This window comes from Sminthopsis crassicaudata, chromosome 2 (genome assembly GCF_048593235.1).
Source record: "Sminthopsis crassicaudata isolate SCR6 chromosome 2, ASM4859323v1, whole genome shotgun sequence".
Lineage (NCBI taxonomy): Eukaryota > Metazoa > Chordata > Mammalia > Dasyuromorphia > Dasyuridae > Sminthopsis > Sminthopsis crassicaudata.
The window spans coordinates 445,283,648-445,355,736 of record NC_133618.1 but is presented as its reverse complement, the minus strand read 5'-3'; positions in this window follow the sequence as shown (position 1 = coordinate 445,355,736).

The window sequence follows — 72,089 nt, the reverse complement described above, 5'->3', positions numbered from 1 at the left end:
AATGCCAGATTTGAACTCAGGTATTTCAAACTTCAAACCCAGGACTTTATTTACTATCCCACTTAACTCCTTATAAATCTGATGGCACATGTTATCCAGAGAGGCATTCTGGACTGAGGTACTCTGATTTGTTACCAGAGTCCACTGATGTTGATATTAGTCATTTTTCTACAAGAATTCCTGAGAAAATTGTCCTCTTTCAGAGAGACAACATGGTGTAATAAAAAGGATTTAAGAGAAACCTCAGAAGATGATGATGGGAGAGATATAAGATATAAGTTCAGGAGAAATACTGATGGATCAAAGGGTATACATGATTTGATAACCTTTTGAGCATAATTCAAAATTGCTCTCTAGAATGAGTGGATCCATTCACAATACCACAAACAATGTATTAGTATCCCAGTTTTTCCACATCTTTTCCAACATTAATCATTATCTGAGGGGAAAAAATGATTTTAAAAGTCAAATAAGAGTGGTAGAAGATAAATTGGGTAAACAAAACCTACCCAAAAAAATGTGAAAAGGGAATTAACAGCTTGATAGATGAATTACAAAAAACTGGAAAGAATAATGCTTTAAAATTAGAATTAGCCAAATTGTAAAGGAGGTATAAAAATACAGACAAATTTCCCTGAAAATCAGAATATCTTAGAACCAAGGTCAAAATAGAATTTTAAAGAATCTATCGGTCAGCTATTGAAAGAAATCCCAAAATGAAAACTCACAGGAGTATATCCAAGTTCCAGACCTCTCAAGTCAAGGACAAAGTAATTGCAAACAACTAGAAAGCAATAATTCAAATACTGTAGAATAAAAGTCAGGATCACATAAGATTTCATAGCTACTACTATAAAGCTGTAGAAGCCTTAGAATATAATATTATAGAAAGCAAAAGAGTTAGTTAGTTAGTTAGTTAGTTAGTTAGTTAACCTACCCTCATCAAAAAAAAATGGGTATAATCCCACAGGAGGGGAAATGGATATTTAATTAGAAAACTTTCAAGCATTTCTGATTTTTAAAAAAGAGCAAAGCTAAATAGAAAATTTAACAAACAAAAGAGTCAAGAGTGGCATAAAAAGTTAAACATGAGTTAGAAGTCTTAAGAACTTAGATAAGATTAAGGTGTTTCTATCTATATATGGAAAGATGATATTCAGCAGAATGATTTCAGAAAGGGCTTGAGAGACTTTCATGAATAGATGATGAATAAAGGGAGTAGAATCAAGAGAACATTATACACAACAAGAAGATTATATGATGATCAATTCTGATGGATATGGCTCTTTCCTGAAATGAGGTGATTCAAGCCTTTTCCAATATACTTGTGATGGAGAGAACCTTCTATATTGAGTAAAAAGACTGTGTGGACTGTATGTGGATCACAACATAGTATTTTCAGCTTTTTTATTGTTGTTTGCTTCCTTGTTGTTGTCTTTCTCACTTTTTTCTTTTTTGATCTGCTTTTTCTTGTGCAGCATGACAATTGTAAAAATATTTATAAAAGAATTGCACATGTTAACATAGATTACTTGATAATTAAAGGAGACGGGGCATATGAAAGGGAGGGTGAAAAATTGGGAACTCAAATTTTTGCAAGGATGAATGTTGGAAACTATAAATATATTTTGAAAATGAAAAGCTAAAAAAAGGAAAATACTTTAAAAAAGAAATATGATATAGAAATTTGTTTTTACTGGATTATTATTAGAGGGAAACTACTTAGAGTATGATTCTATGATATTAGGATGGTCTCAAAAGAATAATGGAAGAGTGAGAAGAAAAAGAGGGAAAGGAGAGGAATGCTGAAGAAAAATATCTCACATTACTCAATTACTCCATTGATACAAGGAATAGAAGATGGGAGGAAGAATGTGTAATACTTGAATCTCACTTTATCTGAACTGTTTGAAGAAGGGCAGAATACACACACACATACATACTCAGCATGAGAGGGAGAGGAGAGAGAGAGAGAGAGAGAGAGAGAGAGAGAGAGAGAGAGAGAGAGAGAGAGAGAGAGAGAGAGAGAAAGAGGACTGAGTTCAGAAATCCATTTTATCTAATAAGGAAGTAAGAGAGAAAGAGGTTGAGAGAAGGCAGAGTGAAGAATAAGAAAAAGAGTAGTTTAAGGAAAGTAGTAGTCAGAAGCCAAATAGATGCATAAGGAAAGTACAGATTCAATAATATTAAAGAATAAAATAGAGGAAATATACATTTATTAATCATAACTGTGGATATGAATAGAATTAATTCACCTATAAAATGGAAGATAGCAGAATGAAAATATACCAGAATTCAAGAAGATATTGTTTACAAAACACAACTTGAAATAAAATGATACACAGAGAATTAAAATATGGGACTGAAACATAATCTATTATGCTTCAGCTAAAGTAAAAAGTTTCATGCTGTATAAGAAAAATCAGATCAAAAAGGAAAAAAATGAGAAAGAAAACAAAAAGGGGAAAATACTATGTTGTGATCCACATTCAGGTACTACAATCCTCTTTTTGGGTGCAGATGATTCTCTCCATCACCAGTCCATTGTAATTGGCCTGAATCACCTCATTCTTGAAAAAGCCCCATCCATCAAAATCATTCATCAAAAAAGGGAAGGGGGAAAAATCATGATATCAGACAAATCAAAAACAAAAATAGACCTAAATAAAGAGATATTCAGGGAAATTACATATTTCTAAAAGGTACAATAGACAACGTAATCAAGACTAAACATATATCCACCAAATGACATCGCATCTAAACTATTGAAGGCAATCTTAAATGAATTACAGAAAGAAATAGACACTAAAATTATAATAGTTGTGGGTCTCAATTTACCCTCTCACTCCTAAATAAATATAACCACAAAATTAATAAGAAAAGAAGCTAAGTAGTTGAATACAATTTTATAAAGTAGATATTTTAGGAATAATGTTCAATAGAAAGAAAGAAGTCTAAGTATTTCTTAGCTATTCATGACACTTCCACAAAAATTGACCATGTATTTGGACATAAAAACCTCCCAAATTCAGAAAAGTAGACATATTAAATTAATCTTTTTCTGTCCATAATACAATAAAAGTTGGTACAACAATGGATCTTTAAAACACAAATTTAAAAGAATTTGGAAATTAAATAGCCTATTCTTAAGGAATCAATAAGTCAAAGAACAAATCATAAAAAGAATCAATAGTTTCATTGATAATAAGCACAACAAAGAGAAAACATACTAAACTTTATGGAACATAGCCAGTAGGTTAAGAGATTAATAATATTGAAAGTAAAAGATCATTGAACTAATAAAATTAGGAGTTTTTTTAAAAAACAAAAACAACAAAATAGATAAAGCATTGGTAGATTTTATTTTGAAAAAAGAAGAAAAATCTACTGGGTCTGTATCCCAAAGAAATCATAAAAAAGGAAAAAGGACCTACATGTGCAAAAATGTTTGTAATAGCCCTTTTTGTAATGAAAAGGAACTGGAAACTATGTGGATGGCCATTGGTTGGGTAATGATTAAGTTATGGTATATGAATGTTATAGAATATTATAAGAATTTTTATAAGAATTGATCAGCAGGATGATCTCAGAAAGGCCTGGAGAGACTTACATAAAGTGATGCTAAGTGAAGTGAATAGAACCAAGAGAGCATTGTACACAGCAACAAGAAGATCATAAGATGAATGATTTTGATGGATGGGGCTTTTTCAAGAATGAGGTGATTCAGGCCAATTACAATGGACTGGTGATGGAGAGAATCATCTGCACCCAAAAAGAGGATTGTAGTACCTGAATGTGGATCACAACATAGTATTTTCCCCTTTTTGTTTTCTTTCTCATTTTTTTCCTTTTTGATCTGATTTTTCTTATACAGCATGATAAATATGGAAATATGTATAGAAGAATTGTGCATGTTTAACATATATTGCATTGCTTGCTGTCTAGGAATGGGGAGGGAAATGGGAGGGAGAAAAATTGGAACAAGCTTTTTCAAAGCTGAATGTTGAAAACTATCTTTGTATATAGTTTGATAATAAAAAAACATTATTTTAAAAATGAAGAAAATAAAATGAACAGTATTAAAAATGAAAAATATCCCAATATTTTGACAAAAACTGCTGGGAAAATTGGAAAATAGCATGGCAGAAATTAGTCATTGACCCACACCTAACAGCATATACCAAGATATGGTCAAAATTGTTTCATGATCTAAACATAAAGAATGGTATTATAAAAAAAATTGGAAGAACTTAAGATAGTTTAACTCTCAGATCTGTGGAGGAGGAAGGAATTTGTGACCAACGAAGAACAAGAGATTATTATTGATCACAAAATAGACACTTTTGATTATATTAAGCTAAAAAGTTTTTGTGCAAACAAAACTACTGCAGACAAGAATAGAAGGGAAGCAATAAACTGGGAAAACATTATTACATTCAAAGATTCTGATAAAGATCTCATTTATAAAATACATAGAGAATTGATTCAAATTTATAAGAGTTCAAGCCATTCTCCAATTGATAAATGGTCAAAGGATATGAACAGACAATTTTCAGATGAAGAAATTGAAAGTATTTATAGTCAAAAGAAAAGTTGCTCCAACTCACTATTAATCAGAGAAATGCAAATTAAGACAATTTTGAGATACCACTACACATCTCTCAGATTGTCTAAGGAAAAGAGAATGATGAATGTGGGAGGGAATATGAGAAAACTGGGACACTGATACATTGTTGATGGAAATGTGAACAGATCTAACCATATTGGAGAAACATGCTCAAAAAAGTATCAAACTGTGCATACCTCTTGACCTAGCAGTATTTCTACTGGAATTATATCCCAAAGAGCTCTTAAAAGGAGGGAAAGGGATCCACACGTGCAAAAATGTTGGTAGCAGCCCTCTTTGTAGTGGCCAGAAACTGGAAAGTGAGTGGATGCCCATCAGTTAGAAAATGGCTGAATAAATTATGGCATATGAATATTATGGAATATTGTTATGCTATAATAAATGACCAACAGGATGATTTCAGAGAGGCCTGGAGAGACTTGCATGAACTGATGCTAACTGAAATGAGCAGAACCAGGAGATCACTATACATGGCAACAAGAAGAATATATAATGATCATTTCTAATGGATGTGGCTCTTATCAACAATGAGATGATTCAAAGCAGTTCTAATTGTTCAGTGATGAAGAGAATCATCTACACCCAAAGAGAGGACTTTGAGAACTGAATGTGGCCCACAACATAGCATTCTCACTCTGTCTGTTGTTTGCTTGCATTTAGTTTTCTTTTTTAGTTTTTTTTTTCTTCTTGATCTGATTTTTCTTGTGCAGCAAGATAACTGAATAAATATGTATACATATATTTGATTTAACATTTATTTTAACATATTTAACATATATTGGATTACATGCCATCTAGGGGAGGGAGTGGGGGGAAGGAAAGAATTATTTAGAACAGAAGGCTTTGCAAGGGTCAATGTTGAAAAATTACCCATGCATATGTTTTGCAAATAAAATGTTGTAATTAATAAAAAAAAAAGTTAAAAATGAAAAAGATGAATTCACTGTACTACAAAAAAGTGAAAATTGTGCTACAAAGATGTAATGATCATATCAATTTGTTTTTAGATATACAGAAGATTCAGTGGAACAGATAAAAGACAAGCAAATAAGTATAGTAACTAATGTTTATCAAACTAATGTTTGATAAATCTAAAAAGTGCTGGAAATATTGAAAAGTAGTCTAAGAGAAACTGGGCATAGACCAACATTTATTTTATTTTATTTTTAAATTTTTCTTTTTTTTAATTAAAACTTTTTATTTTCAAAACATATGCATGGACAATTGACTCTTGCAAAACCTTGTGTTCCAAATTTTCCTCTCCTTCCCCCAACCTCCTCCCCTAGATGGCAAATAATCCAATATATGTTAAACATGTTAAAAATATGTTAAATATGATACGTGTATACATATTTGTACAATTATCTTGCTACCAAAGAAAAATTATATCAAAAAGGGAAAAAAAGAGAAAGAAAACAAAATGTAAGCAAACAACAACAACAAAAAGAGTGAAAATACTATGTTGTGATCCACATTCAGATCACAAATCACTCAATCCTCTTTCTGAGTGCAGAGGACTCTCTTCATCACAAGATCATTGGAACTGTCCTGAATCATCTCATTGTTGAAAAGAGTCACGTCCATCAGAATTGATCTTCATATAATCTTGCTGTTGCCATGTACAATGATCTGATTCTGCTCATTTCACTTAGCATCAATTCATGTGAGTCTCTTCAGGTCTCTCTGAAATCATCCTGTTGATCATTTCTTACAAAACAATAGTATTCCATAGCATTCATATACTATAATTTATTCAGCCATTCCCCAACTTATGGGCATCTACTCAGTTTCCAGTTTCTTGCCAGTACAAAAAGAGCTTCCACAAATATTTTTGCATATGTGGGTCCCTTTCCCTCTTTTATGATCTCTTTGGTATGGAAGCCTAGTAGAAAAACAATAATCTCTTCTGATACATAGACCAACATTTTACACCACGTAACATTTAAAATGAATATATAATTTAGACATAAAAGGTGATATCAGAAGCAACTTAATAGAGTATGGAAGAAATTATTTGTAAGATCTATAGAAGAGAACAGTTTATGACCAAAAAAGAGACAGTTTATGGGAGACAAAATGAATAATTTTATAAGTTAAGAAAAATGTGGGCAATGAAACTAATGCAGTTAAAAATTAAAAACAAAGCAGGAAACTGGAGTAGGGGGAGTCTTTGCAACAAATGTCTCTGATAAAGGTCTCATTTCTTAAATATTTAGGGGATTAAGCCAAATTTATAATAATAACAGCTATCTCCCAACTGATATCAAGGGATATGAACAAGCAATTTTGGAAAAAACAAAAACTATTAATAGTGACGTAAAATGCTGTAAATTACTAATAATTAGAGAAAGACAATGTAAAATAACTCTGAAGTGCTACCTTATTCCCATTAGATTGGCTAAGACAAAAAAAAAGAGGAAAACAGATATACAAATGCACTGTTAGTGGACGTATGAACTAGTCCAACTATTCTGGAAAGCAATTTGGAACCATGCCCCAAAAACTATTACATTGCACATATCCTTTGACCCACTAATACCATTACCTGATCTATATTCCCCAAAAGATAAAAAGGAAAAGCTAAAGGAGTTGGAAGTACAAATATACCATATTAATGATGTCAATCTCAAAGTTGTGGTGTACATTTCCAATGTAAAAAAAAAAAAAAAGAACATAAACAATTTGTCCATGTTGAGTTTCTTGAAATTGATCATTGATATTGACTTTTATTTGTTAAATCTTCTATTAAATTTAGGTTTGGTTGACAGGAAGTCCTAAAAATCTGCAACTTCTTTGACTGTCCACTTTTTCTGAGTCAATATTATAGATTATTTTGCTGGATATATTTTTGGTCATAGGCTTAGTTCTTTTAAATGTCTTAGATATGATTCCAGGATCAGCTGTCTTTTACTATGATTGTTGATAAGTTCTGTATAATTCTAATTGTAGCTCCAGCATATTTGAATTGTTTTTTCTTGTTTCTTGTAAAATTTTCTCTTTGATCTGAAGGTTTCAAACTTTGGCAATAATATTCTTATGTATTTTCCACAAAGGATGTCATTGAGGTGTAATAGTTGAATTTTTTCAATTTCTACTTTCCCCTTGTGTTCTACCACTCTAGGACAAATTTCTTGGATTATTTCTTGCATTATTGTGTCAATGTTCTTTTTGGGGCCACAACTTTCAGGCAGTTCAATTTTCTTATATTTTCTCTTCTTTATTTGTTGCCCAGATCTGTTGTTTTTCTTCTAAGATGTTTCACATTCTATTCTATTTTTTTCATTCTTTAGAATCTGTTTTGTTATTTCTTGGTCTCTCATTGCTCACTGGCTTCCTCTTGCCTGATTCTAATTTTCAAAGAATCTTCCCCCAGTACAAATATATTTATGGAAACGCCTTTTGTGATAGTAAAGATTTGGAAACTATGAGGATGCTCATCACCTGGGGAATGGCTGAACAAGGTACGATATATAAATGTGATGGGATACTATCATTCTATAAAATATAATAAAGAGGATGGCTAGGAAAAAAAACAGGAATATTTATAGGAATTGATACAAAATAAAATTAGCCAAACCAAGAGAACAATTTATGCAGTGACATTATTATAAACATATTCAACTGGTCAAGACTTAAAACTCATCACCACATATTGCAGTTCTAAAGGAATCATGATGAAAAGAAAGATAAAGAACTTCAGATAAAGAACTGGTGGACTCAGAATGAAGCTTAGTATGTTCTCTTTCTTTGTGTGTGTGTGTGTGTGTGTGTGTGTGTTTCTAAAACATGCTTAATGCAAAAAATTATTTTTCATGACTTCTTATTTGTAATGTGTTTTTTATTTCTTGCTTTTTTGATGGGTCAGTGAGGGAGATCTCACGGGAATCTGGAACTGAAAATAAAATGAAATTGAATGAGTTTTTATTAAAGATAGAAAAGTCAGGAAAAACCCTGTTATAACCATCCAACTTCAGATGGTCTAGTCTCTGATATTGAAGACTGTTTTTGACACTTTGCCCTACCTCTCTTCTCACTTTTAATAAACATCCAAATTATGACATTTTTTTCCTCTGCAATTTTTTTTTCATTTCTATACTTTCCTCCCTATTCCTACTGGTTCCATTTTAATCCAGCCTTCTTACTATACTTGGACCATCTCAATTGCCTCTAAATTGTCTTCCTTTTGATCTTCCTCTTCATCCAACTATCTTTCACAGAGCTGGTGGATTTATCTTCATTATATATAAATGACTGAATTTAAAAGTATTTTTGAGCCTTAAAATGTTCCAAACTCTATATTAAGAATTGATGATATGGATTAAAAAGGAAATATGGGCTCAGGAAGGAGTATGTAAAAATGCTAAGTAGAACCATAAGGGAATAAAATGAAGTTGATTTAATCATGTTGCTCCTTTGCTCAGAAATCATAACTGGGTCCTAAGGGAACTAAAGTTTAAATTTAATCCGATGGCAAGACCCCATCTATAATAGGCTACCACATTATTTTTCCAGCTTTATTTCATACTACTCCTGTGCTCATAGTCTATGGTCCAGCTAAACAACTTGTTCCCCAGTGTATACTGTGTATTCTTCTGCCTACTCTACTTGGACTAATCTATTCTCCAATCCTAACCTCCATGAATCCTCTCTTTAAATCCCAATTCAAATGCTTCCTCCTTCAAAAACCTTTTCCTAACCACAACCCCTACTCAGCAAAAGATCTTTTCCTATTTCAACATTCTTCTACTAAATTGTAAACTCCATAAGGGCAAACATATTCTCTTATGTAACCTTGGCATCTACTCTAGTCAAAAGAGAAATGTTCCTCACACAAATGACATTAGATGGTTGTTGACATGAATCAGAAGCACTTGGGCAAGATTTTCTAGAGTCAATGAAGAAGGAAGTCATTCTTGCCCCCATTTTTTTCTTCTCATGGCTTTTCATTACACTTAAAGGTTCAATCTGAGTAACCCTTTAAATTGTGAAAATAACAATTAGTTAATAAACTTTAAAACTTCTAGTTGATATGTTGGTAGCATCATTTCTCTACTGTCCTATACTTCATTGGTAACATGTTATGTTACAGTATACTCCCACCCACCACATTCTTCTACATTACACTCTGGGAAATCCTTAATTTTAGTTGACTAATAAAAATATATTATTAAAAATGTAGGTGTTCTAAAGATAGGCCAACATTTTAGTAAGACATTTTGGGGATATTACAAATATTGTTCAGCTTTCCAAATCAAATCTTGTTATCCTTCATTTGGTTAATTCTGGGTCCAATTCATGATTCAGTCACAATGTCTACTCAAGAGAGATGTACTGATAGATTAAATATATAGGCTCTCCATCATATATACATACATATATGTATATGTAAACGTGCATTTGTTTATATACACATATAAAGAGAGAAAGAGAATCTAAAAAATAGATATTCTTTGTTTACTTGTTTCTTTTTATATATATATAGGGTAATCCTTTTTGATCCATTATAGATCTTATTAAAAGGACCATTCCAGTGTTCTGGGGTCAGATTCAATCTATACAATAGCATCTACAAACAAAAGCATCTGGTGGACCTTTGATCTAAAGTAAGGGCTCTTGATTTTTTTGGGATCATGAACCATTTTGGAAGTTTGGTGAAGACTATGTACTTTTTTTCAGACTCTCAGTTTATTTAAAGATTTAAAACAAATGATTTTTTTAAAGACATGGTGAAACCATATTTCTCAACTTATGTTGTAATGGTAAAGTTGTGGATTAAGGAGTAATAATAAAGTATGAGGGATTTCTTCTATCTTATGTAATAATAATGCATTATTATACACAATAGTCATTTTATCATATTTGCCTATAAAATCAATCACAAAGTCTATGAGGCCATATGATCTCTTATCAAACGTTGGCTTCTCCCTTCATCCAAAGTACTCTATAAACAACTAGAAATAAGACATTGTTAAATTGAGTGATGAGCATCTAAACATATATGAATTCCCTCTCTGTTTGCTGATTGGTAAAAGAGTACAGAGAAGGATCATGAGCAGTATCACAAAATGAAACAAAGAAAATGGGAGAAAGACAAATTTACAGAAATCTTGACAAGAAACCCAAATGAGCAAATGCATCCCATGCATGTTTAAAGATAAAACTAGAAGGTAAGCAATTAACATGTGAAAATGGAAAAGTTCTGGGAAAAAAAATGTATGTATATCATAAACTCTTTTCACAATCCTATAAAGCCACCAAATTTGAATTCTAATACTACAGCTCCTAATATATTTCACACAACAAAATGGAAAAGGCTTGAAGAAAACCAAAATGAGAACAGTACCCTCAATTTCATTACATGTAAAATGGAAGTTAGAATAAATGATTTCTACAATCTCATGTGTCTCTAAATACCATAATTCTTCACAGACCTTTCTACTGCAATAGCTTCTTGAATCATGTTTTTGTCTCAATTTTAAAACATCTGTATTCTTTCATAAGCAAGTATTATTATTGTTATTGTTATTTCCATTTTATAATCATAGGCTCATGGACTCAGGGGTGGAAGGAGCCTTCAAAGGCCATGAATTTCAACTACCTCATTTTATAGATGAAGAAGGTAAAGTTGAAAGATTTTGTGCCTAAGGTTACATGGCTAGTGTCAGAGGCAAAATTGAATGAAATTCCTTCAAATTCAGTATTTTATCCAAGTAAATAGACCCCTGAAATCTATTCATGGATCTCAAATTAAGACTCCTTGACAGAAAAGGAATCCTCTTCCATTTGGACTATGCATTGAACAATCTCCAAGATGGTGGTAGTCACCTTTGGCTAGCATATAGCCCTCCTGTTTTATGACTCATGACATTAATTGTTAGGTATAACTAAGTATCTTTGTTGCCATATCTTTCAAGGAATATTTTATAATTCTGGCAAAAAAAGGCCTGAAATAATATTTGTAAAACACTTCGACAACTTTAAAATACTCTCTACTAGATCCTAGATTTATTTAGAGATGGCAGGACTTTTGAAAGTACAACCTCTTCCATTCTGCAGATGAGCAAACCCAGGCCTAGAGAGTAAAATGAATTGTCCAAAGTCATACTGATAGAAAATAGCCAGATTTTAAGCCCTTATTCTGATCCCAAATCTATTGTTTTTCTCTACACAACTAGATTAGAAGTTCTGAAGTCAGATTTCTAAAACAGGATAGAAAGAAGAAGAAGAAGGAGGAGGAGGAGGAGGAGGAGGAGGAGGAGGAGGAGGAGGAGGAGGAGGAGGAGGAGGAGGAGGAGAAGGAGGAGGAGAAGGAGGAGAAGAAGGAGGAGGAGGAGGAGGAGGAGGAGGAGGAGGAGGAGGAGGAGGAGGAGGAGGAGGAGGAGGAGGAGGAGGAGGAGGAGGAGGAGGAGGAGGAGGAGGAGAAGAAGAAGAAGAAGAAGAAGAAGAAGAAGAAGAAGAAGAAGAAGAAGAAGAAGAAGAAGAAGAAGAAGAAGAAGAAGAAGAAGAAGAAGAAGAAGAAGAAGAAGAAGAAGAAGGTACCTTTGTATCCCCAGCTCTTGATCCAGTGTGTAGAACATAGGAAGTGCTTAATAAGTATTTGTTGGTTGGTTGAATGATTAATCCGACTCACAGCTTGGCCAGAATGCCTAGTTTTGCCCAAAGTCTAAAGGAAGGGCGGTGGGAGATGGAATGCCCTGTGCAGGAATCCCCATGTAGGAGAGCTTGTCTGGAATGTAGAATACTTGTATGAGGAGCTATATGGAGTCAGTTTGGAATCTTTCAAGGTAGAATCAATTACTGTACTGCCCTCATTCTCCTGCAGGGATTCTAGATCATCTTAGTTCACTAGAGGTACCAGACATGCTCCTCTCCATCTATTATCCTTCTTGGGGACACTTCTTGGGGACTGTTGCCATTACAAACTGGCAAATCATCTAGGGCTGAAAACAGGGCTCTCCAGGGACTGAAGTTTATCTACTATGGGTATCTGAAAGAGGGAAGGGGTACTACTATGCTGAGAAATAATTATTTAGGAAAGGGTTGGATTAAATTATTTTTATACCTATAGACTACCATTCTGGACTTCAGTTTCCTAATCTATAAAATAAGAAAGTTGGACTAAACAGCCTTTAAGGTCTCTTAGCTCTCAATCTTTTGTTCAATGACTCAAGGGTGTAGCCCAACAAGTTATATATGCCTCATCTCATGGCTAAACCTACCTTCTCCACTCATCAGTGGTTGGAGCAGAACACCTGTTAACATTGGGAGAGTTCAATCACAGCCCCATTGAGAGCCAGCAAGAAGCATGAGGCTTTGTTGCTTGTAGCCTGACTCTCCCAGCAGCCTGCAGAGAATTGGACTATTCTATCGGAGACTGTTTGGAAATAAAACAATTAAGCTCTCAAGAACTAGGGATTCCACAAAACTGCCAAGTTTATGTCAGGCCCTACAGATGATCTGGAAGTAATCCTCTAAGTAACATATCACCATCATGGAGTGTAAGGCTTACTGCTGAGGAGATTTGGGTTAAAAATAGACATAAACAAGAATTGGGCATTAAAACTTGCCACACGACAATAGCAGTTAATCCTATTGAGAAATGAATTTCCTTTCCCCCTGAAGGGAAACCCCAGCTCCTGGTCAGGTTGCTGTCAATCTGGGGCTAGATCTTCTTGAGCCCCAATACCTCCAGCCAGCTGTTAGCTAGCTCAGGGAAGAGGAAGTTGCCTTTCTCCCACCTGCACCCCACAGGGAAAGTGTCTACCCTGGGGAATCCATTGCCCCAAATCTTCCCTAGTGAAGAAAATAATGGCAAGCAAAGAGCTTTAGAGGTTAGGTCAGAAAATGGAGAGACAAGAAGAGAGAGAAAGAGAGAAGGAGAAGATAGAAAAGGAGAAGAGAAGGAGGAGGAGAAGAAGGAGGAAGAGGAGGAGGAGGAGGAGGAGAAAGAGGAGGAGAAGGAGGAGGAAGAGGAGGAGGAGGAGGAGGAGGAGGAGGAGAAAAGGAGGAGGAGAAAAGGAGAGAGGGAGAGAGAGAGAGAGAGAGAGAGAGAGAGAGAGAGAGAGAGAAGAGAGAGGAGAGAGAGAGAGAGAGAGAGAGAAAGAAAGAAGAGAGAGAGAGAGAGAGAGAGAGAGAGAGAGAGAGAGAGAGAACACTTACAGCTCTGAGAATCCAGAAAGACCTCCAAGAGGAGATGGCACCTTAATTGGGCCTCTGAGGTAGGGGCTACATCACATAGTGAAAAAGAACCAGAGATTTGGAGCCAGAGGACCTGAGTTTGAATTCTGACTCAGCTGTTTATTACCTATGTAATCTTAGATGAATACCTTCCCCAGTTCTGGGCCCCAGTTTCTTCATATGTAAAATAGGAGGTTGGGATAGATGATCATTAAAGTCCTTTCCAGCTCCACTACTTTATAAGTCAAAGTCAACTAACCTTTCTACTTCTAATGGAAAGAGAAAAACCCCTTCATCTGGGGCAATGTTCACTCTCTCTGGCCATTTATACTCAACTTTCAGAGTTTTTTGACAAATATTTTCCTCATGAGTGAATGATTTTTTTTCTTAGTTGTCTTTGAATATAGAAATTTTATTTGTTTTTTATGGTTAAGTTCACAATAAAAAAGAAGCAAAACATCTTTAAAATATTTGCATTATAATAATTATATTCCTACTATAATAATAGAATTCCCTCAAGCATCATATATCATTTATTCATCTATTAAGTACATAGTATTACAGGACTTTGTGCTAGATGTTTAGGGGCAGGCAGGAATTGAAAATATAGATAAGAAAGATACCTGCCCCCAAACTTGTTGAGGGAGAGAAGATGAACTTAAATTATAAGAAGAGGCAGGTTATAGTAAAAGCCTTAAGAAAATTCTATAAAGTTTCGATTTAACTTTACTTGATCTTTACCCAGAAGTTTTTCATAGACAGTCCACACATCACCTCTGCTTTGTCCTGATTCTTGGAGTAGGAAGGCAAGCTAGCAGAATGTCCAAGTTCTGCATCTTTTCTATGTCATAGACCCTTCTAGCAGATACATAATATGCTTATGTATCTCTTCTCAGAATGGTGCTTATTGAATGATAGGAGGAAATACTATATCTCAATTAGAGATTAGTGAAAATGAAGGTGTAATTTTCCCCCAGTCAATTCACAAACCTCCTGAAATCTATCCATACAGTCTTTAGGGATCCATGGACCCCAAATTTAAAAAATCCTTTTACAATGGATACATTACTGGATCTAGAAGCTCTGGATTGCATGCAGCCTTGGCTCTGCTCTTTACCACCCATGAGGAGTTGATATTTTCTTTTCATGTTAGAGCTCAGTTTCTTCCTCCATAGATCAATAGAGTTGGGTTAATGTCTCCATGGTCACTTCCAACTTGAATATTTTGTGATTCTTGTCTTATTTTCTTTTTTAAATGCTATTTTCCAAATATTGTAAATTGTTTTTGACATTCATTTTTGAAAGATTTCCACGTGTTTCTCCCTATCTCTCTTTCCTTCTCCCTCCCCAAGATAGCAAGCAGTATATTTTTATGGCTAAAGCCATCCTTATCTTGGTTTCCCCCTTAAGTCATCATCCTCTATTATCTTCTTCCATCCTCTATCATCTTTCCATCAACAATATTGCTTGAGACTTTCCCTTCCACTTAGGAAGAGGATCTACTGTGCAAGAACTCCCTGCTAAGCTTTTCACCAAAGATAAATAAAAATTAAGGCTCATGTCCAATTGTTGTTTCCTACCTTCTTAACCCAGAAATACAAATGCATTCAACTGTTCACTACACTGACAACCTCTCCTCCAGTGACAGATATTCCAGTTGCCTCTTAACTGAGTTTGCCCTTTTTGTTCCATGTGCCCATAAAAGTCTGGCCATCAGCAGGACCACCCACCCTGTAGGTGGGAGCTGCACATGACTGAAGCCCAGGAAAGTTCACACCAGGAACTGCCTGCTTAATTGCGTACCCTGTGTGACTTTCAAATTCCCCAAGTGCATTTGACTTTCCTCTTCCTCTATTTTCAGTTCCCAGTTCCTTTTTGAGTCTTCTTCCCCTAAAAATTAGGGGCCAAGAACTCTTACCAGTCCATCATTCTCTTTGCCTTTGCCTCCATTTTTGTACGCTTTGTCCTCAGTTCTGTGGATTCTTGCCTCAGTCTCTTCAAGGTACTCTATATGCATTGGACAAGCTCATTACTGATCTGCAATTATCAATGTTCCCTGGCATTGCATGTATTATGTGTACATAATACCAGACCTTTTACACTCTACTATTCCTACATTCAATCAGTATCATGGGTCAGTTCAACATTTATGAAGCACCTACTATATGTCCAGTACTGTTCTAGGCAATGAGAAAACAGATAATATAACAGTCCTTGCCCTCAAAAAGATTATATTTTAAGGAGGAGGGGAATTTATATAGAAGTAAACAAAAATTATGTGCAAAGGAATTTCTAGGGAAAAGTCACAGACCTGATAGAACAATTATAATAAGATGGGGTTTCTGGGGAATAATGGAAGCAAAGGAAAGAAACTGAAATGAATTACTGTCAGAGTATGGAGCAGTCATCAGAAAAGGGAATTTTGGTTTCCCAACTCAGAAGCACAGAAGAATAAATAAAGTTAAGACCCTTGTGGAAGCAAAGGTATCCCTGAGAAAAGGGTCAGGGTAGCTAGATGACACAGCAGATAGAGTACAAATGCATTCAATTGTACACTACCCTGAGAACTTCTCCTGGAGTGTCAGATATTTGAGGTGCCTCTCAACCTAGTTTGCCCTTTTTATTCCATATGCTCATAAAAAGTCTGGACATTAGCAAGACCACCCACCCTGTAGGTGGGAGCTGCACATGACTGAAGTTCAGGAAAGTTGGCACTAGAAACTGCCTGCTTAGTTGTGCTGCTTCCTATCTGTTCATAGAATCTCTGTGCCTCATGTGGTGTGTCCTAGTAGTTTCATCATCTTTCCCTTTCATAGTGAATTGCATTGAATTTTACTGCTTACACACCAAAGGGTTAAGCTATGCTTCACCTCTCAAATGTTGGCAACTGTGCCCATTCTCCCAAGAACCTTATCTTTGGGCTCCAGGAGACTAGAGAATCCTGAACTGGCAGTGAATGCACACTCTAATTTCCAAAATGAATATAAATCTTTATCTTATAAGGCCATCTCTAGGGATGTATGAGCACTAATATTAATAGCCATATTCACCCACTTACAGTTTCACCCTAGTATATGACGCCAAATGGATTTCAACTGTTGGAGGCCATTCCATTTTGCCTTGAGCATCTGACTAGACAGATGTAGGTGTTACATACTATACCCAGGAAGGCACTCCCTCTCATTTTTCTACCAGAGCCATTCAAGTCCAAAATCAGCCCTGAATTAAAAGAAATATCCCGAGCCCAAAAAAGTAGCAACTCCCATCTTAGGTAGGGGAAGGAAGGAAAAGCTGAGCATTAAAATGCCTGCTGTGCAATCCTAAGTTTGTAGCATTTCAAAATTTTATAATATAAAAGAATGGAAAAAATTTATGACTCACTTATTATGTATATAAACAGAAAAGTAAGATGGTCCTTGTTCTCAAAAAATTTATGTTCTAATAAGGGGTGACAGCATGAAAAAGGGAGTAGTGATCAGGAAAAGCAGTGTCATTTTGAGCAATCTCAGAGATGGTGAATGGAACTATAGGAACAGTCATGTATTGATAAATGGGACTGTGAGAACCAGGAATGTTACTCTAATTCTGTGCTAGGGACTAAAAATGCCATATCATCATCATCATCATCATCATCATCATCATCATCATCATCATCACAGACAATAGTAAGACTTCCAAGTCACATAGCCAATACAAAATGGCATACTATTTTCTTCTCCTTGTGCTCTACTCTCCAAACAGCTCTATTCCACCAGCAATTTGGACTCCATCTTGACTCCCCTAGTTCTGGTAGATGAGTTTTTTGACTTATATTGTGAAGACTCAGGCTTCCACACCATTTCCCCCAATGTCCTCGCTATGTCCCTCTACAAGTACCTCCATCTACAAGAACTCCTTTATATTTTGTCTTCCTTCATTATAATATAAGCTCCCTGGGGATGCAGGAAAGCTAGGACACTGATACACTGTTGGTGGAGTTGTGAATTGATCCAACCATTCTGGAGAGCAATTTGGAACAATGCTCAAAAAGTTATCAAACTGTGCATAACCTTTGATCCAGCAGTGCTACTACTGGACATATATCCCAAAGAGATCTTAAAGGAGGGAAAAGGACCTGTATGTGCAAAAATGTTTGTGGCAGCCCTTTTCATAATGGCTAGAAACTGGAAATTGAATGGATGCCCATCAATGGCTGAATAAATTATGGTATATGAATATTATGGAAATTATTGTTCTGTAAGAAATGACCAGCAGGATGAATACAGAGAGGCCTGGAGAGACTTACATGAACTGATGCTAAGTGAAATGAGTAGAACCAGGAGATCATTATACACTTCAATAACAATACTGTATGAAGATATATTCTGATGGAAGTGGATATCTTTGGCAATGAGAGGATCCAATTCAGTTCCAATTGATCAGTGATGAACAGAACCAGCTATACCCAAGGAAAGAACACTGGGAAATGAGTGTGGACTGCTTGCATTTTTATTTTTCTTCCCAGGTTATTTTTACCTTTCTAAATCCAATTTTTCTTGTGCAATAAGATAACTGTATGACTACGTACACATACATCGTATTTAAGATATACTTTAACATGTTTAACATGTATGAGACTGCCTGCCATCTAGAGAAAGGGGTAGAAGGAAGGAAAGGAAAAGTTGGAACAGGGTGATTGCAAGAGTCAATGTTGAGAAATTACCCATGTATATGTTCTGTCAATAAAAAGCTATAATAATAATTAAAATAATAATAATATAAACTCCTTGACAGTAGAAATTCCTCTTGTTTGTTTATATTTGTATGCCCAGCACTTGGAATAGTGCTTGGTACACAGAAAGCATTCAATAAATGCATTATCTAGATCGAATTGTGAGACTACATAACTCTGTGCCATATTGACTATTTTGAGTTCATGGCATTGAGGAAACAAAAAGCCAATGTGTATGCCTCTTTGGGCATTGGGAAAACATACACCAGCCCCTAAGGAACCCCTTAGGGTTCTTAACATTCATGTGTGTGTGTGTGTGTGTGTGTGTTATGGGCCCAGCTGACAGTCTGGAGAAACCATGGGTCTCTTCTCAGGGCAATGTAAATATATAAATAAAATACATAAAACAATTGTATTGAAATAAAGTTATAATTTTTTTAAGGAAATAATTTCATAGTCCTTAGGTTAAGAAGCCCTATTCCAAAGCCTTGAGGGGATACACATAGCCAGCCATGAGCCCTCTGGGAACATAACTCATCAGTGAGAGTGGAAGCTGGATTATGGCTCCCCAGAGTTTATAACAAGGCTTCACCAACAAAGTCAAATCCTTGTGAATTAACACTGGAGAATGTTAATCCTTAAAATGCTCACTCAGCACCCCTCCCCTACCAGTCTCCCTAGGCTCATGAGGGGCACACAAACCTGTACAAACCAAGTCACAGGCTTGTTTCTTGGACTGGGATCTCCTTCTGCTACAGAGTCTGCCAGTCTATCTCATCCCTTGCCCACCCTCTATAAGGCTTAGTCATACATGTAACAAGATGAGATGGGGGAGGGGAAGCATGTTGTCTTTTACCTGGGGCATTTTTTATGTTAAAGTTTTCTTAGACTTCAAAAACTTTTTCTAAAGCATCCTTGCCCAACTCTGCAAAAAAGTGATGAGTATCCTTGATTTCATCTATGAAAAAAAAAAAAAAAAACAAAGTCCAGGGAAAGAACTAAGGCAATGGGAGAGTGTGAAATGGGTGTGTTGAACCTGAAGGAAAAGGTACTAAAACTGAGTTCATCTCCCCTTCCCCTTTTTCCCCCAGAGGATTTTTAAAGTAGGGACCAAGGTTAGTGAAATGTAAATCTTCCTAATGGGAGTAAGCTGAGGCAATTTTGCAGTAAATGAATGATGGATAAATAGAGGAGAGAAATATTGAAATTCCAAGGATGTTTTTTTAATGTTTAAGATTTATTTTATTTTCACCAATTACATGTAAAAACAATTTATAATAATCATTTCTAAAACTTTCAAATTTTCTTCCTTCCTCCCTCCCTACCCCCTTCATTGAGAAGACAAGCAATTCTATATAGGTTATACATGTGTAGCCATACAAAATATATTTCCATATTAGTTATGTTGTGGGAAAAAAAGAAAAGAAACTCAAGAAAAAAATTTTAAATGTGCTTCAATCTGTATTCAGACATAATCAGTTCTTTGGGAACGGATAGAATTTTTCACCTTAAGTCCTTCAGAGTAATTTTGTATCATTGTGTTGCTAAGAACAGGTAAGTATTTCACAGTTGATCATCTTCCAGTATTGCTGTTACATTGTAAACTTTGCATCAGATCATGTAAACCTTTCCAAGGTTTTCTGAAAGCATCCTACTCATCATTTTTTATAGCACAATAGTATTCCATCATAATCAAATACCACAATTTGTTTAGCCATTCCACAATTGATGGGCTCAATTCCTCAATTTCTAATTTTTTTCCACCAGAAAAGAGCTGCTGTAAATATACATAGAGGTCCTTTTTTGCTTTTTATCTCTTTTTGGATATAGATCTAACAGTGTAGCCCTTTGGGCATACTCTACTGACACAACTCTACCGACAATGCAGCAATGTCTCTGTTTTATATATCCCGTCCAACATTTGTCATTTTCCTTTTCCATCCTATCAGCCAATCTAATGGGTATGAGTAATACCTTGAAAACGTTTTAATTTGCTTTTCTTCAATCAATAGTGATTTAGAACTCTTTTCATATGACTATAGTTTGGGTTATTTCATCTGAAAAATGTTCATAGCTTTTGATCATTTATCAATTGGAGAATGGCTACTATTTTTATAAATTTAACTCACTTCTCTATATATTTGAGAAATGAGACCTTTATCAGAGAAACTTGCTTAAATTTTTTTTCAATTATGATTGCTAAATGAATTTCTCTCCATTTTATTCCTTCCACTGCCCCTTTTATCTTATTCTTTCTCACCTTTCACCCTGTCCCTCCTCAAAAGTGTTTTGCTTATGACTAGCATCTCCCCCAATCTGCTCTCCCTTCTATCACTTCCCTATCCTTCTCTTATCCACTTCCTCTCCTCTTTTCTTATAGGATAAGATAGATTTCTATAAATATATAGGTTTATATATAAACAATTGATTGTTAATATTATTTCTTCTTTAAGCCAATTCCAATAAGAATAAGGTTCACAATCTCCCTATTATGTCCCTCATTTTCCTTTCCACTCTATCAGCTTTTTTCTTTTTTCTATTAAGTGATAATTTACCCCCATTCTATGCTTTCCTTTCCTTTTCTCCCTGTGCATTCCTCCTTTTCATCCTTTAATTTTATTTTTTTAGAAATCCACACTTCATATTCAACTCAAATCTGTGACCTCTGTCTACATATATATATATACATATACACACACATATATACACACACACACATATATATATATAGTATAAACAGCTTAACCTTATTAAGTCCCTTAGGATTTCCCTTTCCTATTTGTCTTTTTATGGTTCTCTTGACTTTTGTATCTGCAAGTCAGATTTTCTATTCAGCTCTGGTCTTTCCATCAAGAATGCTTGAAAATTCTCTATTTCATTGAATATCCATTTTTCCCCCTGAAGGATTATATTCAGTTTTGTTAGGTGATTCTTGGTTGTAATCCTAGATCTTTTGCCCTCTAGAAAATTATATTCCAAGCCCTCTAATCCTTTAATGTAGAAGCTGCTAAATTTTGTGTTATCCTAACTGTGGCTCCCCAATATTTTAATTGTTTCTTTCTGCTTGCAATATTCTCTCCTTGACCTTGGAGTTCTGGAATTTTGTTATAATATTCCTGGGAGTTTTCATTTTGGAATCTCTTTCAGAAAAGGATTGGTGGATTTTTCCAATTTCCATTTTATCCTCTGGTTCTAGAATATGAGCACAGTTTTCCCTTCTTAAAGGATGATGATGTCTGGGCTCTTTTTTTGATCATGGCTTTTAATAATTTTTAAATTATCTCTCCTGGATCTATTTTCCACATCAGTTCTTTTTTCTAATGATATATTTGACCATTGTCCGCTATTTTTTCATTCTTTTGATTTTTGTTTTATTACTTCTTCCTTTCTCATAAAGTTATTACTTTCCATTTGCTCAATTTTAATATTTAAGGAATTATTTTCTTCAGTGACCAACTCTGCTTTTTAAGGAGTTTTTTCTTCTGTGAATCTTTGTGCCTCTTTTTCCATTTGGCCAATTCAGCTTTTCAAAGTATCCTTCTCCACATTGACTTTTGTACCTGACATGCCTTTTGACCAATTCTGTATTTTAAGGTGTTATTTTCTTCAGTATTTTTTTTCTTTGTCCCATAGTACTTTCTATTTTTTCTCTATTATTTGATCATTTTTTCATCCTGTTTCTTGATTCTTTGCTTACATTAGCAAAGGGTAGAGGGCACAATGTCTCAAAATTCAGGGGTTTTCATTCCCAATAAGATCAGGGGTGAAACAAGATTGCCCAGTATCACCCTTACTATTCAATATTATATTAGAAATGCTAGCTTTGGCAATAAGAGAAGAAAAAGAGATTAAAGGAATTAGAGTAGGTAATGATGAAACCAAATTATCACTCTTTGCAGATTATATAATGGTATACTTAGAGAACTCTCAAGAATCAACTAAAAAGCTATTAGAAATAATCCACAACTTTAGCTAAGTTGCAGGATACCAAATAAATCCACATAAATAATCAGCATTTTTATACATCACTAACAAAATCCAACAGCAAGAGATACAAAGAGAAATTCTATTTAAAATAACTGTCCATAGTATAAAATATTTGGGAATCTAACTGCCAAGGGAAAATCAGGAACTATATGAGCAAAACTACAAAACACTTTCCACACAAATAAAGTCAGATCTTAACAAATGGAAAAATATCAAGTGCTCTTGGATAGGTCAAGCAAATATAATAAAGATGACAATACTACCTAAACTAATCTACTTATTTAATGCTATCCCAAGCAAACTCCCAAGAAATTCCTTTACTGACCTAGAAATAATAACAACAAAATTCATCTGAAAGAATAAAAGGTCAAGAATTTCCAAGGAATTAATGGAAAAAAGCAAATGAAGTATTTTTCCCCCCTGCAGCTGTACCAGATGTAAAACTATATTATGAAGCAGCGGTCATCAAAACTACTTGGTACTGGCTAAGAAATAGAGTAGTCAATTAGTGAAATAGGTTAGGTCACAGAATGTCAATGACTATAGCAATCTAATATTTGACAAACCCAAAGACCCCAGCTTTTGGGATAACAATTCACTATTTGCCATAACTGCTGGGGAAATTGGAAACTAATATGGCAGAAACTAGGCATTGACCCCTACATAACACAGTATAGCAAGATAAGGGTGAAATGGGTTAATGATCTAGACATAAAGAAGGATATTATAAACAATTAGAAGAACATAAGATAGTTTACCTCTTAGATCTGTGGAGGAGGAAGGAATTCGTGACCAAAAAAGAACTAGAAATAATTATTGAACACAAAATAAATTATTTTGATAATATTAAGTAAAAAGTTTTTGTACAAACAAAACTAATGCAGACAAGATTAGAAGGGAAGCAATAAACTGGGAAAACATTTTTACATTCAAAGATTCTGATAAAGGTCTCATTTATAAAATATATAGAGAATTGATTCAAATTTATAAGAGTTCAAGCCATTCTCCAATTGATAAATGGTCAAAGCATATGAACAGACAATTTTCAGATGAAGAAATTGAAACTATTTGTAGTTATAAGAAAAGTTGCTCCAAATCACTATTGATCAGAGAAGTGCAAATTAAGACAATTCTGAAATACCACTACACACCATTCAGATTGTCTAAGGAAAAGAAAATGATGAATGTTGGAGGGGATATGGGAAAACACTGATACATTGTTGGTGAAAATGTGAACAGATCTAACCATACTGGAGAGCAATTTGGAACTATGCTCAAAAAGGTATCAAACTGTGCATACCCTTTGACTTAGCAATGTTTCTACTGGGATTATATTCCAAAAAGATCTTAGAAGAAGGGAAAGAAACCCACATGTGCAAAAATGTTGGTGGCAGCCCTTTTGGTAGTGTCAAGAAACTGGAAATTGAATGAATGGATGCCCATCAATTGGTGAATGGCTGAATAAATTATGGTATATGAATGTTATGCAATGTTATTGTTCTATAATAAATAACCAGCAGGATGATTTCGGAGAGGCCTAGAGAGACTTACATGAAATGATGCTATATAAATGAGCAAAACTGGAAGATCCTTATACACGGTAACAAGAAGACTATACAATGATCAATTCTGATGGACATGGGTCTCTCCAACAATGAGATAGTTCAAACCAATTCCAATTGTTCAGTGATGAAGAGAGCCATCTACACCCAAAGAGAGGACCATGGGAGCTGAGTGTGAACCACAGCATAGAATTTTTCTGTTTCCCAGTTTTTTTTTGTTTTTTATCTTCTTGATCTGATATTTCTTGTACAGCAAGATAAGTGTATAAGTATGTATACATATATTGGATTTAACATATATTTTACATATCTAACATGTATTGGACTTTTTATGAGTTCTTCTACTCCAGGAATTGTTTTAAAGGTGGGATTATTTAAAGGTGTTTGGAGGGATTTTGAGGAGAGCTCAGGTGAGTGACTGTCTTTTTTTTGCTGTCTTGGCTCTGCCTGCCCGTTTTACCTCCTTCTTAAAAATAGTATAGCACCAATATATTAAAGTACAGGACCTGGAGTTAGAAAGGTCTGGATTCAAATCCCTTTGAAAAGTCAAATTTCCTGATGAATTTGATATTCATCATTTGAATATCATCATTTCTGGTGATATTCATTAGCCATGTGACCTTGGGAAAGTTACTCTGAATTTTAATTTGTTCACAATATGACCTATAGTACCTATTTCACAAGACAATTATGAGGCTTAAATGGGATGTGAGTGTGAAGTGTTTTTACAAACTATAAAGTGCTATAAAAATAATGGTTATTGTTAAATAATCTTACTGGAGGAAATCAGTTTTTACTAACTACCAGGAGAGAAATGAACATCCCCCACTTCTGGAATTTATTAGCAATGAGGCCTTAGGCAAGTAAAACTTGTCTAAGACAGTTAATTGTTTATTCAGTTGACAAGCATTTATTAAGCACCTAATATGTGCCAAGTACAATGCTAAAGGGGAAGTGGCAAAAAAACATAATCACTGCTTTGAAAGTGCTCACATTCTAATGTTTATAACTAATGAATAGTAATGTTAGTAATGTTAGTAGTAGTTTTATGCAAAAAAATATGTACAAACATGATACTTAAGTGTAAATATTTTCAGCAACTGGGGATATAAGGAAAGGCCTGCAAAAGGTAATATTTTTAGCTGAGTTTTGAAGGAAATCAAGGGTCATAGGATTAGAGCTAAGGAGTGAGAATACTCTGTGCATTAAGGGACAGCTTGTGCAAATTCAGAGGACAGGAAAATTAAATATTATATATTAGTGTAGCTGAATTATAGATTATATGTTAGGAAGTAAAGTCTAAGAAGACTAGAAAGGTAAAAAGATAGAAAGGTAGAAAGGTCTTTAAATTCCAAGAGAACTGTTTAAATTTGATATGGAAAGTCATAAGGAATGGCTAGAATTCATCAATATGGAAGAAAGAGTCCAATCAAGTTTCAAAAAAATCACTTTGGCAACAGAGTGGAGGAAGGATTGGAGTGGGGAGAGATTTGAAATAGAGAAACCAATTGGAAAACTATTCTAATAATTGAAGTAGAAGTTGAAGAAGGCCTGTGCTAGAGTGGTAGTAGTTTGATAAGTGAAAAGAAAAGGATATATCCAAAAGAGGTTGTAAAGATGGAATTAGATATGTGTGATAAGTGAGATAACACCAAAGTTGTGAGTCTCAGGACTAAGAAAATAACAACATCTTTAATAGTAATAGGAAAGTTGAGCAAAAGGGAAGACTTGGGAAAGACTATGAGTTCTGTTTTGAATATAAGAAGTTTGAAATGTTCAAGAAGCAATGGAGTAACTGGTATTTGACAAAGATTAGAATTGGATATATAGATCTGGGAATCATTGACATAAAAATGATAAATGAATCCATGGAATTTGATCACCAAGATCACCAAGTGAGACAATATGGAAGGAAAAAGAAAAGAGGGCTCGGGCAGAACTCTGGGTGACAGCCATGGTTAGTGGAAGAAAGTACAGCAAAAAGACAAAGAAAGAGTGATCAAACAGGTAGGAAGAATATCAAAAGAAATCAGTCATTAAAAAACTTGAAGAGGGGAATGTATCTAGAAGGAAAGAATAAACAGCTATGTTAGATGCTACAGAAAGGAATGAAGATTGAGAAAAGGCCATTGGATTTGTCAATTATGGGATCACTGGTGACTGTGAAGAGAGTAGGTTCAATGGAATGATTAGAAGTCAGATTGCAAGGGGTTTAGAAGAAAGTAAGAGATTCTGTGTAGATGGCTTTCTCAAGAAGTATATCTTAGAAGGAAAAGAGAGTTGTGGGATAATAGCTGGTGGGGCTGATAGGATCAAGTGAGGTTTTCTTAAGGATAGTGATATGAGTCTTTATCAGCAGCTAGAACAAAAGAAGATTGAAGATGAGAAAGATGGGGAGATAATAGTGGGAACAAGCGCCAGAGAAAATGAGATTTGAACTCAGGTCTCCTGAATACAATAAAAAATCCTTTTATACTTTTTCAGGTGAAACTGTCTTCTTGAATCACAGGATCTCAAACCTGAAAAGACATTCAGAAGCTATTTACTCAAACTCATAAGTGTAAAGGAATCCCAATGATATCTATTGAAGAAGAATTTCTATCTTATGAAATTCTGGATACATTAACATTAGGAAGCTTCATTTATATTTAGCTTATATCTGTCTCTATAAGCTCCACACATCTCAACTAGTTCTAGCCTCTAATACCAAGCTCAACAGGTTTAATTAATCCTTCTTCTCTTAGGTTGCCCTAAATCACCTGTCTTATTATCTCTAAGTATTCTTCATCTAAAACACCCCTGAATTCTTGTCTTTGATATGGTCTCAAGTCATTCTAGTCATCTTTTTCTAGGTATGCTTCAGCTATTAATGTCCTTTTTTAAAATGTTTTGGCCAGGACTGAAGGGAAAATCTACATACACATACACAAATTGAATCTAAGAGACACACTTCTTGAGTCTTAATATTCTACCTGACAATAAAGTATTAAGATTCTATTAACTTTTGTGCTGTCCTTCCCCTAAGTGAGCCCCTTTGGAGACTTTACCAACTAATCCTTCTGAATGATTTAGTAAGATTGAGTTCTAGGGAGTGAAGGAGGTAGTGAATAAAGAAAAGGAACATTGGGGTGGGAGGGGCAAGAGGAACTACAAGCAAACTCTTAGAAAAGTCTATCAGGTCCCTTCTAGATGCTTGGTTACTGTAAGGACCTCCATCCCCCACTATCTCCAGCTTGTGGTCTATGTTTCAGACAGCAAACTTATTTGGTCTCTTCTATGCTCTCTGTACTGCCATCTCCCCTCACCCACACCAAATGCCATCTCTAAACCATAATAAGCCTTTTTCCTTTGAGAACTTAATTCCTTGAAATGTTTCCAAACTACCCCCTCCTGACTGTACTCCCTCTAGCTCTTCTGAGCAGGAATCTGCTTCTGTCCCTCACTTGTCATCCTTCCTCCTTCTAGTTCCCCAAAGTGCTTACAGCTGTCATATGAGTTTAATGCAGGTCACAGCCAAAGTTGGCTAAAGTCTGTAAAAAAGGAGCTACAATTAATAATTTCATTAATCAAGGCTTTATACTTTCACGGTTTATTAGAATCATTTGTTTATTTCAGCAGAGCTCCTAAGTTCATGGCAATTCTGACAAGGACCTGCAGTGATATATCCCAAACTTGCATTTACCAGCAAGAACCCATCCTCAATCCCTTCTCAGTTAGTAGAATATAAGCTCTTTGAGGTCAATCTAACATTCATGTTTTTATAAAATATGTATTAATTTGTTAAATCAATATTGATTCACTGTGAAGTTTACCAAGCACTTTTACATGCTCTGGTTATATAATTTGAGCTATACTACATTTCTGTGAGAGAGGTACTACCTGTATTCATCTTGACAGATGAAGAAATTAAAGCTCAGAAAAATGAAGTGATTTGTCTATGGTCCACAAAGTCAACTAGAAATAGACTTGAACTCAGATCTTTCTTATTTCAAAAAGTCCAGCAATCTGGAAAGCAACACATTTCCTTATTTCTTTATATTATGATAAGAGATCTCTTCATTGGAGAGGTGAGGGACTGTAGGTGTGAAATGCTGCATATACTGACAGTTTTTACTGTATTGGTTATTTTTATGTACTTTCTTTTTTTCTCTTTTTTTAAAAATTATTTATCATATAGGAATTTCTTCTAGTATAGAAAAGGAGGGATATACTTAGAAAGTAAGGTGATTGAAAACAAAAGAGAATGATAAAAACTAAAATTAAATTAATTTAAAACATGAGAGAACTTACTAACAGTTAGGCCCATGAGGGTTGTTGCTTTTGCCAAATACAAAAGGGCTTACATGCCTGAAATTAGCCTCTGCTCAGAACCTTGGCTGCAGACCAACTTCCAGGCCCTCAATCTTGTAGCCATTCATGGCAAAGATTCCCTCTCCCTGATGTTGGAGGCAGCTATATCAGGAGCAGAGGGGGTCGACAACTTGTGCAATGGTCTGGGATTCAGTAGCATATTGATCCTGGCTGGGGGATTGCTCAAACACATTGGGCTGAACACACTGGTTTATTATTGTGGAATTGCTCAAGGGACCTGGCCTGGGCACAGGGCTTTGTTCTTATAGAGCTACTCATTAGAGTGAGGTTTAAAAAAAGAAAAATGCCAGGAGCCAGGCTGTGGTTAACTAAAAGCCAGCACTAAAACCTTGGTTGCGAATAGGAAAAAAAATGAAGTGAGGTTTCAAACACACCAGTGCTGTGGGCTGTGTTTCCATCATTCATAAGGAAAAGCATTTTTTTTCCTGAAGCCCAAAGACCTGAGTTAGAATCATAGCTCTGCTACTTTCTATTTGTGTGAGCTTGGACAAGTCACTTGGTGAAGGTCCCATTGGACCTTCTCTTTTCTCTGATCTACAAAATTAGAGGATTCAAGGAATTAGATTCTTAAAGCTGAAAGAGATTATTTGATCTAACCCTCTTATTTTACAAATGAGGAAACTGAGGTACAGAGATTAAGCTATTTGCCTAAAGTCACATGGTGGCAGAAAAGAAAACCTTGTCCTCTGACTCCCAATATTGTGCTTCTTCCAGTAGACCCCAACATATCAGACCAATAGATATGTAAAGCCCTTAAAGTCCTAAATCTATTTTGAAGTGATTTGGAATGTAATTTGGAATGGAATAGAAAAATGGAAAATTACAGCAGTGGACCCACTTATACTTATGTTTACCTCCTCCAGATATTTCTTTCATACTACTAACAATAAGTCCCATTTCTAGACTTTTTTAAGTTTTTAAAACTGCTGTCATTATTATATATATTGTCATTACATGTTCATATAACATATTATATAATGTGTATTGCACATTATATAATATATTATGTGTATGTCATTATTATATGAAATGAAAATTTATTGTTACATATTTTTAATCCTTCTTGATGTTCAGCTGGGCACATGAAAGTATTTTGTTTTGATGTGTTTTTCTTTCATGTCTTTCTTTTTTTCCTTATTTTGCATTTAGCTTTAACTATATAAATATTTAAAAAAAAAAAAAAAAAGAAAGCTATTCTGTCTGACCAAATAGATACTTCTTAGGAAGCTAGGTGACATGAAAGGGCACTGAACTTAAAGTCAGAAAAACCTGAGAGAGGAATATTAACTTTTCAATGCCAGCATTTACACCTTGGCAATTGTCAAACATTACAAACAATTCCTTGATTTATTGTTTCACTTACTGTCTAGGCTTAAGAAAATGTTTATAAGTAGATTAGATTTAAAAGTGTGTGATGGGTTTATATGTGTGTATACATAAATATATATAATTTTTATAGAAACATACACAAAAACAATATATAATCATTTTTTCTGGAGATCTGGTTGTTAAACATTTATTACTTACTATTGGAGACTGGACTGGACTGGAGACTGGAGATAACTCTGGAGGGGAAAATGTGGCAGGTAACCTCATACAGCCCTCCCTCACCCAAATCCAATACACTTGCATGCCATGGCATCACTTCCCTGATGTCATGGTCCTCTTCAAGAATGAAAGACAAATAACAATAACAGCTTACTACTGGGTAAAGGACTTTGCAAAAACCTAAAAATAATCTGCTTATCCTCACAACCATTTTGGGAGGCAGATAACAATGAGTATTTTGAGTGCTTGTAGTCAGATCAATAAAGTGCCTTCTTGAAGGCAGGAAGAGCTTTATATGGTCTTTAGTATCCCTACTGCAAAATAAGCATTAATAAGTAATTGTGGAATGAAGCCCATTTTACATATGAGGAAACTGAGTTCACGTATCTAGTAAATGACATAGCCAGGGTTCATACCCTGATCTCCTAACTCCCAGGGAGAATCCCAAGTTTCTTCAACGCTTAGTTCGAGCACCACTTTTTAAATGAGGATTGCCCTAATGCCCCCTACCACAGTACCCTTCCCCACCTCATGAATATATGTACATGTATGTTTATATATACATATGTGTATACACAGCACACACACACATACATATATACATACAGAGAGTTATATGTGAATATGTAGTCTCCCCCCCCAATAGAACCCAAGCTCCCAAAGGCAGAGATGATTTTATTTTTGTCTTTGCTTCCCCTGTCTTTATAGCCCTATAGCTGGCCACGTTGTCTAAAGCATATTAGATGATTAATAAATACTTATTGCCTAGTAAAGATTGGTTGCCATGTGTCATATGCTAAAGTTGCTAAAGAAGTTTCAAAGAAGCAAGATAGTGCCATTCATGAAAAGACTGTTGAATTTGGTCAAGGGAACTGAGTTCAAATGCTGGCTGTCATTTATTGCCTATATAACTTGAGGCAAATCATTTAATCTCTCTGAACCCCATTTGTAAAATGAAGAGGAGGCATCTAAGGTCCCTTCTATTTCTAAAGTAATCCCAACAATTCTATTCCTGTCATTTCCACTTGAACAAAGTTTTATTAAGCATCATCTGTTTACAGATGTTTCACCTTTAAGAAGTGAAACAATATAGCAAAAATAGCTTTTATTTAAAATTAAAGGTTTGCTTTTGCATGGGTGCCTTCCTGTCTTCCCTCTCACAATGCCTTAGTTTATCTAAATCCAATTTTATCCTTAAGGCATCTAAATTCCCTTCATGAAGCTTTCTTTGTCTACTCCAACCCTTACTTTTTTCCCTCTCCCATGAGGTTCTTTGACATTTGGGCAACAGCATAAGATAGTCTATGAATAAGCACTAAATTGTAAAGTGCCAAAGATCAACAGTTTTATGCATGTTCCTTATCTCATATCTCCAGTTAGATCAGGAGCTCTTAAGAACAGGGATCCTATCTGATGTTTCTGTCTTCACAGTATAGAACACAGTCAAAGAGCACTAGATTTTGAGGAAGGAAGTCTGGGTTCAACTCCCAGTCCTGACATTACAAGAAATATGACAATGGGCAAGACATAATCTTTCTGAGCCTCAGTTTCCTCATCTGTAAAGATGAGCATAATGAATAGGATGTTTGCTGGCAACCCCTTCAGAGTAGCTGCAAAAACAGGATTTCATTAACCTTAAACTAATACTTCAAAGGGACCAGGAGCTTCATCCCCTCTTCTACTGTTCTAGTTCACATCCTTTTCAAATCCATCATGAAGATTCTAGCAAAAAGAACAAAGATCTCCCTCTTGGTCTTTTGACATTTCTTGGATACCAGGGCAACAGAATGGGGTTATTACTATTTGTTTTGTCTTATTGCAAGATTGGCTCTGATCACACTCTTTCTAGAGGGATAATTTTTAAAATTACTTTTTCCCTCAAATAATCCTTAGTTAATATGTTATTTCCTATTTAGAGCCACCACGTATCTTTCCTTTACCCTTTGGATGACCCACAATTTCAATTTTTCAGAGATTATTGCTCTCAATAACTAATGACTCAACCATCCAGCATCAATAAAAGAATATTGGAATAAGAAATTGAAGTTACTATAACATCTCATTAGAAACTGCTAGTCTCCATTTATAGGTTAAATAGATCATGAGAGAGAGAAATCAGGGAGGGAAAGATTGTGGGTGTGTGCACTTGGGCATGCACACAAGAAACAACTTGAGATTATTAAAGCACTTCACAATTTTCCAGATGTCATTCTGCCTACTCTCTCCCATTTAATTCCAGGATGATCTCATTTTGTCTACCTACAATTTCCCTCCAAGATATATTCACTGGTAGACATTTAATGATCATCTAGTCTCATATCATATTATGGACTAAAGGTATTTTCATCCATTTGGTTTTCTTATGTGGATTGTTATTAAGTCTATCTCTGTATAAGTGATCATAAAGCTTAAAGGAGGCTCCCTAGTACTCTGTGTTTTATCAAAATCATACTGAACCTCAAACAGAAGCATCTGGAAGATATTACAGTGTTTGAACTTAAAGTTCTATTAAAATATGTTTGTTACTTCTAGAAATATTATAGTAGATTATGGATTTCAGAACTGGAAAGGACCTTAAAGGTCACCTAGTCTAAGCCCCTTATTTCACAGAGAAAAAAAGTAAAGCCCCAAGAGAATAAATTATTTCCTCAAGGCCACACCATAAGCAACAGAGGCAGAAGAAGTGTGTAAGTCTGACAGGAGTTCTCAAACTACGGCCGGCAGGCCAGATGCGGCCTGCTGAAGATGTTTATGCGGCTCACCGGGTTATGGCAAATGGGCTGAGGGTGGAGACAGTGTGAGGTTTTGTTTTTACTATAGTCCGGCCCTCCAACAGTCTGAGGGACAGTGAACTGGTCCCCTATTTAAAAAGTTTGAGGATCACTGTAAGAGGTAGGGGGCTGCATCAGGGATATTGAAATAGGTGTTGAAAGGAAATATCCAATTAGAAACAATCATTCTTAGTTCATCTTTGGAACATGTTCTGTGAGATACACTAGGGAAGAAATTGCTGAGGGACATTCCCATAATTAGTGAGATTTCCTCAATAATATATGATAATCCTCTATAGCCTATGATAAGAGCCTTTCCTTTAAAAAAATAATAATAATAGCTAACATTTATGTAAAACTTTAAAGTTTTACAAAATACTTTATAAAGATTGGCTCTTATATTCTTAGTCTTATAACTACCCTGGGAGGTAAGTATTATTTTTATCCCCACTTACATATGAGGAAACTGAGACAGAGGTTAAATGATATAGTGAGTAAGTTTCTGAAGCTGAATTTGAACTCAGATATTTCTTACTCCCAGCCCAATACTTTATCCACTATGTCACTCAGCTGCCAAGGGAAGTCAGTCACTTAATCTCAGGAAAAAGGAAAGGAGGAGTAACAAAGGTTGGTAGCATTTATATAGTGCTTGAAATGTGCAAATATTATCTCATTTTATCTCCATAACAACTTTGGAAGATAGATGCCATAATTTTACAGTTAGTTAACTGAGACAGAAAGAGATTAATTTATTTACTCAATGTCACATAGCTAGTATTTGAGGCAGGATTTGAACCTAAGTATTCTTGGCTCCAAGTTATCAATCCAAAAAAAAAAAAAAAAAAAACAACCTTGATAGCTCTGAATCACTGGTTGCTTTAGTTTCCTCATCTGTAAAATGAGTTAGAGAAGGAAATGGCAAACCAATCCAGTATCCTTGTCAAGAAAACCCTAAATGAGTTCATGAACAGTTAGAGAAAACTGAAAAATTACTCAACAAAAAAACCAGACAGGCATGGAGAGGTTGCACTGTACCTTTGGAAAGAACATTAAGGAGCCCACAGATCAAATGAAGGATCAAATTAAAAGTAGATCTAGATAATTGCTAAGTTTACTTCCATCTCTAATAGTCTCTCAGATTTTCTGTGCAAGCCAGAGAGACCAGAACTTCCACTTACGGTCTTTCTTCCATACTTTTCCAACCTCCATTCCTATTCCCCAAAGATTGCCCTATCTCCAGTTCCTGGTTTTATTCCCTGATTGTCTTTGTCTTCACTTCTGTTTCCCTCTTTCTTGATTACTATTTTTGTTGCTACTTTCCTCAAAACTCAAAGTCCCTCCTCTAACAAATCTTGCCAAAATGATACTAACACTCCCAGCAGGCTAATATCAAGGAGAGTACTTCCCAAGGGGATTTCCTAGTGCTAATATTTTGCAAGGTGTCTCTGGGACCAAGGTATGGTTTGAAGCAGAGAGGACCCTAGGGGACAAAGGCATCAACTGCAAAGTACACCATCCTCAAATTTCCAAGAATTCCTTTGTCCCTGTCCTATGTCCAAGGCTAAACAATCCAGCCAATGGACTCTGAGAACACTCTCCCACCTCATCCAGGTTCACAGGACAGCTCTTGAGTGACGTGATCCATACCTGGGAAGGGAATGGCCTGTCCCACTTTGAAGCTCAGTACCCATCACATGTACTAGTATTTGCTCATTTGAGCCCAGGATCCCTGCCAACTTCACACCAGCCACCCTGCCTAAGTGCCTGCCCCCTGCCCCAGATGAACATGCCCAGAGAGAATGTGCTTTGGAGAAAAAAAACAGAGAACTGGGCTGGGAAATCTGAACTCTGACCCTAGCTCCTTCTGTGACTTTTAACATGTCACTCCCCACTTTTCTTTGTGTGGAAATTGGGGGGGGACATGGACTAGAGGATCTCTAAGAGTCTGATATTTCTGTGACTCTCTGATGCCATAAAACACTTTGAGGTGAAGAAATTGGAAGCTTTTAGGCTGGAACATATGACTGTTTTCAAGTATTTAAAATTCTTTATTGTCAAGGAAGGATTAGATAAATTTTGCTAGATCCCCAGTTGTAATGGATTGAAGTTTTAGAGAAGTACACTACTCAATATAAGAAAAATTCTTAACCACTTTCCCCACCCCCAGATTCTAAGAATTCCAAAAGTAAATTCCATATGCTGAGTTCCCCTTTCATCAGAGGTTTTCAAGTAGAAACTGGATGAGCATTGGTCTGAAATGTTGTAGAGAGGATTTCTACTCCAATAGAGATTGACCTAGAAGACCTCCAAGGGCCCATCCAATCTTGATATCTCAAACTAGCACTGACATGGGTTCCTGTGCAACGGTTCCCCTCAGCCTAGACTTAGAACCTGGAGGACATGCAAAAAGATGTTAGGAGGAAAGGTGTCGAGGTGCTAAAACTATTAACTTTGAAGTCAGGGGACCCAGATTCACAACCTGAACTCTGCTGAGTTTTGCCTGTGTGACCTTTAACAAGGTATTCAACCTCTCTGAACCTCAAATTCCTCATCTTTAAAATGAAGAAATTGGGTTAGATGATCTTTGAGATCTCCTCCAGATCTCAATTTATGACCTTAGGAACATATAAGTATGATGTTTTCCTCTTGCCAGACACAGGGACTCTCTAGATGAAACCAAATGGTATCACCTTAACAAGAAGTCATTATCAAATATTTTTAGAGCTTATTGAGAGCACATACACGCACACACACATACACACATACACACACATACACACATACATATACATACATATATATGTGTATATATATATATATATATATATATATATATATATATATGTCCTGATGCTTTTAATTTAAAAATAAGGAAATAAGGCTCAGAGAAGTTAAATAAGCTGAAGAACATCCAGAAGAATATAAAAGAGGAAAGGACCTGAGTCAATGCCATGTAAATTTCAAAACTGTATAATCTACTAAAATCATTATTTAAAAATGTTTACTCCTTTAAAAGTTAGTGTTTAGGGGAAAACATAGATTGCCTCACCCTAAGTACAACTAAAAATTTCTTTTATGATATCCCTGATAACTGATTTGGTTATTCAGCTTCTGATTAAAGACTTAGAGTGATAAGGAGCTCAATTAAAAAGAATGTTGGATCCAAATTCAGGAAACTTAATTTTGAATCCTGTCTCAGACATCATCTAGTTGTTTGACTATGATCAAGTTACTCAACCTGTCAAATGCTATCTCTCACCTGTAAGATGGGTATAATACTTGTGCTACTTACCTATCTTATATTGAAAGAAAAGTACTTTGGAAACTGTAAAGTTACACACACACACACACACACACACACACATATATATATTTTACATATATATGTATGTATCTATATTTATATTATGTAAGTGATAGTAAAAACATCTTGTATATGTATGCATTTATAAATGTATAACACACTATTACAAATTATTATTATGAACACATAAATGCATTTATGAGTCATGGGAAAGATAGCAAAAACAACTTTGTGTGTATATATATATATATGTATATGTGTGTATATACATATATTAACATGTGTAATATGTGAAAGGACCTCAGTGTCTTGTACTTTATCCTGGCACTGATCTTCAGAATTTTCCTAAGATAATTCAAATGGAATTTATGCTGTCCAGGTTGCACAGACAGACAACAATGAGACCAGCACGCCATGCTAATGGCTCTGCAGTCCTTCAGTTTGATAGTCAATCTAATATCTTTCCTCTCCCACACTTTCCTTCAGAGCCTACCCAATACTGAGCTAGCTCTGGCAACGTGTATATCAACCTCATTATCAATATGTATATCCTGGAAAGAATACTGCCAAAATAAAAGAACTTATCCACAGCATTCAAAACTTCTTCATTTGCTTTCTCAAATTAAACTGCCAAGAATTCCAATTCTACTGCAAAGAGTTCAACTCTCTTAGGCTAGCCTCATTGTTCAATTGCCTAATGTATGCTTACTGAAAAAATATTTTTATGAAGAACTCACACAGGGCAAGCTCTCACATGATGGTCAGAGAAAAGCAGTACAAAGACACTCTCAAAGTCTCTCTTAAGAATTTTGAGATTGATTGTGCAACATGGGAGACATTGAAACAGGACCACTTAGCATAGTGTGCCCTCATCAGAAAAGGTGCTGTGTTCTATAAGCAAAGAAGAATTGAAATAACTCAAAAGAAACACAAAGTGTATAAATTTAGACAATCCACACCAAATGTTCACATGGACTATTTGTGTCTGATCTGTGGCCGAGCATTCCAAGCTCATATTGATCTGATCATCCACAGTTGGATACACTGTAATTCAACTCTAACATGGTGATGTCATTTTGGTCCTTTTCAAAAAATGAAGGACAACTATTATATTAATACATGTATGAGTTATGGGAGGGATAGTTAAAAAAACACCTTGCATATATTAATATAGTGTATTAATAAACTATAGATAAATTCACATATATGAGAGGATTTTACAATTATTATAATATAAAATTTTTCAACTTATTTGATATAATGGAAATAGAATTGGCTCTGGAACAACTCACTATCCTGTATTATTATGTTATGTTTAATGATCTAGGACTATTGTTGATAAAATAGCTGGGGAAGTGGGGTTTGTAATTGAATCAATGTATTAGAATATAAACTCATCCTGTATTGGCTTATTGAAATAATCCTTGGTACAACTACAGTAGCAAAAAGATTAGGGGATAATATGTATCTTTTCCTATATGATTTAAATGTTACAAACTGTCACCATTTTCTGAAAGCTTTTTGTTCTGCCTGCTTTGGAGATTTTAATTATTTGGGATGGGTGACAGCTATTAAAAATGTTCTAAATTATTTTTGTGGATCTATGTAAAGTAGAAGCAATTGTAGATAACAGTTCAGTCTATGACGACACTCATATTATTAGTGTTTTATTCTCATCTTTTTGCTATTGGTGGTGGTGGTTGTTGTTATAGAAATGAATTATCATTATCACCATTTTGAAAATCCTGTTTCACTTTTGTTTGGTGTTGGTTTGGAAGATTTTTCTAATATCATGTCAAACCTTATAGAAATGTAACGTCTATTCTTGACTCCTGGTTCTGCCAGCGACAGCCAACCAAAAAAGATTTAATTCCTCTTCTGAATAACAGTCCTCCCATAATCAAAGACAGTGGTGATGTCCTCCTCTAAATTATCTCTTCTCCCAAATTAATCATGTCTAGTTTTTTAAATAATATTGCTTGGATTCAAGTTGCCTGTATTGGAAATACTCAAAATAGAAGTCACCCAGAGCATCCTATGTTAGGATTAGCTCCCAGTGCTGATGCCATCCTTCACATACTTTTCTATCACCAAGAGACAGATAGACAGAAGCAGAGACAGAGACCTCAGAGAGACAGACACAGACACACACATAGAAAGAGAGAGTTCATATTCCTAATCTGAGCCACTGCCCACATATCAGGTAAAATGAGAGTTTCCAGAGGCTCAAGAAGTAAAAGAATCCCTCCCAGCTTCTTTAGTAAACATTTTCAGTCTCCCCCTTACCCACTCACATACCCCTTTACTTACTGAACTGTTAGGGTCAAAATCGGGAAAATTATCAAATTTAGGAGGTTGTTTTCACTTGTAAAAACTAAATTACAAAGTAGAAGTTGAGATTTCACTCTGACTATGAAGAAAAAATGCCACCTCAGATTTTATAAACAAATTCTTCAAGCAGAAATTCTCATGTCTTGGATTAATAGGGAGTAAGATGGAATAAATGAATTATGCCAGGCTATGAACTAGATAGACTTTTAACTTCATTTACCAATAAAAGACAGCATCTTTTATGCAATCTAATTTTTTAAAACTATCTAGAAAGTGAAAAGGCTAAGTGGCATTCTCAGAATTCTATAGTTATTATGGGTCAGAGGTGAGACATCAACCTAGATTTTGCTGATTCTGACTTGCTCCATATCCACTACTCTATGGTATCTCTCAGACAAAAGAAGAGTAAATGAACTTTAGAACACCCACTTGTTAACTTGCATCCCAACACATCCCTGTTACATATGCTTACATAATGAAAAAGGGTCATTTTAGTCCCAGTGTACACTGGGGAAAAGTCTCTTTTAGGGGAGATAGAAGAGAGAAGCATGAAGCAAAGAGGAATGGACCAAGGCTGCTTCCAGTCAGCCATACAATGGAGCAGGAACCTCAACAGTCAGTGACACTAAAAATAGTCATTTGACCTGGAAGGAAGAAAAAAAATTGTGGACTCTAGAACCCAATAGACCTCCCAAGTCATTTAGTAGAACCCTAGCCTCCAAGAATAGGTAATCCAAATCAAATGGTATTCTTGTGTATCTTCAAACCTCTTGGGAGAGAGACTTTATCTCCCATCTATTTTCCTGAAATCTCTTACTACTGTATAGGGTGTTTCCTCTGCCTCTGGCTGCTGGCAAGATGGAAAAGGATTGAGTCACAATTTCCTTAAAGGAACCTACCCTTCTAGAATCCAACATCAATCATCATCAGCCTTTCTCTACAAGATACCACAAAGGATTTCATATCACCCATGACACTGGACAAGTCTCCTCTAGGCCTCAATTTCCTTGTTTGTACAATTTGGGGTAGAACTATTATCTCTAGAGTATCTCTCAGCTCAAATGATCCATAGCCTTATAGTAATTCCAAGCTCTTTTATCTACCATTAAATGCCTTTTATTCTATCCATCATCATTTCCCACTCCTCCCTCCCCACTCCTGCCCACAGCATGGTTGTTTTGCTCCAAATCAATCAATCAGCTTGCCATTCCCCATAAAATCTTCAATACTTCCCACTACTGTGCCAGATCACAGACTGTTCTTTCTATCTGGAAGGTTTTCCTACTTTCCACACCCATCACCTTCTTTAAAACCAAATTGAAAATGTGTCTGCTTTGTGGAGCCTTCATGAATGAATCCCATCACAATTGCTTTAATATGCAGCATCTCTGCATCTCATAATCTTAACATAAGACAACTATTTCCCCAATAACTAACACATAGTAGGTGACTTATAAATGTTTGTTGAATAGATATATTTAAATGAATGAAGAAGTCAATCATTGGAGCTGAAAGAGACTTTGAAGACTACTGAGTCCATTTTATTGATGGAATAACTGAGTTCCAGGAAGTAGAGTGAATTTTTCCAGGATCACAATCAATAGGAAGATGCTATAACTTCTTGAGTAAAAATATAATGTTTGCCATGGGATATTGGGAGGTTTGGTTACTTTAATGAGGCTAGAGACAAATTATTTTTGCCAGAGACAAGAAACAGGTTTTTAACCTCCAACTAGACTGAAGGATCTCTAAGGGAAGGGTTTGTAGCCTCCCAGTTCTCTTCCTCTAATACTTGACTCTATGTTTTATAATTCTTCTGATGAGGAATTGAACCCAAATCAAAATGATGGCTTTAGGGGGTAACTAGGTGGTGCAGTAGATGGATAAGTGAACCTTGAATCAGAAATATCTGAGTTCAAATCCAGCTTCTGACACTAACAGATCCTGAACAAGTCACTTAACTTCTGTCTACCTCAGTTTCTATAAAATAGGGACCAGAGCACATCTCTTACAAGGTTGTTATGAAATTCAAATATTTATAAATCACCCAGCACAATGACTAGTACAGAGTAGATATATAATGAATTATTGTTTCTCTTCCATCTTGATTTATTCTTTGTAAGAATGGCTTATAAGTGGGGTTTTCAAATGTAAGGATCTATAGTACATAGTGAACCACATACCTTAGAGATATGACTTCTGAGATCAGGGTAGGGATGTGTATACCCAGTGCAAAAGACAGCCTCCAGTGAATGGTGGAACTCATAGAAGATCTCAGATTTTTAAAGAACCTCCATAAGGAATGGATGAATATAAAATGGCAAGATGTTATAAGAAGAGTATCATTGCAAATGAAGAATTTTAGTGATACCAGATAAAATGAAAGGCAGGGTTGATGCTTGTTTATCTGTTTTATTTTACTTTAAGTATGTTGAAGAAAGAGTAAGTTCAAAAAAGGGACAGTACTCTTTTTGGTATGAATGGGAAGGTGATAGATGTCAGAAATAGGATAGAACTAATCAATTTTTCTTCTCTCTTTTCTACCACAGAAAATTATATTCAGACTGAAAACAAAATGAAGATGGTTAACAGGAAATTTAGGCAGCACAGTAGAATAAGCACAGGAGTCCAAAAAAGCTGATAAAATCTTACAGCTGTGGGAGCTTCCCATCTTTGTATAAAACCTGCTCTGGCTCCCAACTCCTACTCTTACTGGCAGGCTGGGTATCCAGAGGGCAATGACTACTTCTCCCACGTAAGGAGATCATTGGTAACCCTGAGAAGCAAGAATATTCTAATGCTATCATTCATAAACTCCTATCATATGTACTCTTTCTCAACTCGTTGATATAAATTAGTTTTCATAAAGAGATATTTAACAAGAAAGTATAGCAAGGACAGAAGTATAAAACCTTCTTCCTACACTAGTATGTGCACTCTCTCCTGGGGAAAACTATGCTCAATATTAAATGGAAATGAAGCATCCTTCTTCAAATTGGAACATACTCTCCCTTCTACACACACACACACACACACACACACACACACACACACACACACACACATTTCTTGGGAAAAGTGGACCAAACCTGAAGCACAAAGGTATTCAGAAACACATATAGGGAAGAAATGGAGTCAGAAGATCCCTTGAAAGCACTCCTGGTTATCCCTGAGAGTCTTTTTCTCCCTTAATGAGAAACCATTTTAACTTCTTGGAGGAATCTAGTCATTTTACAAAGGAGTTCCTCAATTGGGATAACTTCTTGCAGGTTTTGGCCAGTGGGTCAATCCAATGCAGTCAAGCAGTTCACTCCTCAAAATTAACTCCACCAGGCTCACTCCCTGAGAAGTCTCAGAAGCTCAGAACATCATAATTTGGCCTCTTTAGGTCAATTCAGTCTCCAGATACTTTTTAAACTAAATTTAAGGGGAAAAAATCAAAAAAGGCGAAGCTATCATGTGTTCAGGGTGGAAAATAGAGCAGCTTTCTTCTTTCTAATTACTAAAGCATAGGAATGTTCCTTACTTTTAAACAGGGAAGATAGAAGCATTTTTTAATCCAGGGGAGGAGAATGTTGATTTTTTTTATATTCAAACTCAGTTCTAGCTCTATCATTAAACTGTCAGGCTTTGAAGTCAGCTGGAAAACTCCTCCTCACCATAACATCATCCCATCCTCCAGTCATTCATGACCAAAAAATTGCTCTCCAAGCCTTCATATATTGGGCTGAAACCATCATTGTGCATCCTCTGATTAGCTTACCAGGAAGAACAAATTCACAAATGTATTAAAGACTGGGTCCTCATTGGCCATTCTCCCATTACATTTGTCAATTGAGAAAGATGGAGTGAATGAAATTAAAGGTTCTTTCCATCTTTAAAACCCAACCATCTCCAGGGAATGACTCATGAAAAGAGGGCAGCATGCTGCCTTTCTAATCCCAGCTGCCCCTCCTGCTTCAGTCTCCGCCCAAGAACTATGTCACTATTTCTCCCAAGTCACATTTCCCCCCCAACTCTTGTGTTACTGACTTTAAGGCTTCTCTGTCTATGAAATGGGCTTACAGACAAAAGAAAAGGAAAGACAAAGCTTAAAAATATTATTATTGAATGTTAATTCCCAAAGGGAAATAAACAAGACATGGAAGTGAGAAGGCATAATTATGTCAATCCCTCATGGATAAGCCTTTTTCCCATGAAAGCAAAAATCTTTCCAATACTCAGCTCATCTTTCCTTTAGATGTACTAATCTTGTTAGGAAACAGACTAAGAGAATTCACTGGAAATTTAGTTTTTAAAGTCCTGTGTCTTTAACCTTCAGGGTAACCTTGTTTCAATATGCTCTCATCACTGGACCACTCCTTGATGAGCTTTTGTGCATGATTAATTAGCTCTAGGAGTGGAGGCTGCTTTCTTGAGCACCCTGCATCTCCTTCGGACTAATCTGCAATCCCTCCCTGCATCTCTGAGCAGCTCCTCCACCAGTCTGCCCCCTTGCCCTCATACTTTAAAGCTGCTCCATGGGCGCTCCCCCTCACCCTGATTGTGAAGTGGTACCCATACCAACCCATAACTTAGTCCTGGTGCAGCAGAAACACACTGGGAAGTCTGAAAGCATTGGATTTAGAGTCAGGGGACCAAGGTTCAAATGTAAGCCTTGCTAATTATTATCTGGGTAAACTAGAAGTCACTTAACATATCTGGTCCTCAGTTTCCTGACCTGCAAATAAGGGAGCTAGACTAAATAGGTCCCTTCCAGTTATAAATCTATGATCCTGTGACCTACCAGTCTGCCCTTCTCGATGTCACTTTTACTTTACCATATGGTCCTGGTCTTTAGCAATTAAAGCTAATAATATCAGGGCAGAGGGAACATAAAGAATAGAAGTGTCAAAAGTTCATTTGGAGAGCAGTGGGGCACAGCAGAAAAGAGAAGGGGAAAAAATTGGATTCAAATTCAAAAGACACAGGTTGAGAACAGACTGCCATTTTGCTATTGAATGACTGTAGCAATATATTTCCTTTATCTGGGGTTCAGTTCTTTAGCTTTAAAAAAGAAAGGATTGGAGAAGATGATCTCAAAGATCCCTTTCAGCTTTATATTCTATGAGTGTAATGGGCAAGTTCTTATCCCCATTTTACAGACAAAGAAACTGAGGCTCAGCTAATTTAGTGATAGAATAAACTACTGGGTTTTTGTAAGGAAAGTGCTATGTAAACTGTTATTTAAATGTGAGGCTTATTTATTGTTGTTCTTATTAATTATTATGATACTATTTCAGCTTTCATTCAACCAACAATATAAAGCACATTAATGAACTACCATAGGTATGGGATTTACACTGTCCTAGGAGAACTGGAAAAGAGAAAGATTTGTTCTCTCCTAAAACATAGGGACAGGGTCAGTAGTTCCTAGTAGAGATGATAGATTGGATCAGTTTTTTTTTTTCCTTTTAACTTCAATTTGACACCAAAAGTTCAATTGTCATGTATTTACTAATCACCAGGAGAGGCCTAACTCCTAGATGCAGATGCATTGTTCAATTAATGTCCCAAACATCCACACTCACTGGTCAAAGCACCTCTTCCCTTGAGAAACACTTCTTCAAGTAGGGGCCAGACCATTACTTCTCCACCAGGAAAAAGATCTCGGGCTTTTCAGGAAATCTGAAAGGGATTCAGGAAATTGTGGCTGTTTGTTTCCAGCCCTAATCACCCTGCACTCTCACCCCCAAAATCTAGACTGGCTGGAGAAGGTTTTGGGAAAGAGGGAGGGCCCCCGTGGAGGGAACAGTGAAGGAAGGTGGGGAAAGGAAACTCCACGCCAAGCCAGCTTCTAATTAAGCAGCTCAGCTGCCAGAGAAGAATGGTGTGCAAACCACACAGTGAATCATTCCTGTTGCTTTACCCAAAGCTGGAGAGTTCAGGCAGGTATTATTTTCTAGGCCCAACCTGAGCTTGAAGAATTCTGTTCTTTTAAAATAAAATGTGGTCTAGCATGATAATTGGTACAAACCAGGGATTTTCTGTGGCTCCCTTCTCCTGCTCACCCCAAACAAAGGTTCTTTCCCTTTTCTGTTTATTCTCAGAATATCCTATCCCTGATAGTTGGGGTGGGCCTGGAAATCACCTGCATCCTACTAGCCTCCAGGAGATGGAGGGAATAGGAAGGAGGGGCTTGGAGTCTTATCCATCATATAACATATATATCATATATATATATATATATATATATATATATATATATATATATATATATATATATATATATATATATATATATATACATATATATATATCCATCATATAACATATATATCATATATATATGTGTGTATATATATATATATATATATCCATCATATAACATATATATCATATATATATGTGTGTGTATATATATATATATATATATATATATATATATATATATCAGTGTTATATATCATATAACACTGAAAAATGAAGGGTAGGAAGGGTTTCTGGACAGCAGGAAGTTATCTACTGAAGAAGGCAGGATTAAGGGACCTCCTGCCAGGGAGAGAAGGCACATTGGCCTTGACCTCTGTCATCTAGGAAGCCCATCTGACAAAGGTAGGGACGCTTACTAGGCAGGGGTCCCCAGTGGGTCAGCCACCAGTCTGGACCCAGCGAGCTTCAGCTCAACAGAACAGTTACATGAAAGTTATATGAAGCTTGAGACAAGCCCTGGCCAACCTCCTGTCCCTAACCCTCTCCATATCTTGGCCTTAATGGTGTAATCACACCCTCCAAACCTGCTAGACAGGTTCCTACTGACCCAGGCCCCGCCCAGCTTGGGCCCCTGAGGCAGGTTAAGGAGGAGCAGAACCTGGAAGGCTGAAAACATCAATTATCTCTGCAGTTGGCCTGCCTTTGCCTCCCCACCTGTCAATTACTGAACTCTGGGCTGGCTTTCAGGGCCCTCAGAAAGTGGGGCTTTCTGGCAACCCCCTTTGCCATCCTTAACCCTTAGTTGAATTTAAGAGGCCCCAGTTCTCCAGGACTCCACCTTCCATACAAAGTTTCCTGAAAGGGCTCTCCCCAGGATATTTGGAGACAAAGCATACTTACTTCCCCTAGAGAAGCAAACCCCAATCTTGCAAAGCCCCAGGAAGTTGATCTCTCCTCTTCTCCTCCCATCTCCCTCCTCCCTGCTCACAACAACGGGGCCAAGTCTTAGGAACCCTTTTCTGCATTATCTCCCCTCAGAACTGGAAAGGAAGAAACTAATCCATCAATCATCAAGTATTTATTAAGATTACTATATGCCAGGCACTCTTCTAAGCACTGTGTGCACTCGCGCGTGCACACACCTGCATGCACACACTCACACGGGAAACAATTTTTGTCCTCATGAAGCTTGCTCTATATCAAGGAAGATAAAGGAACTATCAGGAGAATGATATATACATAAAAAATAAATTAATGAATTATCCAATAAGGAATTCAACCAGGATACTGTGAAACTAACATGTGGAAGCACAAGGATGCTTCCAGACCTAGTAGAAGAAGTGATCCGAGAAGCCAATGAGTCCATCATTTTACAGAACAAGAAGTATAAGCTCAGACTGATTATAGGACAGACAGTGGTCTCAGGCATAGTGAGCATCAGAGGCAGAATTTTACTTTGGGTTCTCTAATTGGAGAGTCAGGATTCTTTTCACTCTTCCACATGTCCTGGGTTCCATCACTTCTGATGATCAGTGTTTGACCTGGGGAGGGAAGGACAGGGGAAAAAGAAGAGGTGACTGTGCAACCACAGTGGAGGTAGAAGAAAGAAGAAAAAGAGGAAGAATAGCTGCATAAGTCTAAAAGTTACAATGTGGTTGGGAGTGAAGAATGCAGATGGGTCCCTCTCTGATGCATCTAGGAAAGTTTTTGTGAGTGTGTCTGGGACTTAATGTTGGGAAATGAGTCTGAAGGGCAAGATGCCCAATCTGGGCATTCTCTTCAGCTCAACTGGAGAGGTCAGTACTAACCCATCTCAATCCTCAGCCACACAATCTGGTACTGGAAAGGACCCCAGAGAAAATTTAATAAATCTTCTCTTTAGAGAAAAGGAAAGTTAAAGGGCAGGGAAAAAAGACCTCCCTAGGGTCTTTTCCCACCAGATAGCTGTGCCTCACCCCAACTGCCCCCCCAGTTCTCCAAGCCTCAGTGGGAAAAGGCTCTCACTTCCTCTTATGGTTTGGGGTCTGCATGAAAAAGAATAGCAGATGAGGTTACTCCAAGGCTAGTCCTTGGGTTCTGAAGAAAGTTGTGGGCTTCTGGAGGAGTATCAAGCCTACATCTTGGCGCAGCCCAAATCCCTGTGTAGGCTGAAACTTAGATTTGTTTTTCTTTCTTTTTTTACTTAGCACATAATTATTTAGAGGTGGGGATTTAACATGGGATTTTTAAGGGGTCTGGGTGAGTGATTCAGCTAAGTAACTGGGGTTCCTGAATTGTTGCTGTTGTTTTATCTTACCTCTGTAAGTATCCTCTGTTGTATCTTTCCAGGATACAACAGGGAATATATCTGATTTTTCATTTCTTAAAATGAACTATAAACTTCCTTTTTTTCTTCTTTCTCAAAGAAATTAAGTCACAGGTCTATATTCATCAAGTCCTAGGGAATTGATTAAAGCTGATTAGTAATTCCAGACAATCCATAACATTGGGGATTATCAATGAATGAGCATACAAATGTACCAATGTATGAGTGAGCTGGTATGTATGCTAATATGTTAGCATATGTTGTAAGTTGGAGAAAGAAATAGGTATTTATAAAGCATTTATTATGTGCTAGGCATTGTGCTAAGCTCTTTACAAATATTATCTCATTTGATACAACTCCTCAAGGTAGATCTTATTACTATTACCATTTTTCATTTAAGGAAACTGAAGGAGTCAAAGTCTAAGTCAAAACTAAGTCACTTTCCCAAGGAAGCTAATAAATTATTAAGTGTCTAAGGCTGGATTTGAACTCAAGTCATGATGACCTGAGTTTAAATCCTGCCTTAGATACTTACTCCAGATCCAGCACTCTATCCACTATGTCACCTCACTGGGTCCTAGGCCAGTGGTTATGAGTATACCACTATATGACTATACCAGTATGAGTAAGAAGAGTGCATTGTACCAGAATACTATTTTATGAGTGACCCAATATGAATGAACTATTGCAAGAGAAAGTCCCAGTGTGCAAGTGTGCAAATGCACATAAGTATACCAGCATGCAAATCCCCCAGGGTGATGAATGTGGCAATATGTATGAGCAATACAATGACCCAGTATAATTGTCAGCAGGGGGTTATGTCAGTGTACAAATGTACAACTATATGGAAGTGCCTTCTGTGTGAGTATGAAAAAATAAGTGTTTCTCAGGGTGAGTGTGGCAGGGGGTGAATGTGCCAATGGGTGAGCATAAGAGTTTCCATTAGAATGTCAATGTGTATGAATGTGCTTTGCCCAAAAATACAAGTATCTACCAATGGAAGAATGTAATTAGAGTGCCAATGACAGAATATGTTCAGAATGCCACGGAAGATAGATTGACTAATTGACCTTCTCAATTATATTATGTGAATTATTGTCATTATTATTGCCTTATTGTTAGATAGATACAGATAGAGACTTAGAGCTTGGACCAGTGAGGCTCTGAAACCCCTCATTCATCATACTGTTGAGTAAAGCTACGTTCAGGGCTTCTTTTCTATATGTCTCTCAGCTCCATGCTAGATGCTTCAAGGGATGAGCCTAGCTTTAAGGAGCACAGCTCACAGTCTAAAGAAGAAGGTCAGTCTCTCACTGTGCTTCAGTTAACAACAAAAGTCCGAGCATGTGATCGAGATACAAAGTTCTAGAGGAAGTTGGAAAGAAGGCACACTAGTGTGGGCTGTAATAGTTAGGCAATCTTTCTTAGGAAAAGTGGAATCTGGCTAAGACTTGTACATAGGAAGCAAAAGGGAGAGGAAATCTGAGGGGGAAAGAGGAAAGTACCACATGCAAAGGTACTGAGGCAAGAATGAGACACAGCCTGGCAAAGAAACAGTAAAAGATAAGGCTAGAAAGGGAAATTGGGAGCCTGGAATGTAATTTGGATGCATTTGGATTAGGGAAGGCAAGGATAAAAGCCAAATATCCCACAAGAGCTACGATTATATATGTCAAAGATAAACTAGATTCCTTTCCATTAAAATCAAGGAGGAAACCAGGAAGGCCATTGCCACAACTTCCACTTGATATAATAATAGAAATGCTGGCCACAGCAATACTGTAAGAAAAAGAAATTGAGGGAATAAACATAGACAGGGAAGAAACAAAACTCACTTTTTTGAAGATGGCATGATGACATGTTTTTAAAACCTCTAGAGTCAACTAAAAAATTAATGGAACAATTTAGTAATAAATTTAACAAACTTGTAAGATATAAAATAAATCCATAAAAGTATTCATATTTCTACATGTCAATAAAACCCAGCAGAAAAAGATTAAAAGACAAATTTCAATTAAAATATCTATAGAATATATAAAATATTTTGGAATCTACTTAACATGATAAACACTGGACCTCCATAAACATAACCACAAACCACCACTGTTTATGGAAAAGGCAGACCTAAATAATTGAGAAAACACTAATTGTTCATGGGTAGGATGAGTTAATATAATAAAAATACTATTATAATACTAGTGACAATAATAATACTAATAATAATATAATAGGTAATGCTATCTAAACTAGTTTATTTTTCAATGCCATGCTAATCAAACTACCACGGGATTACTTTATAGAACCAGAAAAAAATAACAATACAATTCATATAGAGGCAAAAAGGTCAAAGAACCTTAAGGGAAATAATGAAAAAAAGTATGAAAGTGAAAAGTGTCTAGACATACCAGATCTTAAACCATGCTACAAAGCAGTAATTCTCAAAACAATTTGGTACTAGTTAAAACATAGATGAATCAGTAGAACACATTAGGTATACAACATGTAAAAAGCAAAAATATTTAATATCCTTGTATTAGATTTTAAAAAAACTTCAGCTATTGGGATAAGAAATTGAATAATAGCATGAAATAAATTAAATTGATACCAGCAAGTACTTCCTACCTTTCACCAAGATAAGTTCCAAATGCATGTGACCTATATATGAGAGGTCACATAATAAACAAATTAGAGAAATATGGGGGGAAATTACTCATCAGATCTACAGACAAAAGAAAAATTGATGACCAAACAAGGAATAGAGAGTATCATAGAAAACAAAAGGTATAATTTTTATTATATAAAGTTAAAAAGATTTTACATAAATATGAGAACTAGCATTAAAAGACAGTTGAGGAGGAGGGCAGGATATCTTAAGATGTAACAACTTTTTCTCATAAAGATTTTATCTCTAATATATATATGGAATTGATTCAAATTTATAACAATAAAACCAATTCACCAATCGGTTCTCAGAGGGGTTATCAAGAGAAGAAACCCAGGTTATCCATACCCCCCAAAAAAATGATCCAAATCATGAATTAGAGAAAAGTAAATTAGAACAGTTTTGAAATTCTGCCTCTAACCTATCAGAATGGTAAAGCTGAATTTTTAAAAGGAAAATTATAAAAGTTGGAGGGGATATGGGGAAAAAAACAGGCATATCAATGCATTGCTGGTAGAACTGTGAATGAGTTCAACCATTTTGGAAAGTAATTTGGAATTATGTATACAATTTTACTAAATGGCACATGTTCTATACAAAAGAAGTCAAAGAAAGAAGACAAGGTCATATATGTACAAAAATATTAATAGCAGTTCTTTTGTGATGGCAAAAAAGGTAAAAGAAAAAAAACTTACTAAAGGTATGTCCATCAGTAAAGGATAACTAAGTTGTGATCTATGCATGTGATAGAACAGTTTTGTGCTAAAAAGAAATGAGGAAATAGATGATTTCAAAGATTTATATGAACTGAGATAGAGTGAAATGAGAAGAATTAGAAAATAATTTATACTATAACATCAGTAATATAAAATAAATAATTTTGAAGACTATTATAAACTGATGAATAATGAATTGAACAGAACCAGAACAATTTATACAGCATCACTCTGGAGACAAATAATTGTGCAATACTTAAAAGATCTCACCATGCAATGACTGAATACAATTCTAAAGGACTCATGATGAAACATACCCATCACCTTCTAACATAAAGATGAAAATTTAGGGTGCAGAATAGGGCCTATATATATGTGTCACATATGTATATGTGTATATGCATATATATGTGCATATATATGTGTATACCCAATGAGGAAATTTCTTTTTCTTGATTATGCATTTTGGCATGAGAAATTTGTTTTTCTTTCTTTTTTAATGGGATAAGGAGTAGGAGTGAGAAAAAAATATATTTCTGTTAAGTAAAAATACAATTAAAATAGGTGGAGGAATACTTCAGATGTAAGGTGTTACATACACTTTGAGATAAGATCACCGTATTGTTAGCTTTGTTTAATTGTCTTATTTTTTTTAACAGGAAATTTTTCAGCAGAAAGGGTTTGTAAACAAACAAACAAAACTCAATAAAATTATTTAAATGTTAAAATAAGATAAAATCTTAGTCACATCTAAAAGGGAAATAAAACAGGTTTCAGAACTTATTACATTCATTCATTATTTTATTCATTCCATTTCTTCACTCATTCCTCTGTGAAGACTCCACTTGACTCTTACAGTATTATTATTCTGGGATTTATGTTCATCATAAACAGAAAAGCCAGAAGCACAGGTCCCTGAAGCAAGCCCTTCCTCTTCCTTCCAGGTACAGCTCCCACTTTCTCTCTTCTACCATTTCATAGATACGCAGATCTGCTTCAACTGCTGGACTAAATAATCTTGCTAAAGCAAGGGTTCTTAATCTAAGACCCATGGACCACAAAAGGTAGTCCATGAATTTGGAAAGAAAGAAAATCACATTTTTATTTTCACTAACTTCTAATTAAAATTTAGCATTTCCTTTTATAATGCTTTTCAAAATAAAGAACCCCCCACTCTAAAGTTAATCCCCTAACTTTGAAAAGTTCCACACATGAATGCACACAAACATAATCAATAAACATTTGTTAAAAGCCTGCAGTGTTCCAGGCATTATCCTACATGCTAGGGATACAAAGAAAAAGGCAAAAGATAGTCCCTGCCCTCAAGAATCTTACAATCTAATACAAACAAATATATATAAGTCAAAAATATAAATCAAGCCCCACCTTGCCCTCTCCATCTTCCTCTTCTTTTCCTTTTTCCTTTCCTTCTCCTTCTCCCCCCTCCTTTCCTCCCTATCCCTGTCTCTGTCCCTGTCCCTATCCTTGTCCCTCACCCTCAAAATTTCCCTCTCCCTCTCCCTTTCCCTTTCCCTTTCCCTCTCTTCCTCTCTCCCTGTCTCCTTCCCTCTCTCTGTCCCTCCCCGCCTCTTCCTCTCTGTCTCCCTCTCTCACTCTCTCTGTGTGCCTGTCTGTTCATTCGGCTTTGTCTATCTGTCTCTGTCTCTGTCTTTCTGTCTGTCTCTCCCTCTCCCTCCTTCTTCTCTCAGTCTTGCTGTCTCTGTCTCTCTATGTATCTGTCTTGTCTTTCTCCCTCACATACAGTCTTTCTCTTCCACTGGAACCTGGAATATAATACAGCTAATGAATTGCTGCTTTATAAATGAACAAACTCACCGGCCACAGCCATTTGTATTACCAGGTGATCATGGGCAAGTCAAAGCCCCTCTTTGGGCCTCAAGTGGTAAAATGAGGGTCTTGGATAAATGTTCTATCTAGTCTATTGTTCTCTAACTTTGAAACTCAGCAACCAAAGATGTTATTTTGAATTTAAGAGCAGAAGCGAAGTGTCCAGAGCCATGGACAGAAACACTTAAGGAGGCTGAAGTTGCCAAGGACTGAGGCTTTGGCACCCAAGCAGCACTGAGGCCCATCCCAGTCTGGATTCAAGTTTTTCAAATGTGGTGCTTCTCTTCCAAATCAGAGGGTGAGTTAGGACGGGCATTGGAAGCTGGAGCTGTAAATGGCCAGAATGGCTGCAAATTGAAGGCCTCTGGCATGATTGTATTGTTATTAGCCCAGCTGGAGCAATCACTAACCAATCTCATTTCTGTTAACCTGGTCACAACACTCAGAAAGACTGGCTTAGAAACCAGAATCTATGGGAGATCCAGAGTAACTTGGACTCTCTTTCCCCAGCTTAACTGTGGATGGTTTGGGGAAGGGATCCATGAAGTAGAGGAGTCACAAGACTTATGCCATTCAAAATTTGGAAGTCAAACTTTGTCATAGAAGTCAAATTGAATAAGCTTCCCTTCTGTCATTCTGTCCAGCTCCCTGAAGGCAAGAAATGGCCAAAAGAGGAACCCCCAGGTTTTAATCTTGCATTTCTTCCATGTCCTACCTATACTGCCTCTTCATATTCCTCCCTACTCCATTCCAGGACCAATTCAAGTTATCTTTGTGAACATTTCTTAAAGACTATTATTGGTTTTGCAAGGGTAAATATTGAAAACTATCTTTGCATATGTTTTTAAAATAAAAACCTATTATTTTAAAAATAAATAAAGATTACTATCTATATTTAAGACCAAACAGAAGACAGAAAGATGTAGAAAATCTGTTCCTATCTTTCAGGTGATTATAATCCAACAGAAAAAGAAACAGAGACAATAATAGCTGGAATATATGTGTGTATATGTGTGTATGTGTGTACACATATATGTATGTGTATGTTAGAAGTTTTGTCTTTCAAAGGCTTTGCATATTATCAAAATATATGATGCTCAGCCCAATCTTATTACTCTAGGAACTACAGAGGAAAAGATCACTAGATTTATAATCAAAGATCAAGTTCAAATCTTGGCTCTGTTGCTTAGTCCTTTTGAATTCCCCTTTTGAATTCTGAGCCTCAGTTTTCCCCATCTGTAAAGTGGGAATAATAATATCAGTAATATCTTAACTCATAAATTTATGACATTTGGTAAATAACATTTGTCAAACCTTGGCACATCAATAGAAGTAAGAGTTATGAGAATACAATCCTGCTCCCATGATGCGTTCTATACCGAGCAAACCAGAACTCCATTGGGACGCCCACTGTTTCTGCATTCTTCCAAGCCCAAGTCTGGGCACCCTCCAGTGGGACCCATATCTCTATCCTCCTTCCCAATGGAGTTTTGTGCCCCTGTTTTGGGAATCTGGTAGTTCAGAAAAACAGCAGCCAATCTAAAGCCTATTGGCAAGCTCAAGGAATCACGGTGGAGAACCTTGGCCTAAGCAGAGATTCAAAATTCATCCAAGCAGTGCCTCTCCTTCCCTTACAAGAATTCTCTTCTCTTACACACCTTTCTTCAGGAATTGGAAGAGATTCATGAGATCATAAGTTTTAGAACTTGAAAGCACATTGGAGATCATGGGCTTTCCTCAGAGAGAAAATACTCATAGTTTTAGAGCTAGAAGCAACCTCAAGTAGTCCAAGTCTATTATTTTACAGATGAAAAAATTAAAATTCAAAGAACACCAATTCAATTCAATCAATTTCAGTGAGTTGCCCAAGGTGATGTAGATCAAAACCAACATCACAACTTAATCCCCACCCTTTTCCACAGATAGAAGCTGAGGTTCCCAATAGGTTAACTGACCTGCCCAAGGTCAGTCAAATAGAAAGCAGAACAGGTATTGCAATATAAGTCAGAGGAGAAGAAATATATTTCTTAAAATTTTCATTCTGAGTCAAATATTATCCTCACATGTATTGTCACCATCAATTCCCCAGAGAGATTTCCCACTAATTTTCCACACATGTACACATACACACTCAGTGACAACTCAAGTTCATTTAAGCCTTTTAAATGCGTTGATTATTCAAGAAGCATTTATTAACATCTATTAGATATAGAGCACAGAGTCAGAAATACAGAGACAAGAGTGAAAAAAGTCCTAATATCCTAGGGAGAGAGTGACTGGTATTGAGATTAAAAAAAGACAAAATATATATGAAATAAATACAAAGTAGCTGTGTGGAGCAAGGGAGGAGGCACTGACTATTTGGGGCAATAAGCAAAGGGCTCCTGTAGGAAGCTGAGCCCTGAAGGGAGCTGGGGATTGATTCTAAGAGCCAGAAATGAGGGAGAATCTGATTATTCTTTCTGTCCTTTGAGAAGAGATAAGTCTATTCTCTCTTCAGCAGCCTTTAGAGCATTCCCAGGTGAGTTCTGACATCATTGACATAGCATTTTCATGAAGATGAAATGTTTTCTCAAATCCCAATTTCTCCATGGAAACATTGTTCATACAAAGTTATAAGACCATTACAATCTGTAGCATAGTACAGTCAACAGAGAGCTGAATTCAGTCAGAGATCATTCTCTGTGTGTCTCTCTGTCTGTCTGTCTTTGTCTCTGTCTCTGTTATCTGTCTGTCTCTATGTCTCTCACTCTGTCTCTGTGTGTGTGTCTATCTCTGTCTCTTTCTCTGTCTCTCTCTGTCTCTCTCTGTCTCTCTCTCTCTCTCTCTCTCTCTCTGTCTCTCTCTCTCTGTCTCTGTCTCTCTCTCTCTCTCTCTCTCTCTCTCTCTCTCTCTCTCTCTCTCTCTTTCTCTCTCTCTCTCTCTCATTGTCTTTCAGTATCCCCCCCATCTCTTCTTTTTCTCTGTCTCTGATTTTCAGGGTCTCTCTCCCTAATTCTCTCTGTGTCTCTGTCTCTGTCTCTCTCTCCTGCACACACACACACACACACACACACACACACACACACACACACACACACACTTAATGCAACAAGAAATTGAAGCCCAGAAAATCTGTATGACTGATCCAAAGTTCCACAGCTAGTAGTTATACAATTAGGATTTGAAACCTCTCTTTTATCTTTTATCTACTGGTCATCAGCAATGTGGTTTCTGACTAGGTCTAGTCCATCACTGGGCTTCAATGATGGGCTTGGCATTGGAAGCCCTGGTTCAAATCCTACCTCTCACTTTCTAGCTATGTAGCCCTTGGCTCAGTACTTTACCTTAATGCCCTTTGCAGCACAGTAAATTTGCCTATTTATGCCTACTCATGTGATTAGATAGATAGATAGATATACATTCTATTGCACACAGACGCAGATATACAGAATGTAAACTTCTTGAAGGCAAGGAAACTCACTTTTTTCTCTGTGCCCCCAGCACCTAGCAGGTTGTCTGCAACATAGTTTAATAAATATTTGTTTATTGAATGATTGATGGATGATCTTACCTTTCCTACTACCCTACAGAATACCACACGAGGGAGTTCCAAATTTTTGGCTCACAGGTCTCCCTGGGGACTCCCTATAAGAAGTACTTCCACCTCCCCCAAAAAATCTGGTCCTCTGGCTAGGAGTAACACTACCCAAATACACCCACTGTACCATCTTGTATCCTTTATCACATTCTGTCTTGCATCATAGATATCTGAGTCCAAAGGCTTATATCTCTCCAATAGACTATGGGCTCTCTGAGAGCAGAGACTTAGAGAGAGACTAATAGAGAAAAGGCAAAAAAGAAGAAAGGAAGGAGGGAAAGAGAGAAGACAGGTAAGGGAGAAGGAAAGAAGGAAAGGAGGGAGGGAGGGAGGAGGAGGAAAGGAGGGAGGGAAGGAAGGAAAGAAGGAAAGGAGGGAGGAGGGAGGGAGGGAAGGAAGGAAGGAAGGAAGGAAGGAAGGAAGGAAGGAAGGAAGGAAGGAAGGAAGGAAGGAAGGAAGGAAGGAAGGAAGGAAGGAAGGAAAGGAAGGGAGGAGGGAGGGAGGGAAGGAAGGAAGGAAGGAAGGAAGGAAGGAAGGAAGGAAGGAAGGAAGGAAGGAAGGAAGGAAGCAAGGAAGGGAGATAGGAAAAATGAGATAAGAAAGGAGAGAAGGAAAAAAGGAGAGAATGAAGGAAGAGGGAGAAAAGAAAAGGAAAGAAAGAGGGAGAAAAGGAAGGAAAGAAGGAGGGCAGGAAGAAGGCCTGGAAGGAAGGAACAAAATTACTTTCCAGTCCCAGGTACTGGAATAGCAAAAGAAAAAATGAAGCAGTTTTTGCTCTCAAGAAACACATTCTTTGAGAAAGATAGCACAAAGAGGGCAACTAGATGTCAAGTTAGATAGAGTTTGGGGCTGTGAATCAGGAGGCATGAATTTAAATGTAGTCTTAAGCACCGACTAACTGTGTTATCCTGGCCAAGTCATTTTACCTCTTTGTGTCTCAGTTTCCTCATCTGTAAAAGGAGGGTAATAATGGTACCTACCTCACAGAATTGTGATAATCAAATAAGGCATTTGTAAAATACTTTGTAAAACCTTTTAGAGCTATATAATGCTATTATTATTGTTATTTTATATATATATATACATATATAAACACACAAAATACAGGATAATTTTTAGGGGTAAACATTAGCACCTGAAGGGATCAGCAAAGACCTCACACATAGGAGATAGCATTTGGAAAATAGAAATTCTAACAAGCTGAGGTAAGTAGGAAATGCACCCTAGACATGGAAGATAGCTTGTGGATTGGCAGAAAAATGGGAAATGGTATGTCATGTGTTTAGCTAGACTTAAGATTGTTATGAGGAGGAATAAAATATAACCAGCCTGGACAAAAAATAAGTTAGACCCAATGTTTGAAAGATGCCAAATAGAGGCGTTTATATTTGATTATAGAGATAATAGGGATTCCCTGGAGTTTATTGAGCAAGTGAGTGACATGGAAAGATCTGTGTTTAAGGAAGATCATTTTGGCAGCTGTGTGGCAAATAGATTTGAAAGGGTAGAAACTTGAGGGAGGGAGGCAACATAGATGGTATTGAAATAGTCTGAAAGGTGCTGAGGCCCTGGAGTAGGGTGAGGTCTGTGTGAATAGAAAAAAGGGGATAGATGGGAGTTATTTCAGAGTCTAATAAACCTGACAACTGTTTGAATACATAAAGTGAAGGAGTGTGAGAAGCTGAGAATGACAATGTTACAATCATGGGTGACTGATGATGATATTCTCAACAGAAAAAAGAAAGTCCAGGAAAGGAGTAAGTTTGGACCGAACGATAATGAGCTCTGTTTTGGACCTATTGAGATTGAAATGCTTCCCAAACAGTAAATGTCCAAAACAGCAGTTCATGATATGAGCCTGCAGCTCAGAACCAAGACTAGGACTCAGTAGATAGATCTGCATGGATATGACTATGGATCTCATGGGAACTGAGGTCACCAAGAAAGCCTTGACCTCAGAAAGTATCAGAATTATTTATGATCCCTCTCTGGACATGAACTGTCATGAAAACACAACTGTTTCACATAGAAAAGAGAAGGAAAAATAACTCCTTAATCTGTGTTTTCTCATTACATACACTGCCTGATTTCTTTAGGCCCTGGGGGGGGGGGGGGCTACTATTTATTTCCATGACTGTATGAAGGCGTACTCCAGTGGCCCGAAAGAGTTAATGCAGTTTCCCAACTACTTCCCCTACTCTCCTAAGGAACTGGCTCATAAAAATTACCCCTCACATGCTGAGGACCCTTGCATACTGGCCCTCTGAGGCCCTGAAGCAGGGTGTTCCGTTTTTCCCTGGTTTGTCCATGGTCACGTGAAGATTTCATGTGAAGTACCTAGTTCATGCCCACAGGTTCAGGACAATCACCCAGATAGGACTCTGTCTAGGCAGTTCAGAACTCTCCTTACCCTGTCCCAAGAAAATGCTAACGCTTGCTCCTGGATCTCAAACTGTCCAGATATCTATTGTCCAGGAAAAAGATTATACGCACTTCTCCCCTTCCTTCAATACCAGATATTGAAAAAACTGAGGGTAACTGCTAAAGCCACCCTGGGATTTAAGAAAACGCAATGAGAAGAGGGTAGAGATTGCTGAAGGTGGGGGAGGAGAAGGACAGAGAATACTGAGCACCATCCAGCTTAGCTAGCAATTTCTCCTGCAGAAACTGAGGTCTTCTGAAGCTTGAGATGAGAGTGTTTATGTCCCAGCAGAGCCAGGAGGGTGAGGGAGGTAGGAGTGGGGCAGAGTCACTTGCTGAAAGTGTAAATTGAGAATTTAAAAATTCTTATCCAGGAAGCCAAAGGAGCTGAGATTCCTGGGAATCATTTAACCATGGTAGTGTGAAAGTATAAAGGAAAGGGTCCCTAACCAGTGTTGGGGAGACTAATCTAGTTCTTGGGCTAAGTAACTCAACCCCCACCTTCCTCAATTCACTTTATCCAATTCTTAATTTTATAGATTTACCTAAGGTCTTTCTGAAGACTGAAACCACATAATGAATCTATGAAGCCTGAGAAGAGATGAGGAGGGAGCAGTTTTGCAAAGTCTCCCCTCTCCAGGAGCCACAAATATTAACTGACATTCTCATAGTGCCTCAAATTTTGCAAAGCACTTCACAAATACCATCTCTTTTAAGACTTGCTACGACCTTATAAAGTGATTTCTTTGGGAATGTTTGTTCCCATTTTACAGATGAGGAAAATAAGACTCAGATAGGTAAGTAACTTAAAGGGGTCATATAGCTAGTAAGTGTCAGAGACTAGATTCAAATCTAACATCATCTTGGCTCCAAACCCAAAGCTCTATCTTCCAAAACCAGCTCTAAGGTTAGCATTCTAGCTCACTCCAATAGGTACCTGACACTGCCCTAAATCTCCAATAAGTCCTCCCGTTGTGCATCAGGTCCATGCACAAATAAAAGGAAGTTCTTGTTGGCCACACTGATCTCGGAGGTCCCTTCTAGTGCTGGTGCTTCTGAGATAAAGTTTGCCAAGCCCCGGGACTGGGGCATGGTGAGAAAGAGGAGGGGGAGGAGGAACACGGCAGCAGGAGCCGGGGCTATCTATCCGCGTATCGCCACTGATGTCTCTCGCTAAGGGACTAGCTGCACGAAGCCCAGATCCAGCTTGCCTGGAGAGCCTGGCAGAAGTCCAGCTCCTGGGTGTAGTGGGTGGCACTACAGGGTGGAAACTGGCATACCGTAAGGGAGGGGGTGCCATAATCGGTGTACAGCTGGGTGGGGGAGGGCAATAAAACCTTAATTAGAAGGGGAGAGCAGCGCATCCTTGGAAGGGAGGAGTGAGGCTCTTTTGCTGGCAGCCTGGGCCTGGGGGGCTGGGACTGGGGCTGGGGCTCAGCCGATCTGTTGAATTCACTGGGGAGCCTGGCCCCAAGGCTTCGGGCAAAGCCCAGCCATAGGGAGCGGAGCCTTTCTGGGTAATTTATTCCTTCAGAAAATTGGGGTTTCTCACTTCTGCCTAATTAGCAGGCTTCTTACCAATATTAGCATACAAGGAAGTTTTCTCCCTTGCAGCGGTTTCATAGCTAGATCGCAGTGTGCCCGGCGATGCTGTTTAACCGCCTCCCACCCTGTGAATCGTTCTCAAACAAAACTTCCCCAAAGGCTGAATTTAGCGATCAAAAGTACCCAGAGCTGAGGACAGAGGTGAGGTACTGAGCAAATGGAAAGGTAGAGACAGACACAGAGAAAGAGACAGAGACAAAGACAGAAACGGTTAGAGACAGACAGAGACAGAGAATTAGAGAGACGGAGAGACAAAAACAGACAAAAGTCACAAAAACAACGAGTTAGAGACAGAGAGACAGAAGCGATAAAGACAGAGAAACAGAATTAGACAGAGAAAGAGAAACAGAATTAAAGACAGACATTAAAAAACAGACAGACAAAGACAGAGAAACAGAAATAGGGACATAAACAGAATGAGAGAGACAGAGAGAGAGAGAGAGAGAGAGAGAGAGAGAGAGAGAGAGAGAGAGAGAGAGAGAGACAGAGAGAGACAGAGACAGAGAGACAGAGACAGAGAGACAGAGACAGAAAGAGAGAGAGACAGAGAGAGAGAGAGACAGAAAGAGAGAGAGAGAGAGAGAGACAGAAAGAGAGGGAGAGAGAGAGAGAAAGACAGAAAGAGAGAGAGAGAGACAGAGAGAGACAGAGAGAGATAAAGAGAAAGAGAGAGAGAGAGAGAGAGAGAGAGAGAGAGAGAGAGAGAGAGAGAGAGAGAGAGAGAGAGAGAGAGAGAGAGAGAGAGAGAGAGAGAAGCAAAAAGACGGGACAAAAGTCAGAGAAAAAGTTAGAGACAGAGGCAGACAGAAGTTAGAGACAAAGACAGAGAAAAAGAATTAAAGACAGCGATAGAGAAACAGAATTAGAGACAGACAAAAAGATAGACAAAAGAGAAACAGAATTAGAGACAGAGGGAAAAAAAACAGACAAAAATATAGAAAGAATTAGAGATAGAGATGGAGAGACAGAGACAGAGAGGTAGAGACATACAGACAGAGATATTTTACATTATTTTCAAAGGAGAGAAGTGGGGAAATGGAACCAAGAAACCATGAAAACAAACTATAAAGACCTGCTTGTGATGGAGAGAGCCATCTGCACCCAGAGGACTGTGGGGACTGAATGTGAATCACAACATAGTATTGTCATCTTTTTTGTTGTTTGCATTTTTTCTTTCTCATTTTATTCCTTTTTTATTTTATTTTTCTTGTGCAGCATGATAAATGTGGAAGAATATATAGAAGAATTGTATATGTTGAACATATATTGGATTATTTGTTGGGAGGGAGAAGGGAAAGGGAGGGAATATTGGAACACAAGGATGACTGTTGAAAATTTTCTATGCATAGGTTTTGAAAATAAAAGTCTTTTAACAAAAAAATACAAGACCTAGAAAGAGAGGTAAATGGGAACTGACAGGTACTAAATGATGCCCTATAAGACTGAAAAAAGTCCTGATAACTTTCTTCTGGGAAGTAGCATGGTGAAATGGATAAATTGCTGGACTTTAGGCCGGCTAGACATGGGTTCAAATTCTTTCTCATAGATTGACTAACTATGACTCCATATAAATCACTTAATATCTTTCTCAGTTTCCTCATCTGTAAAAATGAGGATCTATCTCAGAGAGCTGTGAGAAATAAATGAGATAATATATTTAGTGTTTTGTAAACCTTAAATCCCTACATAAATATTAGTTATGATTACCATTAAATATCTCACTAGTGAACCTAATTGTCCTCAGGGAGTGATAGATGATACTCTGAAAAAACTGGAATCTACTTGTAAGAAACTTCATGGTAGAGCATACAAGTGTATGTAATATCATAGGATCATTGAACAAGAAGGTCATCTATTCCAATCCATGCATTTTATTGTGGAGGAAACTGAGACCCAAAATTTAAATGGTAAAGAAATCAGGCCTAAGTAAGAAGCAAAGGCATTATTCAACTCCAGATTCTCTGACCGCAAATCTGGGTTTCTTCACGCTGAAGTGTGGGAGCTTGTCTTCTTCCAGATACAGAGAGATTAGAATCTTGGGATCACAAATTTAGAGCTAGAAGAGACTTAAAGATGACCAAATTCTTCATTTTACACATGAGGAAACTGAGACTTACAGAAATAATAATTTTCCCAATATTGCAAAAGGACTAAGTGACAGAGATCAGCAATGAAGGCTCTTAAGTCCCCAAACCCTAAATCTAGAGCTCTTTTTTCTGCATCTCACTATACAAACTGGTTTATACTTGTACTCAGAGGAGTCAAGAATTTAACCATCAAATTTCTAAATGCCTAGGAAGCCTCCAGATAATGATCTTAGGAGTCATTCATATATGCATCACTAGGATAATAGAGTAGGTCTGTAAAAGACTTTAGAGATCATTCAGTCTGTCAACTCACTTGATAGATAAAGAAACTGAGGCACACACCAGTAGTAAGTAACAGATCTGACATTTAGACCCAGATCTTCTGATTCCATACCTGGTACTCTTTCCATTGTACCATATTGTTTTTCCTGAGACTGGTAAACTCGACCACATTCACATTAGTGCTATCTCCAAATGTTTGAGGGGCTGGAATATGGAAGAGATATTAAATTTCTTCTATATGGCTTCAGAGGGTGGTATTAGGTAAAAGGCACAGAAAGATATATTTTGGTTGAATGTAAGGACAAATGAGATATGTCCAAAAATTGACAGAATGACTTGAGAGGGGATGAGTTTCCTTCTCATTGAAAATATTTAAGCTAAAACTGAATAAACTTCCATCAGGAACATTGTAGAGGAAATAGAACCTAAATGTGTTCTAAGATTTTCCCAACACTAAGTTCTTGTGATTACATACATACACATACACATACATACAAAATAAGCAATAAAATATCCATACTTCACATGTACATGTAGACACATGCAAAATAAGCATATGTAATACCATACAGGCATATGTGCATGTAGAATATACATATACACATACATGCAAAAGAACCTTATATAATACCATATATACATGTGTGTATGTAGACATATATTCACATATATACATATAAAATAAACATATTTAATACCCATACATGTGTGCATGTAGATATAGACACGTATATATGCATACATATGAACAAAATAAGCTTATATAATGCCCATGTGTACAAATGTGCATAAAGTCACACATATATGTATACACATACACACAGAAACATATACACATACAAATATATATCAATATATCAGTGCATGCATAAAAATAAGACCTGGGTCCAAATCTTGATTCTTTCACTCACTAACCCTGTGACTTTGGGTATCACTTATCTATTGTGAGGCTCAGTTTTCTTATCTGTAAGATGAGAATAAAAATCTTTTACCTGCCTCTTTCCAAGATAATTCAGTTTACCAATTCAAGTCACAAATACAATAGTGAACATTAAAGTACTTTGTAAACTGTGAAATTCTATACAGCGATAAAGTTATTATTATTATTATTACATATACTCATAAGCATTACTATGCATATATGCAGAAACCCTTTCACCATTCCCTTTTGAGCATGTATACATGCATGCATACACAGGTTCTCACACACTGAATTGGCTCCTTTCTTTGGGTTTCATTTGCTACTAAGGGACAAAAGGGGAGTGCAGGGAAACATATCACATACTGCCCTATCTGGCTCCCTGAAAGGCAGCTAATGACCTCTAGTTGCCCATTGACCTTTCATCTTTCCATGGAATCAAGAACTGTGTTTTCTTTGGCTTTAACCCAAGTGCTTTCCCTGCTTTGGAACAAGCAGGAAGCTAAAAGTTACCTTCAACTCAATAATCAGCACCTGCCAGTCTCCTATTCATGCTACTAGTTGAGATCTGTGATCATGGAGCAAGTCCTAATTCCTATGCAGGGAACTAGATTGCTAGATTGTACTGATTCAGGAAAGTTTTTGTTTTTTTGTTTTTTTAATGTCAGAAGTGAAGGGATTATAAAAGATAGACTATAAAGATAAAAGGGACCTTAGAACATAGGATCATTGGTTTTGACCTGCTAACAGACTTAGAAATCATCTAGTTCAATCCCCTTTTTCTACAAATCAAGAAATGGAGTCCTAGAAAAAAATAAATGGCACACCCAACATTACCTAGCATCCAGATTTGAACTCAGGTTGTCTGACTCCAAATCCAACATTCTATCCACTGAAGTGAGCTGATTTGTTGCTCAACGATGTCCAACTCTTTGTGAGCCCTTCTGGGGTCTTCTCGGCCATTTCCTTCTCCAGTTCATTTTATAGAAGAGTAAACTGAGGAAAACAGGTTTAAGTGACTTGTCCAAAGTGACACAGGTAGTAAGAGTCAGGGAACAGATGTGAACCCAAGTCCTGTAAACTAGAGCCAGTGATCATATCATTCACACTGCCCATCATATGAGCACTGAAAACCACTCTAGACCTATATGGCCCAAAATATTTATAGCAGCTATTTTTTAATATAGCAAAGAACTAAAAATAAAGGAGATGTCCATCAGCCAGGGGATGGCTGAACAAATATGAATGTAATGAAATATGCCATCAGAAATGATCAAAGACATGTTTTCAAAGAAACTTAAGAAGATTTGTATGAACTGGTTCAGAGTGAAGAGAGCAGAACAAGGGGAATAATTCATACAGTAACATCATCATTATAAGGATCAGTGCTAAAGCAAATCATGATTCCATAAGAGCAAAGAGTCATGCTTCACAGAGGAATGACACTCTCAGGATGCAGACTGAGACACATATTTTTTGGATATGGTTTCTTAGAGAATTTATTTTGTTTGGCTATGTATATCAGTTACAATGGTTTGGGGTGTTTTTTTTTTGTTTGTTTGTTTGGAGGTGGGTAGGGTGGTATATAAATTTATTCATCTGAAATAATAAAATTAAACTTTAAAAATTATTCACAATAACTTAATACTTTTCTGGATGTGATTAATATGGGGATTTGTTTCACTTTATTGTACATATTTGTTACAAGGTGTTTTTTTTAACAGAAGTAAAAATATGAGGAAAAGAAAATAGATGCTTGTTAATAGAAATTTAAAAAAATTTTAAGATGAGAAAAGTTTTGTTCAAAATATCTGAACTCAAAGACTGAAGTGAAGAGAGAGGTAATGTGCAATCTCTGCCTGCTTTCCCAGAGTTTTGCCTGCTGCCAAAAAGCAGAAGAGGAGCTCAGAGGAGCACATCACACTTCAGCCCAGATGCCTTTTGTTCGGTAATTAAGTATAAGTCCTGGAAGCTGGAGACTCCAGGGAGGGGCTCCCTTCTCTCCAAACAAAAAGGAACATGGAGTCCCTCCCAGTCAGGGAGCAGGTTTGTCCTGGCCTCCTGGCTCTGTGGGAACTGGAACCAGACCTGTGGAACCCAACAAGCATGACGCTGATTAGAAGGAAAGAAGTGTTTTCCTGAAGTCTGTGTTCTCTAGTACTTGGAAGAGCTTCAGGGCACGTAAGGTATATGGGTCATCTGCTAGTTCCAAAAGTGTCAGAGCATGTCTGTTTACAGTTTTACTTAATGATTGCTTGTTGTTTTTTCCTCCAAACACTGGTGCAGTGATCAGGTGAGAGTCTCTTGGAAGGGGTGGAGAGAGAGATGTCTCGAGATGCCATCCATCTCTTCTCATCTCTCATCATATTTGGGTAAATTGCTGAAGGAGTATCCTGCCTACAAAAGCACTTTGGGAGGAATAGACCCATAAGATCATAGATTAAGAGGAAAGGAACCTTTGAACTCATCCAGTCAAAGATTTCTTAGTCTGACATCCACAACTCTCCCAGGTAGATGTTGAGAAGTAAATGAACTTGGATGGGGTGGAGAGGGGGAAGAAGATTACATTTCTATATAATTTATTTTTCTGTATAACACTATGTGGGCAGCTAAATGACATACTGGAGTTCAAATCCAGCCTCAGACCCTTATTAGCTGTGTGATTCTGAGCAAATTATTTAACCCTATTTGCCTTAATTTCCTCACCTGTAAAATGAGCTGGAGAAGGAAATGGCAAGTCTCACAGGTAGTGATTGACAGAGTCAGGATACAAACTCAAATCGGTTGCCTCCAAATCTGATTCTTTCTGCTATAGCACAAGGCCTTTGACATGAGTAGAACAGGAATGAGTTTTAAAGACAAAATAAACCATGGTGACCTTTCCTTATGAAGGCCAATAGTTCTCCTCTGCCTCTGAATAAATGGGCAGCTCTTTATAGCTCTCCCAAGTTACTTGATGTGCATAGGCTCTCACACTGATTTCTTCCAAAAATATTGAAGGGGACCCATGGTAAAGTGGAAAGGACAATAGATTTTAAGGCAGAGGACCTGAGTTCAAAAGATCTTTACTACCTGTGTAACATCGGACAAATCAACAATAACAATAGTGTTAATCTAGCACTTTAAAATTTTTTTGACTAATTTTCTCTCCTCCTTTTATTTATCTGACATATCCTTCTCAATCTCCTTTGCTGGATCTTCATACAGATCATGCTAAGTAACCAAAAGCATCCCTTTGTCATGGGCCCTCTTCTCTTTTTTCTCTAGACCATTTCTCCTGTGATCTCATCAGTTCTCATGGATTCAATGATCATTTCTGTGTAGAGAGAGACAGACAGACATAAACAGAGAGAGAGAGAGGACACAAATTTCTGGTAGTCTCAGAAGTTCAAATTATAGTTTTGATCCTTACTACCTTTGTAATCTTAGAGATATGATAGATAGATAGATAGATAGACATAGAAAGACAGTTATAGATATATGCACATTTTACATATATGTATACAGCTATATATGTACACACATGTGCTTAAACACATTTTTCTACATATTGTTTTACATAGCTGTTTACAAGGTGTCTCCCCCATTAATTTGTGAGTTCTATGTTTTCTTCCTTTATATCCCCAGTGCTTAACACAATTTCTGGTGCAAAGAAGTTACTTAATTAATATTAGTTGACTTAATTTAAAGTTTTCAATTTTATTATGGACAAGACAATAATAATAATTAATGCTTACATAACTCTTTATAGTCTCCAAAACAATTTGCATACAGCTCCTTTGAGTGTCATAACATATTTGTAAGATAGGTTCTACAGGCATTATTATCCCCATTTTACAGATGAAGAAACTAAGGTTCAGCATGTTCCTTCCCTCCTTCCTCAGTTTGCTTATTTGGAAAATGAGGAATTTGAAGTCAATGATTTCTAAGCTTTTTTTCATTTCTAGATCCTGTGAACCTGCAAGAGACTAGACACTGAAGCCCATCTGGTATACTCTACTGTCTCATAGGTTTACACATACTCCTCTACCAATTTTAACCAAATTGCTCCTGATTAATAGTTGGGTCATTCACTTGGACTTCTCTTAAGCTTCCCTGAACAATATTCTAATTTTTATTCTTCGTAAAAAAAAAAATTTCAAAACCTGAGGTAAAATCTTCCTGGTTTCCTTCTGACAAAGGAACCAATATGTTTCTAAAAGCTACCTTTAGTTAAGGACAGAGAGGAGAAAGATTCTGCAACAAGGAAGATATGATATCATTGAATCTGGAGAAAACTATTGGTGGGAAATAGCCTCTCACTTCCATGTCACTGGAAATCAGACCAGTAGAAGGCTATTCATATTTACAACCCAGCTGATTGGGATTTCCAGAGCCAAGAGACTCAAATGAGAAACCTGGTGGGAGCAAAGGAATTGATAATAATATAAAGAGAAGAGCAATCAGGGAGAGTAGGATTGTAGGGAAAGGACTGAAAAAAAGAAAGACCCTATTCCTGCCATTACCTACAAAGTTTCTGGAGAAATATTGGTGATGTCTGCCAGATAAATAATCTCCCTGTCCAAAGTGAATCTGAGGTTCAATGACCACAAGTTTCAAATACCCTCTGGTCTACATGCCTCCAGTTGAAGGAGGATACAGAAGAGAAAGGATGCCAGCTTTGATGGAGCTACTAACAGAAACAAGAAATATGTAGAATGGTATGGTATAGGTACATTGTTCCCAGTTACCCAGATCAAAGCTTTGAGTCATCACTGAGTTCGTTTTTATCTTCTGTATCCAATCAGTGACCAAGTTCTGTTGATTCACCCTTCTGTAGATTCTGGCACCAATTCCTTTCTTTCCATTCCCACTGCTGCTACCCACATCTAGGCCTTCTCTCTAACTGCATAAGAAGGTACCTCCTTCCATCAATCACTCATCAAAGACTAGGGCACAGATAATAAATGCTTCTTGATTGATTGATTGGTTGAATAAATACTTACTGTATGTACTGTATTAAACACTGGGAAAGATACAAAATTTAGAAAAGATATAGGCCCAGTCCTTATACAATAGAGTCTAATTGGTGATTAGACACCATTACAGATAATTCCAATACATAGAGAAAGTTGTACATTGGTCACAAATAACTTGGGACAAAAATAATTAACTTTTGATGTGCTAAACTTTCCATTTTTATATCTTTAAAAATTACAACATAGAATATGTTCCCTTTTTACTGCAATTACTTGTAATACTTTATTTGGCATTTAGTTCACAAAATTTTGACACAAATTTTTCATTTTGAAACAACACTTTTATCATATCAGATATTAATTATACTTTTGATCATTGGTCCCATTTTTTCGAATCTATCCTTATAAATATGTCTATCTGTTATAGCCCATAGTTTTTCAAAAGTGTTTAAAGCAGGAAAGTTCCCATACCACTGAAATATATTTTATCTCCATTTTAAGACAAATATCTTAAGCCATTGTGACATGTCATAATAGCAAGGCCATGTTTTAGTATCCCATCTCCATTTTTAAATTTCTATAATTCCAGAACAATTCTATTTCTTGGTATATCAACAAATGTATCAAAGTCCATCATCCCTTTAATGAGACAATACTTTCAGGCCTTTTGCAAGTGAAAAAAAATACCCCAAATAGTTTTTGGATCACTATTTCAGAATATCATGCAGAGGTCCAGGTCTTAACAGGTTCATGTGGCCTTCTAACTGCTTTTGGTATGCTTCTTGAATAAAGAAGTAGGTTTCAACCTAAAATTCACCTTTCTCTGAACTTCACTTTTCTAGTAGTAAAGCATCACCTTATCCATGACAAGTATTTTTTGTTCTTAGCAATGATGAGCAGCTGTTTCTTGTTTTATATGGTTTGTTTTTGTTTTTACTGTTCTTCTTGCTGTTCTTCCAACTCCCCATCTGTCTGGTCTTTCTAAAGGGTTTTGCATTTTTCTGAGGAATAATTAAACTCTTTTTTAGCAATTGTTTTCAGTTCTTGATTGTAGTTTTTGAGTGCACTTTCCTTTGAACTTTGGTGCAATCAGTGATCCAGTTTCATCATGGACTTGAATGATTCTTGAAGTGCTTGATGTCACCACACTAATAGCCTCTGCAATAATTGCCTCTAACAGTGACTGTGGTATGTTCTTTAAGAGCCATAACTTCTCTTGGAGTAATATCCATTCTTAAAAACTGCAAAATTATAAACAAAAGAGAGCATTGAAACTAGTGTCTGTGGCATGAAGTCCAACACAAAACTGACAGAAAACTAGCTAAAGATAGAAAAAACAACACAATCTAGTTTCATATATTGCAAGTCAAATGTTCCAGTCAGTCTAATGTCAATAAAAGCATACATACAAGGCCATTATTATCACAAAGTGAAACAAATCTGTCCCAAATAATTAATGGACTATTATGAAATTTCATTATTCCTTTCACAGAGAGATGGTAAACTATAGGTAGAGTATAAAATATTACCACAGTCTTAGATTTTTTAGGGTTTTACTTACCTGTTAGATTGCATTATAAAGGAGGATATTATTGGAAGAGATATTATTGGGGAGTGAAAAACAAAATGCATCAATTTAGTTTTCAAAAAAGAAATATGTTGTGTGAAATCTGAAGGTAAAGGTCATTACCAACATAAAGAATTAAATAGGACTTCCTGGAAGCAGTAACATTTGACTTGGGCTTTAAAAGATATACAGGAATTCAACAAGCAAAAAAAAGACTTAGAGGATATTCAAGACATGAGTAGAAGTCATTATCCTGGATCTGTTATCTTCCTTGATGTTGTGGCCATTCTTTTTAATATGAAACTGATAAGACCCTTGATTCAAAAATAAAATGCCCATTTGCATGCAGCTACTTTGCATAACTATTCATAGCAGATTCAAGAGGCTCTAAGTCCAAAGTACTTAAAACATATATTAATAATTAGTGCAAGCTGCAGCAATTTTGTTCCAAGTTTCCATGTGAGGGAGGGCACACAGAGCAGATCTTTACCTCAATCACTGTGTGTATTTGTGTGAGTGTGGGAAGGTGGGTGAGGGGTATATGTTGGGGTGTTTGTGCACATGCATGAGTGCATATATTTTTAAGAGTGTGGTCACACACACATATAGGAGACATATGTGTCTAATGAGTTCAGACTGACACATGTTGGTCCCATATTAAATATCTGCTATTTAGCAAAAATAACAGAAAAAAAAAAAAAAAAAACCTAATGTTTTAGGGTTCTGCTCTTTCTGCTCCCTGAAGTAGTCAATGGAGCTTAGCTACTCAGAAAACTTCTATAGGCACTGATTATATTTCTTAAAAGCTGACATTTGGGGCTACATATTGTTTGTATTTCTCTAATTATAACTATTAATAATTTCTAATCACTGGTCAATTAAATTACAAGACAAAAATCCTTTCAACAACAACAACAACAACAACAACAAAAGCTGACTAAAACCATTAAACATTTGAGACTTTTTAAAATGTAGTAAGTGATATCCTAATTCATTATTCTATTCATTCTTTCATTCATTTCATAAGTGTTTATTGAATGATTCCTATATTGAAGAGATGCTAAGGGTGGGGAAAACCTCAGCAATATAAAGCAGAATGTAATTTAAACTTTCCTTATGAGTGTGTCATATCTTCCAATAGACTGGAAGCTTCTTGAGAGCAAGGACTACTCTAAGTAAACATTTAATAATGCAGGCAATAAATTTTTTAGGGGAGAATCCTCAGCTTGGGTTGCTTCAAAGACTAGATGGAATTTAAGTATGACCTTGAAGAATGGGTCAAATTCTTGTAGCCAGAGGAGATAAGGTTTGGGGCTAGGGAAAAGACATTGTTAAAGAGAGATGAGGGGGTTGGCAAACTGAGATAATGTTTGAGGCAGCAAAGAGACCAGTGGCTGGATCAGAGAGGCCATGAAAGGGAGTAATGGTAAATAAGAATGGAAAGATTGTTTGAAGCCAGCAGGTAGAAGGCTTTGATTGCCATGGACAAATGTTATAAATCGGGTTCAATTTAAGAAATTGATGGAGAAAATGTTAATTATGAAAAATAAACTTAAAAGTGAGTCATGTATATATTTTTGCCCAGAGAGCTGATAGTTAAACATTTTACCACATGTTGAACATTTAAAACATGACATCCTTGAAAATAATTATCATATACTCTCCCCTTCTCTACCTCCCTCCTATCCCCCAGAATCCAATCTAAATACCTTATGTTCATTCAAATAACATAATTTTAACTATCATAGTCCCTTTTCAGTAAATTCATTTCTGCTTATCAATTTCTTTGTTAAAATATTGTACCCAGCAGTGAACATAATTTTTAATATGTGATCAGATCAGGACAGAGAAGAACAGAATTATCACTTCTGTTCTGGAAATGAAACTTCTCTTAATGCTGTCTAAGATCTCATTAGCCTTTTTGATTGTCATATCGCATTACTGACACATACCAAGCTTGTAGCCTATTCAAATCCCTAGATATTTCCCCCACATATTATTTAGCTCTCATGCTATATCCATGCCATTGTCTTTTTTGAACCCAAGAGCAGCACTTTATGGTTTTCCCTAACAAATTTGATCTTATTAAATTAGGTGAACAATTCTAGCCTGTTAAGACCTTTATTTGGTAGGCACTAAAGAGCCTCTGAAGATTTCTCAGAGAGAAGTGATATTGGTACTTTGGGAAAACTAGCCTGGAGGTGGTGTTGCAGGATTTCATGGTTAGAATTTGCAATAACTGATTTCTGTGCCTTTGCTGGTGTCTTGTCCTTCTCAAGAAACAGTTACAATGATTGTTGTGGTAAGGCAAAAGTTACTGGAGGAAGGGGGGAAACAGAGAATGGTCCTTGCTGGTGAAGGGAGGAAGAAGTCTGGCACAAAAGGCAAAAACTCCCCCAACCCCACCTTCTCTTCTCTCATATCTAACTTTCAACCCCTCTTCCTCTGTGTAACCTTCCAAGATCTTCTTTCAAGCATTATCAGGAAGTCATTGGTGATCTACTGACCTTCTTCTGTAAGCCAAGCTCAAAGTTAAAATCTGCCTAAATCATCAAGAG